Source organism: Pteropus alecto, unplaced genomic scaffold (genome assembly GCF_000325575.1).
Source record: "Pteropus alecto unplaced genomic scaffold, ASM32557v1 scaffold75, whole genome shotgun sequence".
Taxonomy (NCBI): domain Eukaryota; kingdom Metazoa; phylum Chordata; class Mammalia; order Chiroptera; family Pteropodidae; genus Pteropus; species Pteropus alecto.
In genome coordinates this window covers 5,060,278-5,127,303 of record NW_006440638.1, presented here as the reverse complement: position 1 = coordinate 5,127,303, position 67,026 = coordinate 5,060,278, and the positions used below count along the sequence as shown (strand labels likewise).

The window sequence follows — 67,026 nt, the reverse complement described above, 5'->3', positions numbered from 1 at the left end:
GTGATCATTTTTTATACATAATGTGATTGTATACCTCGAATCATCTGCAGGAAACTACTAAAAATCTCAGAAAAAAATTGGAGAATTTAGTAGTGTTCAGTTGCTATCTACTGTAATTTAGATATCTTAATAGATGTATACATAAACTAGAAAATACAATAGAACAAAAGAAACATTGGGCATAAAATAACACAAAATTGAAAAATCTAAACCTATTTAAAAAGAAAAAATCCTAGGGACATATGAAAATATATTAAATGTATATATGAGAATGGATAGATAAAAATACAAAGAAAATACATTTTTATAAAGATATTTCTCTACAAAGATGTATAAATTAAATTCCCAACCACTGTTTTTGTTTTTAAAGTAACTGTTTAGCTCATATGGAAAAATAAACACTTGTCAGGAAGATCTCACTTAAAAACGTTCACATATGCGAAGACTTTACTGCGTAATAAAAGGTATTATAAAGCTATAATGATTTAAAGGCAAAGGAAGAAGTAATAGACCTATTGCGAGACAAATCAATGAAACTGAAGAGACAGATTTTAGAATACAAGGAAAGCTGACATTTGATAAGCATACGTTTTAATGAGGGGGTGAGGAAGAAATAACATTTAATTGATCTTGGTTGGACAGTCATTTATTTGGAAAAACTAATAATGAAACAGGAATTTTCCCTCTTAACACACCGATGTAATCTAGATGATTTATTAATTTCAATCTAAATATATGAAACCTAAAAGTAAAGAAAACCTGATGAATATTGTGAGCATGGCATATGGGGAAAAAATTTTGGGGGTTCATACCAAAACCTAACGCCCAATTAGGGACATGATTCTTATTAACATTGTATGGAAAAAACATACAAATAGGGAAATTAATAGAAAAAGAGCTAATTTTACTAATATGCCTAGAACTCTCATTAATGACTTTTAAAATTAATCCAGTTCACAGAGGGGAGGGGAAAAGGGGGAAGTAAAAAAATAAAATGTTAATATAAATAGAAGTTAAAAAAATTAATTGAAGATTAAATGAGTCAATTCAAAGCAAGAGGAATGCAAATAACAGTTTGAAGACTCAGTCACACTAGTTACCAGAAAAATGCAATTAAAGTGAGACAGTTTTGCCTGTTTTACTGATTTTGATAATCTGCTAACACTCAGTATTATTGATAATGTGATGAGAGAAATATACTCTTACAAACTGTTAGTGGAAAGTATTGGTAAAAGTTTTATATGGTGATAACTATTAAATTTTTCAAATAGTCATTTGTTTACTGGAATTTATCATACTCCTAAGTGTACAAATAAAAATCTATGTCAAAGATGTTCACAGTAGGATTATTGGTATTATAGTAAACTTGGAAACAATTCTGTAAATATGGATTGGAATTTGGTTACATAATTTATGGTATATTCAAAGGTGTAATGTATAGGTTTAAAGCATATTATAGCTCCTAAATATTCTAACTTGGAAATATGTCCAAAGTATATTCTAAGTTGAAACACACAAGAAAAATTGAAACACTGTATATGTTTATACACACATATGTACAGTAACAACATTTTCGTAAATACTGAATTATCTGTATTCATGTTCTGTTAACATAGTTCTATAATGCATAGTTCTGTGAATGTTTATAAGGAAAAATGATGTTATAGGAAAAATAATAAACATCTTGAGAGTGTAATTAGTAATTTATATGGAACAGTTTCTTTCTGGATATATTAATTGTAATTCACCGTGGAAAAAATATGTTTTATTCACAAAGTGTTCCATATTTTCATTTACTTTCTCTTTGAATATCTTCTTTTAGCCTCTTCCTTTGAAAATCCCTTCTTTATTTTCTTCTTTGTTATTGATTGCTATGAAGTTTTGTGTAGGTATACAATTGAAAAGTTTTGCCTAGGGATTTCACAATGTTAACTTCTTTATAAACAGGAAATGCAGGAGTGTTCATACTCTATATATTTTAGCAGCATTGTACCAAAATTCACCTTTAAAGTATTCATTCTTCAGGATGATGCTATCCTTTAAAGAAGAAAACATCTAAAACTAAACTATAAAAATAAACTCATGGCAAAAATGCAGTAAAAAAAATGACAAATGACAAATCATATAAACACAAAAAGACTTAAACCAGCAAACAGAAAAGTGGACAAATGACAGGCAATTCACAGAAATGGAGATGCGAATGACTTAAACATAATAAAAACTATTCAACTTTATAAGATATGAAAAATAAAATCGTTTTGCCTTTCAGATTGGCAATGATAAAAATCGTGATAAAACATCACATTAGTGGGAGGAGAGAAAAAAATGGTATAGATGATAGAGGTTCTGTTCATCCCTCTGGCAACCAAATCAAAGTTGTAATGGAAACAAGGAGCAGCAGCAAGGAAAAATTGCCTGGGATCTAGATGAACAAGCCATACAACTAGGGAGAAATCCAAGAAATCACACTGTAACAGCAGAAGGTAGGACGGGGCGAGGATGTGGGACTGCCCAGTCGTGAGCGGCTGAGTCAGATGAACGCTGCAGCTGCGGCAGCGGCAGCGGCAGCGGCAGCCGCCTCTTAAAGGGGCTGCGTCAGCCAGCAGATTTTCGCAGTGATGGACCTGTTTGCTCTGAGCACCAGTGCCAGTTTGGCTGCGAACAGGGGGCACCAGAGACAGGGAAACATTGTTAGAGTGAAGGCCAAGGCGAGACTTGCTCGAGTACAGAAGTGCCTGTGGTATCCATTGTTCCCTGTTGAGTCCTTCCTCCTACCAGTGCACCGAACACAGTGCGGCCATAGCTGTGACATCATCAAACTGCACAACAGAGGACACTCTGCCCAGAGGATTCCCTGACACTCCACCTACCCCACTCAGGCCCCACCCAAACCACATCCAGATATATTCTCAGCAATTCTAGTGCTCCTTGCTGAGACTCTCACTGGAGGCAGCTGGCCTTGGTTTCTGGTGTGGCCTGTTGAGGTAACTATAAGCACAGCATCTGTGGACTGCTTGCTGAATCTTAACAGGTGGCCCCAGATGGGTAGAGGCTTGGGCTAAATTTGGCCTGCAGCTGAACCCCTCCCAGAAGTGTGCCACTGGACACCTACTTCACAAATCCACACTAATAAGACCGACAGACTTAGGAGCTTTGCTTAGTACACAGAAACACGGAAAGGCAACCAAAATGTGAAAACAAAGAAACAGAAACCATACGAGAGAACAGAATAGAGATCCAGATATAACGGACTCAAGTAATCTGACAGATGCAGAGTTTAAAATCACTAGTTATAAAGATGCTCAATGAAATTTTGGGAAGCGTAGAGAAAAACAAAGAGATAAAAATGGAAATAGAAATTATAAAAGGAAACCAGTCTGAAATGGAGAACACATTATCTGAGATGAGAAGTATTTTAAATGGAATAAACGAATAAACAAGGTGAATAAAGAAGAGGATAAATGCCCAAAGTGAATAAATGCCCTATCTAGAGGACAGGACAGCCAATCAGGACACTCGATCAGACTGGCAAGAAAAAAGATGCCAAGACTGTAAAAATAAGGAAGATATGGGACACTATTCAGGCTCCAAATATTCATCTGATTGGCATAACAGAAGAAAATCAAAATGTTGAACAGCTGTTTGAAGAAATAATGATGGAAATGTCCCTAACTTGGTGAAGGAAATGGACATAAAACCCCAGGAAGCTCAGAGAATTCAAAAATCAGGGATCCAAAGAGGCCCACACCAAGACACATCATAATTAAAATACCAAGGGTTAAATAAAAAGTATTAAAAGCAGCAAGAGAAAAAGAAATAGTTACTTATAAGGGAACACCCATAAGACTGACAGCTGATTTCTCAAAAGAAACTATGCAGGACAGAAGGGTTTGGCAAAAAATATTTGACAAGATGAAGACCCAGGATATACAACCAAGAATACTTTATCCAGCAATTTAGAATTGAAGGACAGATAAAGAGCTTCCCAGATAAAAATAAACTAAAAGCGTTTATCACCACCAAGCCAGTTATTACAGGAAATGTTGGAGGGACTTCTTTAAAAAGAAAAAAAACATGTATCAAAAACAGGAATAAAGAATGGTAACAACTACATTCCTATCAATAAGTGCTTTAAATGGAAAAGAATTAAGTGCTCCAACCAAAAGATAGAGTGGCTGAAAGGATAAGAAAACAAGACTCCTACATATGAAAGGAAGGGGATAGGAAAAGATAATGCTTTGATGGACCTAGAAGGTATTTAAGTCAGAGAAAGATAAACACTATGATTTCACTTATGTGCAGAATTTACGGAATAAAAAGAACAAATTAATCAAAAACAGACTCACAAATATAGTGGACAATTTGGTGATGGACGGAGGGGAGGGAGGTTTGGGGGGCTAGGAAAAGGGTGAAGGGTTAAATACAAATTAGTAGCTGATGGATGGTCACAGGAATGGGGAGCATGACATAGAGAATGCAATTAGCATTAATACATTGGGTCAGGGGAGGGAAGGAGCAATTGGGGGCATCATTTTACTAACTATAGATGCCTAACTAATGTACTGTATACTTGAAACTAATTAAAATTTTAAAAATAAGATTTTAAGAAACTGCATCACATTAGTAATGGTAATATATTTTTGTCTGGTATGTGAATTGATGCAAATATTTTGGCATATAGTTTGACAATATACATCCAAAATAAAAATGCACAAAACTTTGATCCAGTGATTCTGCTCCCAAGAACTTAATACACAGGTACACAAAGAAATATATATAAGTTTATTTCAACATTGTTGGTAATAGCATACATTCAAAAACAATTTAAATTTTCATCATTAAGCAACCAATTAAATAAATTGTGGTGCAGCCATTAAAAAGAATAAGATTACATGAACTGAAATATAATCGACATCAAGAAGAGATACAGAAAATGAACCTCAAAACGAGACAGAAAATTATATAGAAGACTGCAGTTTGTATTAAAAGGCATTTATATTAGTTTATGTATACTTAGAAAATCTCTTGGAGAACACAAAAAATCTAGTGTCTGTGATTGTCTTTCAAGATGGCAGATGGGAGTCTAGGGGTTAGCAGTTTTGGGGAGTCCTAGAAGTCCTGGACCTTAGTTCTTGGTGTCTGGTTGACAAAGAATTGAAGGTAGATACCCAGAAATTGATTGTATGCAAGCTAGCTTTATTAAAAGCAAAAGTACACTCTTAGAAGGGAGAATAGGCAACTAGGAGCGGACAGTGTTGAAGATGAAATAGGCTCACTCTGAAAAGGGAGAGTAAGCTGCCAAAAGTGGTTAGTCTTAAAGACTTCTGCCAAGTGAAAGTTCACTCTCAGATGGGAGAGCAGGCAGGCTCAAGGGAGAGCTGCAGCATCCTGTTGTGGGTTTGAGGATTTTATCCATTAATCTAAGGGGTAGAAATTTCATGATTTTGGAGAGTCACTTCGTGGAAAAGTTTTTTTTTCTTTCTTTTTTTCCCCAGAATTAAGAAGACACCCCTTTTCCTACCATGTTTGGGCTTTTCAGAACTGTCATGCCATCAAATGCATGATGGGGACAGCCTTAGCTGCAATGCTAATTTATTATTATTGTATAATGAAGAAAGGTGAATTCTGGGTCACACCAGGTGTCCCTCTGCGCATGCGTATACTGACTTTCCCTATCCCCTTTATTTGCTTTAGCAGGAAGTTTTAAACTGCAAAAATGCTTCACTACGTCAAAGCTATTCAAGGCTATTTTCATTTTTGTGGCTCTGGGGAGGGGTCCTGGTGTAATTCCTAACTAATAGGAGGCATCCTTAGTTTTTGTGGTATAAATGTATGAGCTGCTGGACTGCTTGATTTATACCAGTGTTTGCAGATAACACCTATTTAAAAATATCTATTTTTATAAATGTAAGGTTTCTTATCAAAATGACTTAATTTTAGGTCACGTGATTTCCTGTTTTGCCACAGTTTCTAATACTAAGTTAACTAGAAAAATGACACAATAAGGCCTTATCTGGAAACTTCTAGATCATAATCGACATGGTAATGTTTCCATAAATGTATTATATGATCATCATGATAATATTATTTCTATTTTTTAATGCTCCAAGTAACAATAACATTTCTCCCTTGAAAGCTAAAATAGAAAGGTCTGATATTCTCTTTAAATGATTCAAACTAATTTATTATGTTTAAAAAAGTTATCTGTAAACTGTGGCTATCAGTTTGCTCCCATTTAATCTCAGTCTTTTATATTAAAGCCAAATTACCAACTTTCAAAATTCTTAACACGTGTTAAAAGAAGGAAATAGCTTACCATAGACATTCTGTTTTGAAGAAATCCTGGTGTGACTAAAATATGGAATATATAGGCTATAAAAATGTAACAGCACACATCGATTAGATTTTGTCAACATTTTCATTTGCTAATAGTGAAAATAAATCATAGTTTCAAGTTTTTCTTATGAGATTGATTTCATGCAAATATGTAATTAAATAAATATATATTGTACATACAGTTCCAGTGAAAGATTCTGTATATCTGTGGGACAGTTCTGCATATTTTATCCAAAAGGAACAGACCTAGGTTTATCTTGTTAGTACAAACATCTATAATTTCTTTTTGAGTAAGATAGTTTCTTAATTCCAGCCTGTGTGATAGCAACCTATTAAGTAACCAAAATGTAGAATGACTGAGTCCTTCACAATCATTGGACTTTAATTCATTCATCTTGAGCTCACTCAACTATCTAATTCCCTAGTAACCAGTAAACCCATAAAACTACTCAATACAGCATACCACAGGAACCAAGATTTTGGTTTAAAGTTTTTAAAGAGAATTATACTTAGAAGGGTGTGTAAAACATTTCATCTTTGGTGAACCCAAGGTCTTTTTAGTTTCTTCATATTCACTACAATAGAGTAGATTGTCAATTCTATTTTTATTATTTTTTCCAATCGGATTATATAATTTTTACAAAATTTGAAGAGGAAATATAGTTTATATTTTAGCATATTCTCTCTAGATTTTAAGTACTTTTTAACAACAAAAGTACATTTTAATGATCTAGATTAGCATGTTAATTTTTACAAAGCTATTTGTGACTATCTTTTTAATGAAATATAGTTTATAATGTTTCACTGATATGTTTTCTTAACTATTGGGCTAGATATTTGTGTAATTCACAATAATTATGGTTTCTATTCTAGATTCCTTTTATGAGAATGAGAATGTATTACTTAAAAATCTTACAGCATATTTTGGATTTCTTTTGAACTTTAGTGAAAATTCACGTGGATTTACAAATGAGATTTGAAGGAAAATTTAGATAAGTGTTTAATTAGTAAATTGAATTTATTAAAATATGATTTTTAGAAGATGGATTTTTATTTAAATGCAGAAGGGATGTCATGGATCTGTAATTGTGGGAGTGGAGTGGTGGTGAGAGGTACATCAAAATTCCTTGGGAAATGGTTTCGAACCTCATATACTTAAGAGAAAGAAGTCCCCTACATTAGTGGTTCTCAAAATGTGATCCTGAACCAGCAGCATCAGGATCACCTGGTATGATAATGCTCTAAGGCATATTTGGAATAGTACTAAATTTCTTTTGTACACCTTCTTTCCTCTTCTTTGAGAAACATTATACAAAATTCTTTAGGTTCATAATTTTTGGCCAGGAAGGAACTTTGGAAACAAATTTGTTCAAACTTTCATACTTGGGTACTTGACACTTGTCTGTATATGTTTGGGGTTTGACTGAAAGCTCTCTATGAAATATTTACATAGCTTTTCAGTTAACATGAAAATTTTGCAATTTTTACACTCACAAGAACAAACTCAGTTATATTATTTAATAATAGATTTAGCAGATTTGACTTTCTTAAATATTCTTGGCAATATTGGAGTTTAGGAAGGCAGATAAATGTACATTTATTTTGGAAATAATGAACATCAAATGGTGAGCTAATATTTAGAAAATCTTTGTAAGAACATTGCATGTACTATTAATCATTCTTTCAAAAATTTCCACTATGTCAATTACCTTCGAATAGCATTTTAATAAAAGTTTTTTTAAAAAAGCACACACTTGATTTAATATAGTCTCAGAGTATTTACTTTAAAAATATCTTGGCAACTTGACCCAATTTAAAAATCTATACAAAATACACCTTTTAAATTTGGCTACAAATGGTGTTAATTTTTATTTCATTTTCTCAATTGTTTTTATATTTTAACGTTCGAGGTTTATATACTCATGAAAGTTTTGAAAAAAGGTTTTCCCAATAGAAAAGTTTTGCAAATTTGATCATCTTCCAGATTTCTGAAATCATTTTTTTAGTTTATAATGTACCTAAATATTATGTGTTTCTATATTTGAATAATTAAATATGCACAGGAGAAAAGATATTTAATTACTGGAAACAATTATTTTCTTCCCCAGCTGGGTTCTTATGGCATGATAGACCCTTACCCAAGGAAGGGATAATAGGATGTATTTAAACAGGTGATGACTTTATTGAAAGGTGATGAAGTGGGTTTTTATGGGTTCATGATGCCGTTTGCTTTGTGATACCTATGGGAAGCTCTTAACCTAAACTATGTGTGCCGTATTTTTGCAGCAGATTTCTTCATTGTGAGAAGAATTGACCCTACACATTTGGATTCAATATGATCATTGCAATAGCTAAAACCCAGAAAGCTATTGACTAGTTAAATTACCATAGTGCAATCCCATTTTTTAAGAGAAGGAAATCTGTTTATATATTTGATGATTCTCTAAATTTCAGTGAACAATATAAATCAATTAGTTTGCAAGTAGAGAATAAAAAATGGCACTGGTAATAGTTCGGCTAGACAGAAAATTACATTAACTGTTGTTGGTATTCAAGACTGATAAGGTCAGTCTTGCAGGAAACTGCTATATGAATTTGGGTTTCAAAGATCCTTGGAAAATATACATAACATCTGGAGAGTTCGCCACGTTTAGGACCTGTTATTTTCATTCAGCTCAAAATATTTTCTTAATTTTCTTGAGACATCCTGTTTGACTGGATTATTTAGAAGTTTGTTATTTCATTTCTGAGTGGTTGGAGATTTTCCTTTTATTATTCAGTTAGTGATTCCTAGCTATATTACATTATGGTCTGAGAACAAACCGTTTTAGTTCTTTGTAATTTTTAAAGGTATGTTTTATGACCTATAATATGGTTTTTCTGGATGAAGTTCCTCTGTGTTGAAAGAAGAGGCATTCTGTTGTTGGTGGAGTGTTCTACAAACATTAAAGTTGGTTGTTGATGATGTTTTAGTTTTTTAGTATCATTGCTGACTTTCTCTCTGCTTTTCTATGGATTTCTGAAAGGGAAGTGTTCAAGTCCCTGGCTGTAATTGTGGACTTGTTTCTCCTTTCAATTCTGTCATTTTTTGCTTTATATATTTTGTTAGGTACAATCACATTTAGGATTGCAATGCCTTGGTGTATTGACGCCCACTTTTCAGTGACGGCCCTCTTATCTGTAGTAATTTTCTTTGCTCTGAAGTCTCCTTGTGGAATGTTAATATCCAGCTTTCTTTCAATAAATTTATGAAGATATACTTCAGATATAAAATTCACCCATTTAAAGTTTGAGTTTTACTGTATTCAGCGTTTTGCTGCCATTACCACAGTCTAATATTAGAGCATTTTTATAATTCCAGAAAGAAACTCATGCCCAATAGGTCATTTCACATTCCTGTTACCCTTCCTCCAGCCCCTGGCAACTATTAATCTACTTCATATCTTTATAGACTTGCCTATTCGGATAGTTCGTGTAAAGGGAATCATACAATTTATGATATGTTGTGACTGATTTATTTCATTTAGTTAATTCAAAGTTCTGAAATTCAGTTTGTAGCATTGACTTTTTATGGCTGAATAATAGTCCACTGTAGGGATATATTACATTTTAAAATTTATCCATTCGTCAATTGGTGGATATTTAAATTTTCACTTTTTGGCTATTTTGAATAATTAGTCTGTGAATATGTTTTTATAATGTTCGTTTTCATTTGTCTTGAGTATGTACCGAAGTATTGAATCATATGTTTAATTGTATTAACCATATTAAACTCTACATTTAATCTTTTTAGAAACTGCCAGACTTTTCCACAGCAGCTGCACCATTTTACATTCCCACCAGCAGTGTATGAGTGTTTTAATATTTCCACATACTTTCTGACGCTCATTATTGTCTGTCTTTTTTGATTATACCCATGCTAATAAATATGAAAAGTAACTATAGTTTTGATTTGCATGTCTTTAATGATTGATAATGTTGAGAAACTTTTTATGTCCTTATTGGCCATTCATATATCTTCTTTGGGGAAGTGTCCAAATCTTTGACCATTTTTCAATTGGGTTATTTGTCTTTATTATTGAGTTCTGAGGGTTTTTTTCCCCTATATTCTGAATAAAAATCCTTCACCAGATATATGATTTGCAAATATTTTATCCCACGCTCAGTTTTTTATTTTCTTGATGGTATTCTTTGCAGTACAAACCTTTTAAATTTTGATGTAATCCAATGTATTGATTTTTGTTGTTGTTGTTGCTTATGCTATTGATGTCATATCTGTAAACCATTGCCTAACCCAGGGTCATAAAGATTTACTCATATGTTTTTTGTTTTTTTGTTTTTTTTTGGATTTCTTAGTTTTACATTTTACACTTAGGTTTGTTGTTTGTTTGTTTGTTTGTTTTGACATAATTATTTTATAGGGAAGGTTGTAGGGGCCCAAATTCATTATTTTGTATGTAGATATACAGTTTTCCCAGGCTGTTTGATGAAAACATTAGTCCTCCCTATTCAATGGTCTTGGCGCCAAATTCTGTTCCATTGGTCTGTGTGTCCATTTTAGGCCAGTACCACATTGTTTGGATCACTTTAGGTTTGTAGTGAGTTTTGAAATCAGGAAGTGTGAGTTCCCCATCTTCTTTGTTTTCGAGATTATTTTGGCTCTTAAGGTTTCCTTTTGTTTCCATGAGAATTTTATGTTTAGCTTGTCAATTTACAGAAAAAGATAACTTGGATTTTGATAGGGGTTATGTTGACTCTGTAGATCAACGTGGGGAATATTGCCATCTTAATATTTGGCCATTGAATATCCGATTCATGAACTTGGGATGTCTTTCTTTTATTTAAATCTTCAATTTTGTTCAACATTATTTCATAGTCTTTAGTGTACAAGTCTTACACTTCTTTTGTGAAATTTATTCCTAGGTATTTTATTCTTTTTGATACTCTTGTAAATGTAATTGGTTTCTTAATATTGTTCATTGCCAGGTTATAGAACACAGTTGACTTTTGCATATTGATTTTGTGTCCTGTCACATTGCGTAACTTGTTTCTTCTAATAGTTTTTCATAGATTCCTTAGGAACTTCTATATACAAGATATGTCAGATTTATTTATTTCCAATCTTCTGGATGGATGCCTTTTATTTCCTTTTTTTTTTTTTTTAACTTAATTGCCTTGGCTAGAACCTATAGTACACTGAAATAAAAGTAACAGCAGACATTGTTGTCTTGTTTTTGGTTAGTGGGAAAACATTTACTCTTCCTCTATTGAGTCTGATATTAGTTGTGGGACACTTTATAGTTGCCTTTTATCAAATTATGGGAGTTTCATTTCATTTCTAGATTATTGACTTGGTTTTCTTTTTAATCATGAAAAAGTACTGAATTCTGTCAAATACTCTTTCTGCATCTGTTGAGCTGATCATGTGGTTTTTGATCTTTATTTTTATTATTAAATTATTTTCTAATTTTTTTTATATTAAACCAACATTTAATTACTGGTATATATCCCACTTGGTCATGGTGTATAAGACCTTTTATATGTTGCTGGATTCAGTTTCGTAGTTTTGTTGAGGATTTTTGTGTCTATCTTCATAAGAGCTATTAGTATAGCTTTCTTTTCTTGTGATGTCTTGGTCTGATTTTGATATCAGGGGCATAGAGGTTCATAGAATGAGTTGGGGTATGTTCACTCTTATTTTTTAGATGAATTTGTGAAGGATTGGTATTTATTATTAAGCATTTGTTAGAATTTACTAGTGACGTCATCTGTTCCTGGGTTCTCTGGGAAGTATTTTGATTACTAATTTAGTCTCTTGCTATAATTCTATTTGGGTTTTCTATTTCTTCCTCAGAAAGTTTTGGTATGTTGTGTCTTTCTAGTAATTTGTTCTTTTAATATAGTTTATCTGTGTTTTTTGGCGTATTTCATATTCCCTTATAATTCTCTTTCAATGTAAGTTTGATAATAGTATGCCTCCTTTTGTTTATGATTTTAGTAATTCAGGTCTTCTTTTCTTCATTAGTCTAGCTAAATTTGTTTTGTTGATCTTTTCAAAGCAACAACTTTTGGTTTTGTTGATTTTTCTCTATTTTTTTTCAATTCTCTATTTCTACTCTTATCTTTACTATTTCTTTTGCTTGCTTTGGTTTTAATCTGACCTTTTTTATTTTCTTTAGCTGGAAGTTTAGTACATTACATTTAGTGTAAATATCAATATGTTTGAATTTACATATGCTTGTTCTTTTTTTCCTTATTCTGCATCTCATTTCCTATCTTTTCACAGTATTCTCATAATTCACATTTTACCACTATAAGTGAAATGTAGAAATATTACCATCATTTAGGTCATTTTACACCTCTCAATTTAAATTATAGTTGTCTATGTCTTAAACATACATACGTTGTAAATCCCCTTGGACAATATAATTTTTGCCTTTAAATATCAAACGTATTTTAAGTAATTTAAGAAGACCAGTATTTGATTTATCCAAATATTTATCGTTTCTGTTGATTTTCCTTCATTCCTGATGTTCCAAATTTCCTTCTGTTGTTTCATTTTCCTTATAAAATCCCTCGTCAGCAGCTTCAGTAGCAGCTAATTCCTTTAGTTTTCTTTATGGTTGAATGTTTTTAGTTATCATTGTAAAGGACATCATTTCTGGATAAAGAATTCAGCACTTAAATATTCTTCTGCTTTTGATATTCTGATGAGAAATCCACAGTCCTTGTCATTTTTATTCTGTAATTAATGTGGTGTTTTTCTCTGGCTGCTTTCAGGATTTTTTGATTGTCTTTTTAGTTCCTAGACATTTGTTTATGATGTGTCTGGGAGTGGATGGCTTTACTTTATCCTGTATGGTGTTCAGAAAGCTTTAGATATCCATAGGTTTATGTTTTTTTGCCAAATTTGGAAACTTTTCATTCATTATTTCTTTAAATATTTTTTTTTCACTGCATTGTTTCTCCTGGTGTGTGAGACTCTGATTGACATGACTGTTAGAACCTTTGGTATTGTCCTTCAGATTGGTAAGGTTTTGCTGATATCTTTTTCAATAATTTTTCTCTATGTTCTTCAGACTGGATCATTTCCGTTGATCTGTCTTCAAGCTTAATAACTTTGCCATGTACTCTCCATTTTTCTATTGAGCCCATCTAATAGACTTTTTTTTTTATTTTTTAAAAATTTCATTTACTTCTTTATATCTTCTTTTTCCTTTTTTTAAAATTAAGTTTATTGGGGTAACGTTGGTTAATATAATTATATAATTTTCAGGTGTACATTACAGTTTGACATCTGTATATTCTATTGTGTGCTTTTGAGGTCAAATTCATAAAATCTTTAAGTCCAAGGTCCTTGAGTTTAGTTCCTATGTTTTCTTCTATGCATTTTATCGTTTCAGGTCTTACATTCAGGTCCTTAATCCATTTTGAGTTCATTTTGGTATGTGATGATAGAGAGCAGTCTAGTTTCATTCTTTTACAGGCGGATTTCCAGTATTACCAGCATCATTTATTGAAGAGGCTTTCCTTTCTCCACTGTATGTCTTTGGCTTTTTTGTCAAAAATTATTTGCCCACATAAATATGAGTTTACTTCTAGACTGTCGATTCTTTTCTACTAGTCCGTGTGTCTGTTTTTCTGCCAATCCATGCTGTTTTGATTACTGAAGCTTTGTAATATAATTTGAAGTAAAGCAAAGTGATGCCTCCAGCCTCATTTTTTTTTTTTCCCTCAGTATAGCTTTGGCAATTCGGGGTTTTTTGTGCTTCTATACAAATCTGATGATTTTTTGGTCTTTAAAAAATGACAATGGGATTTTGATGCAGGGATTGCATTAAATTTGTATAATGCTTTTAACTATGTTGATTCTTCCAATCCAAGAACACGGACTATCTTTCCATTTCTTTGTATCTTCTTCTAATTCTTTTAATAGTGTCTTATAGTTTTCATTGTATAGGTCCTTCACAGGTTTTGTTAGATTTATTCCTAGGTAATTTATTCTTTTTGTTGCATCATTGATTTTGTATCCAGAGACTTTACTGTATTTGCTTATTGTTTCTAGTAGTGTTTTTGTGGAGTCTTTAGGACTTTTTATATAGAGAATCATGTCATCTGCAAATAGTGACAGTTTGACTTCTTTGTTTCCTATTAGGATGCCTTTTATATCTTTCTCTTGTCTGATTGCACTCGGTAGGACCTCCAATGTTATGTTGACTAACAGTGGTGATAGTAGACAGCCTTGCCTTGTTCCTGATTTAGAGGGAAGGTTTTTAGTTTTCACCATTAAGTATAATGTTGGCTGAGGGTTAGTCATATATGGCCTTTATTATGTTAAGGTACTTTCCTTCTATACCAATTTTGTTAAGTGTTTGGTCATGAATAGATACTGTATCTTGTTGAAAGCTTTTTCTGAATCTATTGATATGACTGTATGATTCTTGGTTTTTAATTTGTTTATGCGGTATAACACATTAATTGATTTGCATATGTTGAACCATCCTTGTGCCCTTAGGATGAACTCCACTTAATCACGGTGTATGATCATTTAATATGTTGTATTCAGTTCGCTTGAATCTTATTTAGGATTTTTGCATCTGTGTTCATGGAAGAGATTGGTCTGTAATTTTCTTTTTTTGTGTTATCTTTACCAGGTTTTGGTGTCAGGGTGATATTGGTCTCAAAAAAATGAGTTGGGAAATATTGCCTTCTCTTTGATTTTTTGGAAGAGTGGGAGGAAAATAGGTTTTAAATCTTCTTTGAATGTTTGGTAGAATTCACTGATGAAGCCATCTGGTCCTAGACTTTTCCTTTTTGGTAGATTTTTTTTGGTGATTGTTTCAATTTCCATACTGCTGTTTGGTCTATTTAGATTTTCCAGTTCTTCTTGATTCAGTATAGGAAGGTTGTATTTTTGTAAGTACGTTTATTAAATTTGATTTTATATACTTTTTCATAGTATTCTTGTACGATCCTTTGTATTTCTGTGGTATCTGTCATAATTTCTCCTCTTTAATCCCTGATTTTATTTGTGTCCTTTGTATTTTTCCTTTAGTGAGGCTAGCCAGGGGTTTGTCAATTTTATTAACCTTCTCAAAGAACCAGCTTTTTGATGCATTTATTTTTTCTATCATTTTTTGTTTCAAATTGCATTTATTTCTGCTCTAATTTTGATTATTACTTTTTCTCTGATGACTTTAGACAACTTTAGAGAACTTCATTTTTTCTTTAGAGAACTTTAGAGAACTTCATTTGTTCTTCCTTTTCTAGTTTTTTAAGATGAAGCTTTAGGTCGTTTATTTGGGTTTGTTATTGTTTTTGGAGATAGGCCTGTAATGATATGAACTTTCCTCTTATGACCACTTTTGTCGTGTCCCAAATGTTTTGATATGTTGTACTATCATTGTCATTTGTTTCTTTGTATCTCTTGATCTCTCTGACCCAGTTATTCTTCAGTAGCATGTTGTTTAATCTCCATGTATTTGTGGTTCTTCCCGATTTCTTCTTGCAGTTGATCTCAAAGCATTATGATCAGAAAATAATGTTGGTATGATTTCACCCGTCTTATATTTGTTGAGGCTATTTCTGTGTCCCAGTATGTGGTTGATTCTTGAGAATGTTTCATGTGCACTAGAGAAGAATGTATAAGCAGCTGTTTTGGCATGGAAAGTTCTGTAAATGTCAGTTATGCCAAATTGGTCTACCGTGTCATTATGTAATGTAATTTCCTTATTGATTTTCTGTCTGGGTGATCTGTCCATATCCGACGGTGGGGTATTTAGGTCCCCTACTACGATAGTGTTTTGATCCTCCCTTTCTCCCTTTATTTCTGTTAGTAATTGCTTTACATATTTTGGGGCTCCCTGATTGGGAGCATAGATATAAATAAGTGTTATGTCTTCTTGGTGTATGATTCCCTTTATCATTATGAAGTGTCCCTTAGTATCTTTCTTTACCTTTTTTATTCTGATGTCTTTTTCATCCAATATTAGTACCACTACTCCTGCTTTTCTCTGAATGCTATTTGCTTGAAATATCATTTTCTACCCTTTCACTTTGAGTCTATATTTGTCTTGGAACTGAGATGTGTCTCCTGGAGGCCGCATATGGTTTTTTTTTTTGTTTTTTTGTTTTGTTTTGTTTTGTTTTTTGATCCATTCTGCAACTCTGTGCCTTTTTATATTGGTGAGTTCAGTCCATTTACATTTAGGGTGATTATTGAAATACGAGATCTTCTTATAGCCACTTTTTCTTTTGCTTTTTGGTAGCTTCGTGTTTCCATTGCTTCCTTGTCCTTGTGTTTCTGTTTTCTTTATTTTGGTTGGCTTTTGTGTGTTTTCCCTCTGGTCCTTCTTGTTTTATATTATGTATTTCACTTCTGAATTTTCTGTGTGTGGTTTCCATTACGAATATGTAAAGGAAAGTTATATATATACAGTTGTCCATTCTCTTCTGCTCATGCCTTATCTCCATTCTCCTTTGCAAATTTAGGTCTTTGAATCTTCCCCTTTTCAGACATTGTTGTCTCAGTTTGTCCCTATGTATTCTGAACGTTCATTACTATCTTGCTATAGAAATTCTCTTATTATTATTTAAGCCTATACTGCGCTGTTCTTAGTAAGGGTTGCACTCCTCTGCTTCTATTTGTCCGATAGTCACCTTATTCCTAATTATTATTATTGTTGTTTTTTGTCATTTTGTTTTAGGTGATCTGACTCTTTTTAGTATTTTCTGTAGTGCAGGGCTCACAGTGGAGAATTCCTTCAATGTTTGAATGTCTGGAAAGGTCTTAATTCTTCCTATCTAAAGGAGAGCTTAGCTGGATCCATTATTTAGGCTGGTAGGTCCTTTCACTTAATAGTTTAAATTTTTCATTCCATTCCTTTCCGGCTGTAAGGTCTACATTGAGAAGTCTGACAATAATCTAATGATTTTTTTCCTCTGTAAGTTACCATTTTCTTGTCCCTGGCTGCCCTGAGAATTCTGTCTTTGTTATTGATTTTTGATCATTTTAATATAGTGTGTCTTGGTGAAGGCCTTTTTCAATTGAGATAATTAGATATTCTGTTGACTTCTTGAATTCTCAGCTCCAGATCATTCCTTAGATTTGGGAAATTCTTATCAACTATTTGTCTGAAAATGCTTTCTAGTCCCTACTCCTTTTCCTCACCTTCGATAATGCCCATTATTCTTATGTTCCCTCTCCTGATGGGATCAGCTAGTTCTTGTATTTTTGCATTCTTTTTCATTCTTCTATTTCTCTCTTCCTCCTTCTGATTGATTTCTAGATTTCTCTCTTAGGTATCACTGATCCTTTTCTCTATTTGGTCGACTCTATTTCCCCAGCTTGCTATTTCGTTTTTCAACTCTTGCAATGTGTTCTTCATATCCAGAAGGTCTATTTGGTTCATTATGAGAGTTTCAGCCTTTTTACTCTGCTTATCTAGTTGTTTTTTCAGTTCATTTGTGGAATTGTCGATTTGAGTTGTTTGGATTTCGTTGATTTTTTTCAGAAGTACCATCCTGAATTCTGTCATTAAGTCATATATTTCTATGTCTGTAAGGTTATTTTCTGGAGATTTTTCTCTTTCTTTCTGAGATGCCTTGTCACTTTGATTGTTCATGGTGTTTAATAGCCTATTTCTCTTCCTGGGCATTAATGGAAGCGTATTCTGTTGTTTTTCCAGAAAGATTTATTATATAAAGGTCTCTTTAGCTTGCTGCAAAGAAGGTGCTTTTCTTTTGGTTTCCCATAGGTCACGTCTAAGCTTCTTGGATCCCTGCTGTATATAAAGCCTAAATGTGTTTTTTATTTTCTCGTAGATATTTAATCACATTTGCTACTCTCAGTTTCTGTCCCTGTCAGTGTTAGCAACAGTTTCAGTAGCATTTGCTCAGATTTCCTTGGGTCTCCAGGGTGATCAGTCTTGGATGGTATGGGGGAGGGCCTCTCTGGGTTGGGAGTTGGGGGCTGTGGGTCAGCCTCGGTTTTGCAACCAGGTCCGGTAAAAATCATCTGTTGTTTCTTTGCGGTCCCATCCTGCTTCTCTGCTTTCTGTCCTGATGACTGGGCCCTGCTACAGGATGCTAGAAGTTCTAGCACTTCCAGACAGGGTGATCAGGGAAGTCGCTGCACCTTCACCCCTCCCCCTCCTCCTGTAAGAAGCTCTGGCGGCTGTGGGAGACAGCTTCTTTATTTCTCAGATTCCACCGCTCAACACTAGGGGTTCTGACTGCTCAACATTAGGGGTTCTGACCGATGGTAGCTCTTATGCACAGATCCCACACTCAGACGTGCTGGTGTGCAGTTTGGGTGTTTTTTGTTGAGTTTTAGATGTTCAGCTTATTGTTGTTTAAAGGGGAGAAATTGAAGGACGTCTCTCACTCTGCCATATTTCCCAGAATAAAGTTGTTTTTTTTTTTCAATTAAGGCATTTACATTGGTCTTTTTTTAGACATCATGCTATTATTACACACTTAATAGTCTACACTACAGTGTAAACATACCTTTTATATTCACTGAGAAACCAAAAAAATTGTGACTCACTTTATTGTGATATTTGTTGCAGTTGTCTGGAATCAAACCTGCAAAATCTCCCAGGTATGCCTGTTTTTATATTTTGGAGAAGTAATGAATATTTTATTCTAATTTTTAAATGTCTTTAATGTAATTTTAATTGCCTGCTTTTTAAAGTTTATTACTAGATAAATCCATCTGAATAATGTAATTAAGGTCACTATCCTAAACCAAAAGGAAATTATGTAAGCAATTAAGCTGTATTCTAACTTGTCTTTCATTTAGTTACAAAATAGGAAAAAGACTTCCAGCAACGTCTCCGTTTTCTTTCTTTTAGTTCTTTCAATTTGAAACTTGTTACAAACACGCATAAAATCACATCTGGTAAAACTCACTAGTGGTAGAATATAGGAGTTCTTAGTCTCTTTACCAGTTTTATTTTACATAGTAAAATTGTATAAATGCATATTTATTGCAGATTAGCTATGTGCCAGGCACTGTTTTAAGTGCTATCCAAGTGGAAACATTTTAGTCTTCACGATAGTTCTGTGAGCATTCAACTGTCATCATACCTGTAACACAGGGTAAACCAAGAATAGAATGCTCACTAAAGATCACACAGCTATTAGGGTGATACCTGAAATTTATCCATCTGAACTACTATCTTTGCAGTCTGAAATGTGCCAGGTTACACCATTTACCAGCCACCAAATCTTCTGCCCTCCAAGTATCCCACCTTCTGTACAAAGGATATCATCTAAGTTACATATTGAATCTAGATGAAGGATTATGTGGATGGACTAGGACTTTGCAGGGACTAGCTGTTTTTCCTGTCCTTACTAAGAAACAGAAGGAATTACACAATGAGCTCCAGCTTCTTTTCTCTTCTCTCACAGCTGAAGTTACTGGAGACAGGCAGAGCCCAAGGTTTTGCATTACATGTGCAGGTTTCTAATCCTTGTACCTAGAGAAATACAAGTAACACCCACGAATTCCCGTGCCAGGAAGTCAGGACACATTCCATCCATTAAATAAATACTCAACTGGAAAGAGCTAACCATCAATTTCTTTTTTTATGATAGAAGTTTCTGATATCTATGGTGTGGCTCTAGAGCTTGTGATTTTACTGAGCTTTGCTAACATGTTCCTCCTTACAAAGGCAAAAATTAGGAGTGAGTATATAACACAGCTACAGTGTTGGTTGCAGCAGTTGTTATCCATGTAAATGCTGTCTTGCTGTAAGACACTGTTTACAATATCAGGACTGCTTTGCAAAGCAGCAAACCACAATTTTACCACCCCATCCTATTCAGCCCATGACTCCTTTCCCTCTTTAAGTGCCCATCAGCTTAGATTCTCCTCTAGGCAGTATAAGCCCTGAAAATGCCGAGTTCTCTGCAATTAAAAGTTCCCTGGACCATACAGCAGGCAGCACTAACCTATTAGGAAGGCACTTTTCAGTTTTCTACTCTGATATCCATCCAATATAGTTAAAAGTCAGTCTCCAAAGTATGACAGACACTTTTTGCCCTTGATGAGTGATTAGGAAATCTGAAAACAATTCACTGAATATTAAGGAAAGATTAAGTTAAAAACATTCAGGCTTGCAGCAAGTAAAACTGGGAATTTTTCCTGCCTTATATCATATTTTAGATAAAACTATACTGTAAAATTTTATAAGAAAAGGAAGAGAATTTAGCAAGGTGAAAAAAGGAACTAGTGGCATGAAGGAGGAGGGAAGTAAAAATTTCTTTTTACACCTACAGTTTGTAAGGCAATGTGTAGGTGTATTTTACTTTGTTTAAATTCATTGATATTACTTCCTTTTAAAAACATAGTTTTAAAATTTTCGAGATTGGTTTATTTTTTCAAGTTGTTATTCAATCACTTGAATCAGATTTGAATTTTAATTTCTGCCTGGCATGATTGAGAACTGTTATTTTTCTTTATACTATTTTAGTCCCAAACATACCTAATCATAAGGATCACCTAGGACTGTGATAAAAGTAGAGATTTTCAGGCATAGACATTATGTTTGGGTATATGAATTCTATATTCTTTCCTTGAAGTTTTTATTTTGAAAATAAAAATATTCAAATATCTACCTTCACCTAGATTCAGCAGTTGTTGAAATTTGTCACTTTTGTGCTATGCTGTATCATTCGCCACTCTTGATAGTTGAATAGATAGATGAATGGTGGATAGATGGTAATTTGGCCCCTTTCACTAGGACACTTAATAATCTTTTTAAATTAGCTTCCTTCACAGTTCCTTGACAGTGTTTAATCCCCAGGCTTAGTGCAGAAAGGAACAATAGATATTTAGTTAGAAGGTTGCACTAAACATAGAACCGTTAAATGATTCTTTTTTATTGTGAAACAGTGGTATACATATGAATAATAGATATTTAAATATATGTACCTTTTAAAGACTAATAACTGATCATCTTTGTCCTCACCACCCTGTTAGAACTAAAACATTAGCAGAAACTTTAAGCCCCTCGTGGGCCACTGCTAAACATTTGCCATACATCTCTTCCATGTGACCATTTCCCTAAATTTTGTGTTATCCCTAACTTTTTAAAGTTTTTCCTCATTTATGTATCAGAAAAAAGTGTGTCATTTTCCTGCTTTTGAACATTCTTAAATAGAATCATATTTATTCTCCAATGGCTTGCTTTTATTTTTTTCAGTATTGTAAGTTTGAGATTCATCTCTATTGCTGTGTTTGGCTGTACTTCGTTTTTACTACATTAGAGCAGGTCCTCAAATAAGGTCTTTTTGTTCAATGTCGTTTTGTTAAAATGTTGATGAGGTACTATAGGAACTTAACTCTTGTTTATATTGATTGGCCTATGGTAAAGTTGGTTTTGTTGTCCGTCATTTGGCTTAAAGTCACAGAACCTATCTATGAGTTAAGCAAGGACCTTCCGTGTACTGTTTTTATCATATGAATATACCAGAATCCAGTAGACCATTGATGAACATTTGGAATGTTTCTAGTTTCTTTTAATATGAACAGTGTGTCAAGAACATTCTTGTACATAACCTTTGTGTACATGTGCAAGAGTTACTTGAGATTGTGCTCCTAGGAACATCCACAATTTAAGATTCTGGAAAGGTGTTGTTTTCCTAAATAACAGAAGCTACCATCGTTAAAGGAATAGGATCGATTCCTTGAACACCTTTGGTTGACCTGCAACTGGATCTGGATTTTTGGTATGTCCCAGAACACTTTTTACTGTTAAGACACATGGGACACTGTACAACTAAGTTCCAGAGGTGAGTGGAAGTTGTCCAAGACTGGTGGAATTCTGACCCACCTTGTGCAGGCAGTCATTTGAGCTGGGAGTCTACATACTGGCTTATGCCATGATGACATTCACTGAGCTCAGTATATTGATTACTCATATGATGTTCTTATGCTTCTTTGGTATACCTACTCCATATTGATGACTTTCTACTCTTCTTGAACAACACAATGAACACATCCTGTACTTGATCAACTGGATGACACATTGGAAAGAACTTGGACTTTGGATTTAGAAGTCCTTGAGTTTAACTAGGTTGGCCATTTACATACTAGAGAAATGCTGTTATAATTAGAAATAATATATAAAAAGTGCTCCATTCTTTGCCTGACATTTGATAAGCATTAAGTAAAGTATAGTCCTACAGATGTTGTTCTTGTTATTTCTCATCACCCAGAATTCAGAAGCCTGAAATATTGAAATTCCTTTCTCTGATACTCTTTTCTTCTTTCATGAATGAATTAATGAAATTTCTCCCCTATCCCTTATTTCAAATTTCATCTCACTTTCCAGTTTACTTTTCTGTGTTAGTCTTATAATGTTCACACACACACACATTATTGACTTAAATGTTTAACATGTCCTCTTGTGGTCTCTTCTTAAACATAACATGTACTGATTTGAACTTCTGATTTCTACCCTCCCCAGTCTCCACCATTTTCCTCACTTTCCTCTCTAGTTCAGTTAATGGTGTTGCCATCAACTCAGTTACCCTGGCCGAAAACCGAGACCTATCCTTGACTCTTTAACTTAGTCCATCAGTATGTTCTGCTTCCAAATCATATCATGCCTTTGACCACATCTAACTCTCTATCCCTTGTCTAAGCCAGCATTAGCTCTCATCTGGGTTACTGCTGCTATCCCTTATCTCTGCTCCCTGCCTGTACTCTTACCCTTCAGGATAAAAGTATGAATCAGATCTGATCACTGATTAAAGCCCTCCGAAGACTACCTACAGTTACAACAGATTCCATTTTCTCATGGCCTTTAGGTAAAATCAGACCTCTGTCTCTGTTCCTTACCATGGTGAATCTCTTCATTCACCATGCCTAGTCACCCCTGACCTCTCTCTCTTCCTTCACTATACCAAGCTCAGTGTCACCCTAGGGCCTTCACTCTCACTTTTCTATCTCTCTTGAACTCTCTTCCCATGTTTTTGGTGTACTGTCTTCTTTTATAGTTCAGATAGCTCAAAGGTCACCTCCTGAGACAGGCTTTCTCCGACCCTTCTGGAATTTTCCATTCATGTTTTTCTTAAACCTTTTCTTAAACCTTTACTTCATAGCTATACTATCTAAATTTAATCTTAAATATTCGTTGACATGTTTTTAAATCTTATTCCACTTAAATGTAATATCTAGCAGAGTGGCTCTCTGGTTTACTGCTATATTTTCAACATCTAAAATAGTGCCTGGTACATAATAGATGCTTAGTAAATATTTCTTGAATTAATGAGTGATGGACGAAAGGTAACTGGAGGCCAAAGAATCCCAGAACTTGTTACATGTATCACTAAGTAAGTATATAATGTATATAATGTATGAAAATGTTTTACTTTTCAGGATTAATTGGAATTCTTCAAAATGTCAGGTAAGTTTTTGTGAATAAATTTTAATATGCTTTATTTTCAAATGTGAATTGCATAATTGCTATCCTTAAAAAATTGGAGTTTAATTTAGAACTTTTTTATGTTTAATATTTGGAGCATATGAACATTCCTATCTATCTTCGATAGAAATAATTTAAAAAGATTTATATTGGCACATATGTACTGAAAGACCTCTAACATATATGGGGAAATTTGGGCAAAGTAAGGAAAGTAAGTCTGCAAAAAGAGATAGTAGTAATAAATAACTTGCGATGACAGCCTGCTTTTGTAGAGGAAAGCTCAAAAGTAGCCCTTTCATTTTCAAGCAATGCAAAAGATGACATAAGGAGAGAAACCACATTTATGGGATTTGTGTTTTTTATAAGATAAAAGTCAATCAGTTAAGAGATTCAGAACTTTTCCTTGTAATGAGTCCAGGGAGAAATTTCTCTTATTTCAAGAGGACGAGGTGTAACATCATGAAAAGTGACTTCATTACCTCCCTTGAAGCAATTGTGGTGACCTAGGTGGAAGTATGAGTCACTGGAGATGTAGACTGAACCACCTCTAATTGAGCTTTGTGTGGCACCACTGGTTTTTAAACCATTTAGTATTCATCGTGCTTTGTTTTGAATTTATTTAAATAGCCATTTTTTAAATGAGATTCATGAAAAAATCAGATTCACTCTATATATGACTTCTTATATATATTAGGAAAAAAATTTTTCAGCACTGTGCAAGGAATTTATGTAGGTAGGAACCAGCATCAGGTCAGCTGAACTACTAGCATGAAAGCTCATTGCTTTGATTGTAGGACAATATAATTGCTGTGTTTTATTTTGTAATCTATATTCAACCTGAAAATTCATCAGATGTATTAATGGGTTGATGTCTAATATATATAAAGAATTACTTTTTGTGAGAAATATGAGTGTATTTCATATTGATGCATACTGAAAAGAAAAAATGACTATATTCTGTTACCATCATTTCTATTGCAAATCGCATGCCCTCTCTTTCCCCAAAGATGTAGCCCCCGCAGCCGCTAAGGAACCTACAGATGAAGTAGAAAATCAGATAAAGTCACCTGATCCAAGGCCTGATGCTCCTCCTGACTACAATTCCCATTTTGTACCAGGTAGGCTAATAGTCGGAAAAAATCTTACTCCTGTATCCAGAAAACCATACTAATAGTTAAGATTGCTTTTACTTTTTATTCCTTATTTATTTTATTATTATTTTTTTAAAATTTATTGTTTTAAGTGACATTGGTTATCGAAATCCAGTAAGTTTCAGGTGTGCAGTTTAACAGTAAGGAGCATATATATTGCATTGTGTGTTCCCCTCCCATAGTTAGATTTCTTTCTGTCAACACATTATTTGAACCATTTTACCCCATCTATCTCCCATCTCCCCCTCTATATTGTCCATGTCCATGAGTCTCTGTTTTTTGTCCTGTTCATTCGTTGCTCTGTTTTTTTGTCCTGTTCATTCGTTGCTTTTAGGTTTATATCCCACATGTAAGTGATATCATGTGATTTTCAACTTTTTCTGTCTGACTTATTTCGCTTAGCATGATTATCTCGAGTTCTATCCATGTTGTCGCAAATGGCTGCATTTCATCTCTTCTTATGGCTGAGTAATATTTCATTGTATATATGTACCACAGCTTCTTTTTCCAATTGCTTATTGTAGGATGCTTCAGTTACTTTTGTATCCTGGCCAACGTGAATAATGCTATGAACATCGGTGTGCAAATATCTTTTCGGATATGAGTTTTCAAGTCTTTGGGGGTAAATATCCAGTAGAGGGACCAATTCTTAATTTTTTGAGGAACCTCCATAGTGGCTATACCAGTTTGCAGTCCCACCAGCAGTGTATGAAGGTTCCTTTTTCTCCACATCCTCTTCAACATTTGTTATTACTTGTCCTATTGATAACAGCTATTCTAACAGGTATGAAATGATATCTCATTGTGGTTTTGATTTGCGTTTTCCTAATAGCTAATGATGTTGAACATGTTTTCGTATAATTATTGACCATTTATGTCTTTTTCACAGAAGTGTCAGTTCAGGTCCTCTGCCCATTTTTTGATTGGATTGTTTGTTTCCTTGTTGTTACTGAGTTGAATGAGTTCTTGGTATATTTTGAATATTAGGCCCTTATCAGAGGTATTGCTTGCAAATTTATTTTCCCATTCTGGTGGTTGTCTCTTTACTTTTTTGCCAGTTTCTTTTGCTGGGCAGAAGCTTTTTAGTTTGATGTAGTCCCATTCATTTATTTTTGCTTTTACTTCCTTTGCCTTTGAAGTCAAATTCATAAAATTCTCTTTAAGTCTAAGGTGTGTGAGTTTAGTTCCTATATTATCTTCTATGCAACTTATTGTTTCAGGTCTTATATTCAGATCCTTTATCCATTATGAGTTAATTTTGGTATGTGGTGATAGACAGCAGTCTACTTTCATTCTTTTGCAGGTGGATTTCCAGTATTCCCAGCACCGATTATTGAAGAGGCTTTCCTTTCTCCACTGTATATTTTTGGCTCTTTTGTTGAAAATTATTTGCCCATACAAACCTGGGTTTACTTCTGGACTCTCGATTCTTTCCCACTGGTCTGTGTGTCTGTTTTTTCTGCCTTTTTGATTATTGTCACTTTGCAGTATAATTTGCAATCAGGCAGACCGATGCCTCCAGCCTCGTTCTTTTTTCTCAGGATGGCTTTGGCGATTCGGGGTCTTTTGTGTTTCCATACAAATCTGATGATTTTTTGTTCTATCTTTAAAAAATACTGATGAGATTTTGATGGGGATTGCATTAAATCTGTATAATGCTTTAGGTAATAAAGTCATTTTACTCTTTTGATTCTTCCAATCCAAGAACACGTAATATCTTTCCATTTCTGTGTATCTTCTTCAATTTCTTTTATAGGGTTTTATAGTTTTCATCATATAGGTCCTTCACATGTTTCGTTAGATTTATTCCTAGATAATTTATTCTTTTTGTTGCATTTGCAAAAGGAACTATTTTTTCCACTTCTTTTTCTGACGCTTCATTATTATAGTATAGGAACACTATGGATTTTTTAACATTGATTTTGTATCCAGAAACTTTACTGTATTTGATTATTGTTTCTAGTAGTATTCCTTAGGGTTTTCTATATAGAGAATCATGTCATCCACATATAGTGACAGTTTGACTTCATTTCCGATTTGGATGCGTTTGATATATTTCTCTTGTCTGATTGCAGTTGCCAGGACTTCCAATGTTATATGAATAACAATGAATAACAGTGGCATCAGTGGACAGCCTTGTCTTGTTCCTGATCTTAAAGGAAAGGTTTTTAGTTTTTCACCATTCAATATAATGTTGGCTGAGGGTTTGTCATATGTGGCCTTTATTATGTTAAGGTACTTTTCTTCTATACCGATTGTGTTAAGTGTTTTGATCATAAATGGATGCTGTATCTTGTCGAAGGCTTTTTCTGCATCTATTGATATGATCATATGATTCTTATTTTTTAATTTATGTGGTGTATCACATTAATTGATTTGAATGTATTGGACCATCTCTATGCCCCAAGGATGAATCCTGCTTGGTCATGGTGTATAATCTTTTTAATATGTTGCTGTATTTGGTTTATTAGTATCTTATTTAGTTTTTTTGCATCTGTGTTCGTGAGAGATATTGGTCTGTAGTTTTCTTTTTTTGTGATATCTTTACCAGGTTTTGATATCAGAATAATATTAGCCTCATAAAATGAGTTGGGAAGTATTGCCTCCTCCTCGATTTTTTGGAAGATTTTGGGAAGAATGGGTATTAAATCTTTCAATGATTAGTAGAATTCACTAGTGAAGCCATCTTGCCCTGGACTTTTACTTTTTGGTAGGTTTTTGGTGGTTGTTTCAAATTCCATACTGCTAATCAGTCTATTTATATTTTCTAGTTCTTCTTGATTCATTCTGGGAAGTTTTTATCTTTCTAAGTACCTGTCCATTTCTTCTAGGTTATTATAATTGGTGTTATATACTTTTTCATAGTATTTCTTGTATGATCCTTTGTATTTCTGTGGTGTCTGTTGTAATTTATCCTCTTTCATCCCTGATTTTGTTTATTCGTGTTCTTTCTCCGTTTTCTTTAGTGAGTTTAGCCATTGGTTTGTCAATTTTATTAACCTTATCAAAAACCAGTTCTTTGTTGCATTTACGTTTTTCTATTCTTTTTTTGTTTTCAATTTTATTTAATTCTGCTCTAATTTGATTATTTCTTTCCTTTTGCAGACTTTAGACTTTATTTGTTCTTCCTTTTCTAGTTTAAGATGAAGCGTTAGGTCGTTTATTTGGGTTTGCTCTTGTTTTTGAGATAGGCCTATAATGATATGAACTTTCCTCTTACGGCTGCTTTTGCTGTGTCCCAAAGTTTTGATATGTTGTACTATCATTATCATTTGTTTCTGTGTATCTCCTGATCTCTCTTTTTATTTCTTCTTTGACTCAGTCATTCTTCAGTAGCATGTTGTTTAATGTCCATGCATTTGTGGTTCTTCTCACTTTCTTTTTACGGTTGATTTCCAGCTTCAAAGCATTATGATCAGAGAATATGGTTGGTATGATTTTAACCCTCATATTTGATGAGGCTATCTCTGTGTCTCAGTATGTGGTCAATACTTGAAAATGTACCATGTGCACTAGAGAAGAATGTATAGGCAGCTGTTTTGGGATGAAAGGCTCTGTAAATGTTAATTATATCCAGTTGGTCTAATGTGTCATTTAAGGACGTTATTTCCTTATTGATTTTCTGTTTGGATGATCTGTCCATATCCGCCAGGGGGGTATTTACATCCCCTGCTATGATAGTGATTGGTCTGTTTCTCCCTTTAGTTCTGTTAGTAATTGCTTCATATATTTTAGGGCTCCCTGATAGGAAGCATAGATATTAATAAGTGTTATGTCTACTTGACATGACACTTCATTATTATCAAGTGTCCCTCAGTATCTTTTTTTACCTTTTTTATTTTGAAGTTTATTTTATCCAATATTAGTAATGCTACTCCCGCTTTCTATGAATGCCATTTGCTTGAAATATTATTTTCTATCCTATCACTTTTGAGTACAAAGTTATCTTTGAGCTGAGATGTGTCTTCTGGAGGCAGTGTATGGTTGGATTTTGTTTTTTGATTCATTCTGCAACTCTGTGCCTTTTCATTGGTGAGTTCAGTCCATTTACATTGAGGGCAATTATTGAAATATGAAGTTTTCCTATAGCCATTTTATCTTTTGCTTCCTGGAAGCTCAGTGTTTCCATTGTTTCTTGTCCTTGTCTGTTTTTGTTTTTGTTTAGTTTAGTTTAGTTTTGTTTTGTTTTATTTTGGTTGGGTGTTGTGGATTTTCCCTCTGGTTCTTGTTTTATTTTTATACTTCAGTTCTGAATCTTTGGCTTGTGGTTACCATTATAAATTGGTAGAGGATAGTTTTATATATATAGTAGTCCATTCTTCTGCGTGTGCCTTATCTGCATTTCCCTTTGCGATTTTGTATCTTTGAATCCTCCCCTTTTCTGTCATTGTTGTCTCAATTTGTCCCTATGTATGCTGAATGTTCATTACTATCTTGTATAGCAAATTTCTTCTTACTGTTTAAGCTTAGTAATGGTTGCACTCCTCTGCTTCTATCTGCCTGCTATTCGTCTTACTCATAGTTATGTATTTTTTTTGTCATTTTGTTTTAGGTGAGTTGACCTCTTTCAGTATGTCCTGTAATGCAGGCTTCATAGTGGAGAATTCCCTCAATTTTTGTATGTCTGAAAAGGTCTCCATTTCTCCTTTATATATATAGGATAGTTTAGCTGGATCCATTATTCTGGGCTTGTAGTTCCTTTCACTTAATAATTTGAATATTTGATTCCACTTCTTTCTGGCTTGTAAGGTTTATGCCGAGAAGTCTGACAATAATTTAATAGGTTTTCTTTATAGGTTACCTTCTTCTTTTCCCTGGCTGCTCTGAGAATTCTGTCTTTATCGTTGATTTTTGATAATTTTAATAGTGTGTCTTGGAGAAGGCCTTTTTGGGTCAAGATAATTAGATGTTCTTTTGACTTCTTGAATTCCAAGTTCCATCTCATTCCTTAGATTTGGGAAATTCTCATCAACTATTTGTCTGAAAATGCTTTCTAACCCCTGCACCTTTTCCTCCTCTTTGAGAATGCCCATTATTCTTGTTTCCTCTCCTGATGATGTCAGCTAGTTCTTGTATTTCTCTTTCATTCTTTTTCTTTTTTTGGTTTCTATCTTCTTCCCTCTGATTTATTTCTAGATTTCTGTCTTCGATATCACTGATCCTTTCCTCTATTTGGTTGACTCTATTTCCCAAGCTTGTTATTTCATTTTTCAACCTTGCAGTGTGTTCTTCATCTCCAGAAGTTGTATTTCATTCTTTTTGAGGGTTTCAGTCTCTTTGCTTAAGAACTCATTCTGCTCATCTACTTGTTTTTTTCAATTCCTGAAATTGTTGATATGAATTGTTTGGATCTAATTGTGTTTTTTCAGAAGTATCATCCTGAATTCTCTGTCTCTTAAGTTGCATATTTCTGTGTTTTTAAGCTTATTTTCTAAGATTTTTCTCTTCTTTTCTGAGATGACTTGTCACCTTGGTTGTTCGTGGTGTTTAATGGACTATTTCTCCTCCTGGGCATTAATGGAAGTGTATTCTGCTATTTTTTTCCAGAAAGATTTTTTATATAAAGATCTCTCTTTAGCCTGTTGCAACTAAGGCGTTTTTTCCTTTGTTTTCCAATAGATGGCATCTAAGTTTCTTGGATCCCTGCATCATATAAAGTCTTATTTATAATGCCTTTTGTTTCCTTATAGATTTTGAATCACACTCACTACCCTCAGTCTCAGTCCCTGTCAGTGTTAGCGACAGTTTCAGTAGCATTTGCTCAGATTCCCCTGGGGCTCCATGGTGTTCTGTCTTGGAGGATATGGGGGGATGGGCCCTCTTCTTTGGAGGTTAGGGGCTGCAGCTCAGACTCACATTTTGCAGTCTGTTAATAAGCAGCTGTTGCTTCTCTGCCATCTCTACTTCTCTGCTGTCCCCACCTCTCTGCTTTCTGTTCTAATCCCTGGATACTGCCGCTATGTGGAGCTCACAGCTCTCCCAGTAAGGGTTGTTCAGAGAACCCACTGCACGTTCTCCTCTCCCCCTCATCCTGCAGGTAGCTCTGGCTTATTTGTTCTCCCAGTCAACCTCTCAACTCCTGGGGTTCTGACCTTTGGTAGCTCTTTGTGCGTATCCCACGCTCAGACTTGCTGGTGTACAAATTGGTTGTTTTTTGTTGAGTTTTGGATGTTCATCTTATTGTTGTTTCAATGGGAGAGATTTGGGGACAGCTCTCTGCCATGTTTCTGACATCACAAGATTGCTTTTCAAGTTAATTAACTTATTAACGGAGTAATTCAATAAATATTGAATACCTATAGGGCATAAGTAGTTTACTAGATGTGAATTAGAACATATTCCTGTCTTGTCTTCATAGGATTTATAGGTTACTGAGGAAGGAGGCTGTACAAACATTGATAACATTCTCCTTGCTCAGTTATGGGTATATGAAGAGGACTTTGTAGGGGCACAGAAGATAATACTGACTCTACTAAGGACCTAAGAGTAGCCCTAACTGAGGAAGTCATGTTTTCCTGGCACGATAAGTAATTTCTCAGTCAGACGAAAGCAAGAAGCAACTATCTCTGGGCATAGACAACAATATGTCCTAAAGCACAGGTCATATAGGCCTGGTATGAAGCAAGCATGAGATAAATGGCAAGAGAATGAAAGCGAATGACCTTGACTGCTAATTAAGGAACTTGTAATTCTCCAGATACTTTAATAAGTCTACATGCACTGCTGGTGGTGATGGTTCAGGAAAAATGGATACTCATACTGCTAGTGGAAATTTGAGCTATTATAGTGTTTTTAAGAAGTAATTTTGCAACGTGTAAAATTTTTTAAATTAAAAATATATTTTTGGCTAAAGGAATAGTTTTAATCAGGATTGTATTTTAAGTACATTTTAATGACTTAGGAAATGATAAAGTTCTAGCAATATTTCTTTAAATATAAATTTGTATATATTTCGAGGTAGAAACCATTGAATTAGGCCGTGAAAGGACAGAAGAACCCCAATATCCATAGGATGATGCAGATATGTTGTTTCGGCCCCAGACATATGATCCACGGTGCTCAGGTGGCCTTTGTTCCTGCAATGTTTTTTGAAAACAGTAGGGCTTTATTTTCCCCTTCCACTCATGCATATGCATGTTGTATATATCTGATCAAGTGTAACCCCTCATTAATGGCTTACCCTCACTAAATCCAAGGTTTTGACAATCTTAAATTATAATTCTTCTGTATCCGACCATTTCTCTATATTTTATTTCAGTGACTATTAACATGATCTACATCATCTAGCTTATTTTCACCGATCACTTTCTATCCAAGTACCTAGATTCCAGTAGAACAGAAGAAGCTCCACAATTTCTGAGAAGTAAACGCTGGTTTTAAATCACATTCTGCTCATCTCAGAGTGTCTGTCTATTCCTCTATTTATCAAAAAGAGAGTGAGAGACATCCTTCAAATTAAATGACTAGATAAGTTGGAAAATATTATGGTGCTGAGTGTACAACTAATGAATTTTGTTATGAAATAGTAGCAAAATTTTACTGTGATCGCCATCTAGTGGCTGAACTTTATACTTTCTTACGGTGACACAGATGATGTCCTTGTGATTCACATTAAGGAGATCGAAATACTAGAAATATTTGGCTTTAATGAATTTTTTAAAATTCAGTTATATAATTTCTATTTGCATTATAGTATATGTTATTCTTGAACATATAATGGATATATGTCCATCCTGAAAATAATTTTGTCCCAAATATGTTTTTAAAAAAAGTTAATAAAGAAACCTTTGTCATATGTAGTCTATTTAAAGAGAAATTGATGTAATTTCTTGAAATAAAAAAAGGATGATAATGTTCACAGTAATAAAGAAAACACAAATTCCATGAGGTGGTATTTCTCACACCAGTATTAGCAGGACAGTGCTTCATCACAGACTTCTTTTTTTAAAAAAGTGTGGCACACTATAGTTACACAAAGTTAAATGTGTTTTGTTTTGTTTTCCTGCATAATTAATTACAACCCTTAATGACATTTTAAAACTCAAAAGGGAGTATAATATGTTGGTTTTCCACACAAAATTTGTCATAGTTTTTCTTGTACTTCTCATAACATCTCTGAACAATACAAACTTATACTAAAATCAATTGATTACATAAATTCGTATGTAATTTTTCTTAGAAACGTAATCTTTAAACTGAAAAGCCTCATAATCTAAATTATAATTTTCTTTATGATTTAGTGATCCTCAAATTTTATTATATGAGATACTTTTATGTTATAATAACATGGTTAATATCACAAGAATTAATTATCAACTCATTGAAATGTTATAACAATTAGTATTCTTAAGATAGTTAATACATCTACAGCCCTGCTACCCTGAACAAGCCCGATCTCGTCTGATCTTGGAAGCTTAGCAGGGTTGGGCCTGGTTAGTACTTGGATGCGAGACTACTAGGAAGACGAGGTGCTGTAGGCGTAAAAATTAAAAAACAAGGGATTGTAAGCTGACAAGGTCCTTGCAATCTGTGAGGTCAACCAAATTTTAAATAAAAAAAAAAAAAAAAAGATAGTTTATGTGACTTTTAGTTGCATTGTTTTTAGTTAACAGTTCTAAAATAGCAAGGAGGAATATCTAATTTTTAATTTCTAGTCCAAGTTGAGTACCCTTAAACACAGTTCTTACAGGAATTAAAGACAATTCATGACAGACTGAAACATGTAATTTCTTTCATTTTTTCCTAACACATTAGATCTTTTTTCAATCTCATTTAGCTCTAATTTGACATTGTTTCTAGTTACCATTTTTCCTTTAGTCTCTCCTAACTCATCTCTGTTCCCTACCCTTAAAAACTGGTATTCTCTAGAGTTCCTTGGTGCACTCCCTTGTCCTTCCCAGCCCTGCTCTCTGTCACCTCTTCCATTCACCTATCCTTTACCCTCTCTCCTAAGTCTTCACCCTCTATTCTTTATCTATACTTGAGACCTGTAGGGACCCAAGTCAGGACCTCGAGAATCTTTTCTCACTTTCAATCTATTGAAACCATGGTAATATCCATGGTTCCATTTTCCTTTAACTACTTATGAATTCCTTCTCACCACATCAGTCTCTTTGCTCTAAACTTGCATTTCCAATGGCCTATAGACCACTTTCCCTGGATGACCCTGAGTCTCAAACTCAATGATTCTCAATCCAGCTTTGGTATCTTGCCACTGAACACACACCCTCTATTCTTTATCTATACTTGAGTCGGGACCTTGAGAATCTTTTCTCACTTTCAATCTATTACCAAGACAATACTGTTCTTAAATGTCCTTATTTTTCCACTCTCTGGTCTTTTCACCACAATCAAACTTTCTTGACTTCCATCTGGACTCCTGTAAGCACCTTTAACTACTCTAACCTTCTTACTCATAAAGGCTCTTAATATACAACTAATCACTCCACTTTCCATTTTATCAGCATAAAATTCAAATAAGTTCAAGTTCTTTGCACAGAATATAGATCTTTCATAATTTTTATTCCCTCCCCACCTTTTTTCCTGGCCTAATCTGCTCAATCTCCATACATGCCCTTTACTCCTGCAGTACTGAAATCCCCTGTGCAACTGCTCATTGTGTACCTATTCTCCCTGTAAAACCCTTGCCCATCGTGGAGTTGCTGTCTAGGTCTAATGTGTTAGCACTTAAAAAATAAGATACCTCTTCTGCCTAGGTCAGGTGCCTCTCCTCTGTAATCCCTTCACACACTATGCAGCTACCTCTGATTATACCAGATTCTCACTTCATGGTGACCACTCACTTTTTGTTATACATCTGTGTATTCTCTATAGAGTGGGATGTCCTTGAAGACAGCATGTCTTTGTACATCCTCCCGTCCCTAGCAGCAAGCACGGCAGCTGGTCCTTGAAATGGGTTTGAGGAATGTTTCTTAGATTAAGGAATGTTGTTTCATTTCATGGCCTTGTTCTCAAATAGTATTAGGAGAAATCGTTTTTCAATTCATGACTTTCATGAGTGGTATTTTTATGAGTAACCAAAATGTCCCAGACTTTATCAGCTTCAAAAGCCACTCTTCCCTTTAATGCCCAAGAGGAATCTGAGCCTCTCTCTAATTTGCCTTACTGAGGTTGCCGTCTTTGTTTTATTTCTCATCCCAAAGAACTTCTCAGGCAGTGTCCCTTCCTGGTGGTGGCTGGCTTTCTTAGCATTGGCTGACTTCAGACCACTGCTTTGCCTCTACGCTAGTCACCTCTTACTGTCCTGAGACCAACTTTGGGTTGGCTAATCTGTTTTTTTCTGTACTGTGATGTCCCAAGGGCGATGGGAGGGTGTGCAGAACCTAAGGATTTAAGGACTTGAAAATAGCTGCTAGCTACAGTTGTTCTTCCAGTCTATGATTCCAGACCCTCCAGGATCATCTAGCATCCCATTTTCCAAGTTACTCTTCCTAGTCTCTGATCTAGGGGGTAGTATTATCATAATTTAGTTAATGGTACCTCTGTAGTCAGAATATTTGATTATTAATTCTGACTCTGCCACATACTAACTATGGACCCTTCATCACGTTACTTAACCTCTTTATGCTTCAGTTTCCTCCTCTATAAATTAAGGATAATAATAGTACCAACCACATAGGGTTGATTTAATAATGACAAGATTTAATACTTGTAAAGTAGTTATAATAGTACCTAGAACATAAAAGGAACTGAGCAAGTGTTAGCTATTATCTTTTTTTTTTTTCATAGTCAGCCTAGCTTCCTCTAATAGGTGTTTCTTCCAGATCTTCATGGTATCCAAAACCCATTTTTAGGGGTTCTCCAAGAGAGTATATTCTCCATCTTATTCCACTCTCTCAAGTATTCTTCATTCTGCTGTAGTAATCTTTTCAAAGAACAGTTACTAATGGAACTATCACATTTTTCAGGAGATATCAGTCCCTGCTCTACACAGGTATGTGGCATTACATTGTACTACAGGTTCTAGCCAGGGTAATTAGGTAAGGAAAAATAAATAAAAGTTATTCAAATTAGAAAAACAAGCAAAACTATATCTGCAGATGAGATGATCTTATATAGAAAGCCCTAAGGAATACACACATATACACACATAGCTAGCATTAATAAATGAGTTCAGCAGTGTAGTAGGGTACAATATCAATATACAAAAATCTAATGGTATATATATATATACACCAGCAATGAACAATCCAAAAGAAAGTAATAGTACAATTCTACATATAATAAAATAAAAAAGAATAAAATACTTAGCATAAATGTAATAAAAGAAGTGTAAAAACGTGTATGCTGAAAACAAACTATTGTTGAAAGGAATTAAGACTAAAATAAATGGAAAGATATCCCATGTTCATAGGTTTGAAAAGTAAATATTGTTAGATGGCAATACCCCCAAATTGGTCTGTAGCTTTGACACAATTATCAATTTCCCAGAAGGCTTTTTTTTGAAAAAAAAAATTGGCAAGCTAATCTTTAAATATATATGGGAATGCAAAGGACTTGGAATAGCCCAAACAATCTTGAGAAGGGGGGAAAATTTGGAAGATTCATACTTCCCAATTTCCAAACTTACTATAAAGCTACAGTAGCCAAAACCTTACAGTACTCTCTTCTTTGGCACTGCCAATGGAGGTGGCAGCCATCTCCTATTCTGTATCATGGCCGCTCTCAGAACTTTTGTGAAGCCCAAGGTCATCAAAAAGAGGACCAAGAAGTTTATCTGGCACCAGTCAGGCCAATATGTCAAAATTAAGAGTAACTGGAGGAAACTCAGGAACATTGACAGTAGGGTATATAGAAGATTCCACGGCCATGACTTAATGCCCAACATTGGTTATAGGAGTGACAAGAAAACAAAGGACATGCTGCCCAGTGGATTTCGGATGTTCCTGGTCCACAATGTCAGGGAGCTTGAAGTGCTGCTGATGTGCAACAAATCTTACTGTGCTGAGATTGCTCACAACATCTCCTCAAAGAACCATAAAGCCACTGTGGAACGAGCAGCCCAGCTGACCATCAGAGTTAGCAATTCCAATGCCAAGCTGCGCAGCAAAGAAAATGAATAGCTTGTGTGCACATTGTGTTTCTGTTAATAAACCATAAAATTCTGCCAAAAAAAAAAAAAAGAAAAGAAAAAGGCCATATAGTACTGGCATGAGGACTGGCATGTAGATCAATAGGATAGAATTCAGAGGCCGGAAATAAACCCAAATGTCTATGACCAATTGAATTTTGACAAAGGTGCTAAAACAATTCATTAGGGAGAGAATAGTCTTTTTAAAAAAATAGTACTGAGATAACTGATTATATTCAAAAGAATGAGTTTCAATACATATTACACCGTATACAAAAATAAACTAAAAATGGGTCAAAACCTGCATGTAAGAGTGATAACTGTAAAATTTACAGAATAAAATATAGGTATAAGTATAACCTTGGATGAAGCAGTGATTTCTTAGATATGAGACCTAAAGCACAATCAACCAAAGAAAAATAGATAAATTGAACTTAATAAAAATTAAAAACTTTTGTGTCAAAGAATGCTACAAAGAAAATAAAGAATCAACTGAATGACAATATATTTGTAAATAATCTGGCAAGAAATTTTTATCCTAAGTATATAAATAGCACTTACAATGCAACAAGAAAAAGACAAATGATCCAGTTTTAAAGTGGACTAAGGATTTGAATAGACATGTCTTCAAAGAAGATATACAAATGTCCAAAAGTACATGAAATGATGCTCAATGTCATTAGTCATCAGGAAAATGCAAATTCAAACTGTAATAAAATACCACTTCACACTCAGTAAAGTAACTAAAATAAAAGACAATAACAAGTATTGATGAGGATGTGGAGAAATTAGAACCTTTATACACTTCTGGTGGGAGTATAAAATGGTGAAGCCGCTTTGGAAAATAGTTTGGCAAATCTGCAGAAAGTTGAACATGGAGTTAACCACATGCCCCAGTCAATTCCACTCCTAGGTGTATAGTTAAGAAAATTGAAAATATATATGCACACCAGTGTTCACTGCAGTGTTATTTGTAATAGCCAGAAAGTAATAATCCAAATGTCCATCAACTGATTAATGGACACATAAAATGTGATACATTCATACAATGGAGTATTAGTTGGCCATAATAAGGAATGAAGTACTAATACATGCTATGACATGGATGAACCTTGAAAACATGCTAAGTGAAAGAAACCAGACACAAAGGCTTCATATTATATGATTTCACTTATTTAAAATATCCAGATTAGGCAAATCTGTAGAGACATTTGTTTCCAGGGGCTGGAGAAGGGAGATGAGGAATGAGTGCTAATGGGTATGGGGGATGAAACTGTTCTGAGATTGGATAGCAGTCATTAAAAGCACTCTTTTGAAGTTAAGTAGACCTTACTACCTTTGTGACCTTAAACAATAATAATAAACAACAAAAATTTACAGTACTAATGGTGTGTTAACCCTGTGCTAATTCCATTACAACCTAATGAAGTGGGTATGTTATATTTTCAGAGGAGGAACCTAATGCATAGAGAACATGTTACTTGACGTTCCAAACCTTATTTCGTCAGCTCTGAAATAGGGATAATTATCTCATAAAGTTTAAGAAGACTAAATGAGTTGATATGTAATATGGTTAGTACATTGTTGATACATGGTACACACTCAGAATTGGAACATCTTGTTATTTTTAAGTGGATGCCATGTGCTCTCTATCATCTTCGTGTAAAAAGTCATGCTAACTTCATGTAAAAAAAAAATCTGGTTTCTTTCACTTAGCATATTGTAGTATTAATAATGTATAACACTTTGTTTTTGAACACAGGACCCCCTGGAGCATCTGTCCTTCCACCTGCAGGATATCCAGGAGGCTTGCCTATGGGATACTATAGTCCACAGCAGCCCAGTACCTTCCCCTTGTGCCAGCCAACTGGTGGTACCCATCCTATCCAGTACCAGCCTGGCAAATACCCAGTGCCAAATCAGTCTGCTCCAATAACATGGATGCCAGGACCAACTTTTATGCCGGACTGCCCTCCTGGTCTGGAATACTTAACCCAGGTACTCCACACAAATCCAATTCATATTTTCTAGTGAAATGTGACTGAGGATCCAACAAGAGATAAAAAGCTGGAGTCGATAAAGTGATGGTGTCTAGTTTATGAGACTGTAGGAGTGATGGTGCTAATTTCAGAAATGTGAAGGGAGACCAAAGAGTATAGGCACGTTTTTGGTGAGATGAGTATGGTTTTCGTAAAGGATGTGTGTTGAATTTTAAAACATTCAGGATGTCCTCTTGAAGGCAGTTTAAAAAATAGGAATATGAATGTAAGAAAAACTATGAAAGATTCTAATTGGGGTGCCATTTGCTTAAAAGTAGAGTTAACATCAAGAAAAGTAACATAAAAAAGAACGGAACAATGGACAGTGAGCGAATTACTGAGTGCCTTAGCCCATGGCCCTTTCTCACCACCTATAGCTTTTATCATCCGTGCCTGTCACCCTCCAAAACATGTAATGTAAATAAAAATAGGAGACCTACTAAGTATTGCTCCAGACTAAGTTCCAGAGAACCCCTTGCCACAACACAGTGACTTCCTAATTTATATCAATATAGACATTCTGGAGCTCCCAGAACACCCAGCTCAGAAACTGGGACATTATGCCAAGTTGATATGCCAATAGTATTGTTTAAAAACCTGTGTCAGAAACTCAGAAAGATTGCTTAATGAAAAGAAGATAAAGCTAGTATTGGAAATACTCGAAAGAGGAAGTGTTGAAATACATTACAATAGGGACTTGCCAATATATGTGTTTTCAGTATAGTCAAGCAAGTATTCCTTGGAGTTGACATGTTTCTCTTCAATTTTATGTACTGATAGAGACCCTATTAATCTGCATTGAAAACCATTGGTACAATGTTATAGTGTTCATATTTGAAAGTCAATACAGTTGGATCAGGAAAATCTGGATTTTACATGAGCCCAAAATTTTGTTTTAGTGACATATTAACAAAATGTAATGCCAGCCATTCATGTAAAGTGCTCAAGTAAACTATATTATTTTAGAAGCTTATAAAATCTTTATAAGTTAATGAAGTTTAGAAAATTTTTTATGCTCAGTGATAAATAACAAATCGTTTTGGGAAACCCAAGATCTTGAGTCATTTTTTTTTTAGTGAATAGCTTTAATATTATTCATTTAAATGTTAAAAAATTTTCTCAATTTCTTCTATTACTCTGACAGAAGTTACTTTAACATATTTCTTGAATTCTTTCCCTTTCAGGAATGTTTTGAGTTTAAAAAAATGAAAAAGAAACAAAACAGGTTTGGAGCCCAACAAACCTGGTTTTTAATCCTAAACTCTACTCCTTCCTCAGTCTACAACCTTGAATAAGATTTGTAATGTGCCTAATATTTTTGGCACACATGGCCCATCCAATGGATGATAACTATGTGGATGTTATTAGTTGGAACACCTTGTATGTGAGCAAAAGACACAGAGCCAGTTATGTCCTTTATCATATTCTTTATTCTAGTTTTTTTGTAATCTCATGTGCAGATTACATAAATCTTTGTCAGGACTGTCAAGATTCTGTAATATCTAAAGTAGTAAGATTTTATTATTTATAGAGTACTGGCTTGTCCAGTAACTCCACTAGTTAGAGAGCTGCTCCTTAACAGCCATAATATTAGTGGGCAAACTTCTACATAAATGGGCATTATTTCTTTAGAATATTTTGCTCAGCAATGGATTCTTTTACCAAGCAGGGAATATTTTTACTTCTCAGTTCTAGATTTTAACATTCTCGATTGTTTTTTTTTCAGTGGCCACTTTTGATATTTTTTAAGACTTGTTTAGACTCCCTCACCTGATTGTGTTTTCATACAAGAAAAAGGTTTTAATGAAGGAGTGTGTACTCTTGGTACCCTACAGTAAGCAATCAAATCACAAAACATTCATGTGTAGTTATTTGAAATTTTATTATCATATTTGTGTGTTTTTCATTAATTAATGTATTCAACAAATATTTAGTGAAATATAGCATTTCAGGCAGTGTTCCGGGCTCAGGGGTTTTTTTTTCTTTTCTGCTTGAATGTTCTCAAGTATAACAGATAATGGGTCCATTAAACTGTCTCTCTTTAGAGTGATTCCTAAATAAAGTTAAGGTAAAAGTTTATTTAATGATATTCTCAACCTCCGGTTTCAAGGTATCCCACCTCAGAAAGTTTCCTGTCCTTTGTCTTAATCCTATTAACATGCTTCCTGCCCTCTCAGACCCTCCCTTTATTGAAGGGTGCACCTAGGGAAGGCCGTGGCCTTTAGTAGCTCAAGTAAGTAGAAGTTGATATGTTAATCTCTTAGAAGTACCTGGCAAATAATATAAAATTGGACACTCTAGCTGATTCACTTCCCCTAAGCCACTGAGAAAATTGCTTTATGACAGTGTTAATTTGTCCTGAACTTCCTGAGCAACTCCAGTCTGTGGGTGATATGTCAGAGAGCAGTGAGTAGGGACTAAGTAGAAATAACCTATGTTAACCTAGCTTCTTCTAGATGCTGTTACTAAATGATTTTCTGATATTTTAGATAAATGTTTCAATCTTTTATAGTAGAACTATGAAAAAGTGTTTTCCTATCCAGACAGCTCTACTAATAACCATCTAGTCAGGTGCAGATAGGCTAATTTCACTTGATTTCAAATTGGTATTTTTGGTAAAATAAAAAAAAAATTATATTCCATTCAGTTTCAAAAGGATATTTTGATTTCAGTTGATACATTTTAATACCTAGCTCATCAGTTTCTTTTCTAATGCCAATTTGATTTAATTCTGTCATTTCTATCTCTAATTGCTTTGTTCTCTCCCAACAGTTGGACAACATACACGTTCTTCAGCATTTTGAGCCCCTGGAAAGTATGTATAATTCCCAGCAGTATTCAGCAGTATTTGAATAAGGTGGAAATTTGCATTATCCAATATCTAGTTCCTTATTTATATTGATCACTTTTTAGTGATTCGGGACAAAACAGGATATCCTCTTTTCAAGAAAATAAGAAAGAGAATTATTTTATATAATTTTACCTATTTATACATTATATATAAGTTCTTAGACTTGAAAAGGATTTATATTTTATCTTGTCAGCCATCCTACCTTTCACCCATCACAATTGCTCCGTATTAACTTTTTATGGATGAGAAAAAGGAGCCAAGGGTCAAAATTAGTTATCCAGGGGCACCAAAGTCGTCAAATCAGTGACAGAGGTGGAAGCAGAATCTAAATCTGCTGAGCCTCTAGTCCAGCTCCCTGTTTTGGAAATAAGAAAAGAAATCACAGTTTTTAAAAAGCCATTTTGCTTTAAGCCTTTAAAAGGACTTAAAAAAGTTTTATTATAATTGACATACGATATTATATTAGTTGCTAGTATACAGCATAATGATTTGACATTTATATTCCCTATAGTATGCTCACCCGAATGACTAGTAACCATCTGTCACCATACAAAGTTATTACAATAATATTGACTATTTTTCCTATGATGTACATTACATCCCCATGACTTTTTTTGTTTTTAATAACTGGAGGTTTGTACCTCTTATTCCCCTTCTCAAGGCCCATTTTAACTACTTCTAATTTAAGATGGCTTTCTCATTTTATTTTTAGTGATGACACATTTTGAAACTAATAATAAGTATGATATTAAAAACAACCTGGACCAGATGGTTTACATTGTAACTGAAGACACAGACGACTTTACCAGGAATGCTTATCGGACACTAAGGCCCTTCGTCCTACGGGTCACTGACTATATGGGCCGAGAAATAATGACAATGCAGAGGCCCTTCAGATGTACCTGCTGTTGCTTCTGTTGTCCCTCCACCAGGCAAGAGGTCAGAGAATGGAAGTTTCCATAGTTTCTTTCTGATCCAACTCCACAGCATGGTTGTGCTCTTTCAAAAACTATACAGAAGAAAATTTTCACTGGCTCTGCCAGTCAGAAAGAAGATAGTGAGGAGGAAGGAAGCCAAACTGCCTCACCTAAGGAAAATTACAAAGGGCTTTTCTCTTGTGGGTTCATGATCTCCAGTGCTAATTGATTGGTCAAGCACAAATTAGTTATTCACTGACCACAATTCTATCAGTTGTATAGTAAATTAGAAATTTATCTATCACATGGAATATAGTCACATTTATCTGAGGGTTCCCAGATAAAGTATGTTAAATTTAAAAATATACTGTTAGATTTGTAAGGAACTTTACTTTTACTCTACCCATCACAATCTACACCTTGCTATATAGATAAAGAAAAAAAATTAAATGCCTGATGAGGGTGTTATGTGATAGGTGACAGTGCTAGAACTGGAAGTAAATGTGAACTGCCATGCAGTGTCTGGCAGATGGTGTAGTGCTCAATGGATATTGGCTGGATGCATGTGTGCGCGCGCGGGTGTGTGTGTGTGTGTGTGTGTGTGTGTGTGTGTGTGTGTTTCCTTATATTGGAGGTGAATTTCTGCCTCTTATCCTTGATTCTTTTGTATAGTAAGCATTTTTTTTTTCATATTTATGACTTTGGCTTTGCAAATCAAAGCCTCTAAGAGCAGCCTTCAAGGTTATGGGAAGCCAGGATAGAGTAAAGCAAATCAATATTACAGCTTTAGGCCATATATGGAATTTTTGTCTCACAACATTATCTAGATATTTTTCTGATTTTCCAATTTTACTTATATTCATGTGCGTATATTTAGTTCTATCTACTATGTAGATTCCTGTATTCACCACTACAATTAAAATATCAAATAGTTCTAACACCATAAAAAAAACCTTTATAACCACATCTACATCTCTTTCTTTTTTTTTTTTATCCCTAACCCCTTATAAACAATAATCTGTTCTCTATCTACATAATTTTGTCATTTCAAGAATGTCACATAAACAGAATCATATAGTATGGTACCTTTTAGGACTGGCTATTTTCAATCAGTGTAATTGTCTAAGATTCATATAAATGGTGACATGTATTAATAATTCATTCATTTTTATGGCTGAATGATATGAATTCTTTAAAAAATTTATTTGTATGCAGTTTTGATTTTTATCTCAACCCTAAACTTATATGAGATCTCAGTCTTAGGAAGGTATCAAATTTATGTTTGTATATTTGTGATTGTATATATATGAAAAGTAATATCTGTTTTTAAATAATTTTTATTTTTCTATTACAATTGACATACAATTTTATATTAGTTTCAGGTGTACAACGTAGTGATTACACATTTGTATAACTTACAAAGTGATAACACCGATAAATCTAGTATCCGATACCATACATAGTTATTACAATATTATTGTCTATATTCCTTATGCGATACTTAACATCCCCATGACCATTTTGTAACTACCAATTTGGACTTCTTAATCCCTTCCCTTTGTTCACCCATCTGTCCAACACCCTCCCATCTGGCAACCCTCAAAATGTTCTCTGTATCTGTGAGTTTGTTTCTGTTCTGCTTGTTTATTTTGTTCTTTAAATTCCACGTATAGTGAAATCATATGGCGTTTGTCTTTCTATAACTTACTCCAGTTAGCATAAACCCTCTAGGCCCATCCATGTTGTTGCAGATGGCAAGATTTTATTCTTTTTTTATGGCTGAGTAATATTTTGGTTTATATATGTACAACCTCTTCTTTATCTATGCCTCCATTGATGGACACCCAGGTCGCTTCCATATCTTGGCTATTGTAAATAATGCTGCAAGGAGCATATGGATGCACATGTCTCTCTGAAGTAGTGTTTTGGGTTTCTTAGGTTAAATCCCCAGAAGTGGGATTAGTGGGTCCAGTTTTGTCTCTTGCTATAGGCTTTGTTTTAAAGTCTATTTTGTTTGGTATAAATATTGCTACCCCAGCAGTTATTTTTGTTTGTTTGTTTCCATTTTCATGAAATATTTTTTTATCCCTTTACTTTCATTCTGTGTGTGTCTTTCAACATGAAGTAAGTCTCTTTTGGGCAACATATGTAAAGGTCTTGTTTTCTTATTCATTCAGACACTCTGTCTTTTCATTGGAGCATTTAATCCATTTACATTTAAAGTAATTGTTGATAGATGTGCAGTTGTTGCCATTTTATTATTTATATTTTTTATCCTTTTTTTTCTTTTTTCTTAAAGAAGTTCCTTTCACATTTCTTGTAATACTGGCTTGATACTCATGAACCTCTTTAGCTTTTTCTTGTTTAGGAAGCTCTTTATCTGTCCTTCAATCTAAACGATAGTTTTTCTGGGTAGAGTAATCTTGCTTTTTGTCACTTGAATATTTCCTACCAGTCCCTTCTGGCCTGCAGAGCTTCTGTTGAGAAATCAGCTTTCTGTTGAGAAATCAGCTTTCTGTTGAGAAAGTCTTACGGAGCTCCCTTCTAGATAACTAATTGCTTTTCTCTTGCTGCTTTTAAGATTCTCTCTTTGTCATTCACCTTTGGCATTTTAATTCTGCTGGGTTTTGGTGTGGGCCTCTTTGGATTTATCTTGTTTAGTACTCTCAGTGCTTTCTGGGCTTGTATGTCTATTTCCTTCTCCAAATTAGAGAAGTTTCCATAAATATTTCTTCAAATAGGTTTCCATTTTCTTGCTCTCTTTTCCTTTTCCTTCTGATACCCCTATAATGCAAATGTTGGTACATTCGACTCAGAGGACCCTTAAACTATCCTCATTTTTTTGGATTTCTTTTTCTTGTTGCTGTTCTCATTAGGTGTTTTCTGCTACCTGGTCTTCTCAATCACTGATTTGATTCTCTGCTTCATCTAATCTACTGTTAATTCCTCCTAATTGGTCTTTCATTTCAATTATTGTATTCTTCATTCTTTCTTGTTCTTTTTTATGTTTCCTATCTCCACTTTTATATTTTCTATCTTTTTGTTGAAGTTCTCATTGAATTCATCTACTCTTATTCTAAATTCATTGAGCATCCTTCTAACAGTATTTTAAACTCTGCATCTGGTAGATTGCTTATCTCTATTTTATTTAGTTCTTTTTCTGGAGCTTTGTTCTGTTCTTTCTTTGGGACATGTTTCTTTGTCTCCTCATTTTGGCTGCCTTCCTGTGTTTGTTTCTATGTATTAGGTAGGATTGCTATGTCTCCCAGTCTTGGTAGAGTGGCCTTATGTAGTAGATGTCTGGTGGGACCCAGTGGTGCAGTCTCCCTGGTCACCTGAGCCAGGTGCAATCTCTGGTGTGGATTGTGTGTACCCTCCTGTTGTAGTTGAGCCTTGGTTGCTATTTGCACAATAATCCCTTGGTTGTGAGGACTGACCATGGCTACAGTGAAGATGCTGCTGTGTAGGCTCTGACCCTACAGAGCAAGATTCATTTTAGCAGGGCTCTGGTGTCTGCCCAGTCTGCCCTTTGGACGTGTCATCCTTAGAGGCTGCGGAGTGGTGCTTCGGTTCTGACTGAAGCCAACTACCAGGTGAGGTGTGCCAGCTCCTGGACCTCCTGGAAGAGGCCCTGCCACAGGCAAAGTTTATCCAAGTTTAGCTGCAGCCTGTGCCCTGCCCAGGACCACCTGGCTTGAGCCATAAAGCAATCCAGATGGTTGCTACCCTTGCTGGGCTTGAATTCCTTGAGAGAACAACTGTGAACTAAGGCTGGCTGCCTCTAGTGCCAGGCTTAGGCCTGCTTAGCAAGAGGTATGGGATATGCCATGGCCAGATCTGCTTATTTGAGTTTTGTGAAAGTGTGAGAAATTTTAGGAAAATCCACAGCATAATCCAAGACTGGCCATCTGTATGGAGGGGGCTTGAATGGGCTTGCTTGTTGGGTGGGTGGGGTCTCAGTGAATCACCATGGCCAGGTGACCAGTATTAGCCAGATTGAAGGAGACTGAGATATGGAGGCAGGCCTGGAGAGAGGAGGGCTCAACAAAAGAACAATGGCTTCTGCCAGCACTTCTGTCTGTGAGAATACTGCTCTTCTAGCCCTTGCCCTGAAGACAGACAGTTCATTTCCTCCCAGTATGTTCCTCTTGTCTTTCCAGCTGCTGACCCAGCTCTGGAGCTCAGAGCAAGTGAGTCCGTCAGTGGGTATTTCATGTGTGGACCCTTTAAGAGGAACTCCTGGGACTGTAGCAGCCCTCTGCCTCACTCAGTCACAGACTTTGCTGGTTTTCACAGCAAGGAGTCATGGGGACTTCCTAACACTGGAACCCTAGGCTGGGCAGCCTGTTTTGGGGCTGGGATCCTTTGCCTTTTCAGGGGGATCTCTACGGCTGAGATAGCCCTTCTGATTTTTATCACATGCCAGTGTGGGACCAACCTATTATGTGTCTCTGCCTCTCCTACCTGTCTTGAAATGACAATTTCAGTATGTCCTTAGTTGTAGGACTTTTATTGAGCTAGACTTTAAGTGATTCTCATGATGGTTGTTTTGTAGTTTAATTGTAATTTTTATATGCTCCTGGGAGAATACAAGTACAACATTTACCTACTTTTCCATCTTGATCTTCTGGATATTATTATTATTATTTGAACAATAATATCTTGATCTGACAATTCATGAAGCTGTGTAGTTTTGCCCCTGAACAGACCTATGGGACTCAGAATTTTTAGGAAAGTATGTATGACACAGAAAAATTGCCAGTAGAACTTTTCATTGGTCTTTTACCAAATAATTTAATTTTGTGACTTGTTATTATTCAATATAAAGATCTTAGTTCTTCACAAAGGAATATTGTAAAGATAATTAGCTAAAAAGAGAGTAGAGGGCAGTATTTTAAAACTCTTTTAAAATGGCTCTATATACCCAAAACGTTCTATTGTTTTCCCAATATACAGTTTTCAGAATGCCTCTTTTTTTGTTTTCTATTATAATTTTCATGTCCGAGATTTAAATTTAAGAAGTTAGCTTGTTACTGTTTTATATACTGTGCCAGAAGACTTGAGACACCTATATCAGAGACAAAGATCTTCATTACAACACAGAAAGCAGCAGGAGCATTAGCATATTTGTTTAGGTACTCTTGTTCCCCAGTTCTATGTGGTCGATTCAAAGAAACCCAGGCAGATACTATATATATGTATACAGCTGAGAAACACTGAGCTTGGAGAACTGGCCATTATATAATAAGTAGTAATTTTGTCCCTAAGAGAAGCATGACATTTTCTGTCAAGACTGTTCACTGAAATGCAAGCCTAAGAAATAGCCTGAGTAAAATGGAAGGCTTTCCCAGTAATAATTTCCCCGGTCCTTAAACAAATTAAGAACATATCTAAGTTGTGTGTATTTATATATGTATGTATGTAGCATCCTCTTCTCTGTCACTGCTTCATTTGTAGCTGGAGGTACAGTGTCCTCCTGGTGTCACCATTGGCTTTGTAATGGAACACTGGAACCTGTGCAGAGCTGTTTACAGCATTCAAAATGAGAAGAAAGAAAATGTGATGGGAGTGCGTGGGCCATGTTCAACCTATGGTTGTGGTTCAGATTCCGTTTTTGAGGTAAACAAATGTAAAAATAATGCTTTTAACTATTTTTTTTTTTGCTACATGTATTAACATACCTCAGAATAATTTCGTTTTAATTGATTTTTTCATGTGAATGAATATAGTAGTATGAAGAAAGAGTTAACTGGTTGACATCAAATGATTTTCAAATTATTGATAGTGGATTGCTTAATATTTTCCAAAATATGAGCTCCTTCTTTATGATTTCAATGTTTGATAAAGATAAGAGAAACTATTAAAACATTAAACCTGATAGTAAATAGCCTGACATAATCTAGTAAATAACCTGACATTATTCATTTTATTCTTACTTGTATTTAATTAACCATTTTTTTAATCAAAGATTTCCAAAAATAGAAAATAGGTCCTGCATAATGAACGTCCTCAAAATAGCACAGAACATGTAGACACCCCTGAAGTTCTGAAAATTGCTTATTTGCAGGATAGTAGTTTATCTGTGTTCTCAAGAAATATGACCACACTGATAAAACATGAATAAAACTCATAATAGGTTATAACATTTTCTCAGGAAAAAGAAAAACATCTTTTTGTTTTGCCTTTATCTTTGGATATAAAATGATTGCTTATAATCCTGTGAATCTGGCAAAGGAGATTCCTAGACATTTTTCCCGAGCTTCTTAGAGTCCTTTCTGACTGCTTGCAATTCAGCAAGGCTCATCATCTAAAATTGCTCATTTGGGTATTTCCTGTGACACAAAATAAACTTTCCTTACATCACCATGACATCATTTTTTAAAAGACAATGTAAAGAAATGGAAAATGTAAATAAGCCAAATTTCAGGGTCAGGATGTGTGGGATAATTCTGATCACCAAAAGATAGTATCCGAGTATTTTACTCTGGCAAGTGCCAGAGTTTCCCTTTTAGAAGCTGAAGTCCTTCAGGTTCTTGGCATAATTTAAGAAGACAGCATAGGTTTGTTTGGCCTACAAAAACTTAATTGTTTATATGGAGTTTGTGAAGTGTACAGAACCATTCTTCATGGCTTTTGCTACTGTGGAAGATTACCTCCCAATCCCCAATTCCTCCCTTTGCTACTATACTACAGAACTTCAGATCAGTTCAAATCATACCTCTCTAATAACTCACTTGATGAAGAAAGAACACCAGCTTGAGAAGTATAAGATATACTCCTGCTCGGTTATTAATCGGTTTCAAGATAGTTAATCCTTCTTGGCCCTAATTTCCTATTTGAAATTATGTTATTACTATATTCACTTCCTGCACTATGTTTATGCTATCTCAGTGTAAGCTGCTTGGAAATAGGATAAAACATGTATTATATATATTTTTAGTTATCATGAAGTCAAATTCTTATCTTTCTAGGTCAAAGCCCTCGATGGTGTATCCGACATAGGCAATATTATTAGGAAGTGGAATGGTTTGATGTCAACAATGGGTGATGCTGACCACTTTGACATTCACTTCCCTTTAGACCTGGATGTGAAGATGAAAGCCATGATTTTTGGAGCTTGCTTCCTCATTGTAAGTCTTTCGCTTTTGATTTATCCTGAGAGAATTATTCTCTCTGATGAGTAGTAGTGTAGAATAGTAGAAAGGCAATAAGCTTTGAAACTAGATCAACTTCTGTCTCTACCACTTAGTAGTTACATGTTTTATAGTGTTTAACACTTGCAAGCCTCTGTAAAATGGAGATAAAATATTTATATTTTTTCAGAGTTATGAATATTAACTATCATATGAATAAAAAGGCCAGGAGAATGCATGGGAGATATTAGACGTCCAATGGATGTAATTGTCATCATTGCATGTTATTATTTTCACTACTTAAAAATACTTGTCTTGTGACTTCTTAATGGAATAAAATAATTCTAAAACTGATATTCTTTTTCTCTACCTTACTGCCTCTCTGTTAGTGTACTCCTTGGTGTTGTACCACCCTTAGATTTAATAGGTGCAATTCCTTTGCTATATTTCTGACTAATTAATGGTTAATACTCATAAGTAAAGCATAGAAATAAAATTGACAATATTTACCCTAAAAACCTAATTAACATATTATAATTAGTACATTTAACATATTTAATATTGATTATCAATTGTTCCTCCTTTTAATAATAAAAATTTAGTACTCCAAATGGAAAGTTTATTGGCTACCAACAATTTTAAGTTTGTAGTTGATGCTCTTGATATTAGGTTCACTTTATAAAGATTTATTATATTTATTCTTTTTTTTTCTTCAGTTCTTTTTAAACTTTGTTGCATATATGAATCCCTGGGGGAATCTTGTTAAAATTCGAATTCTGATTCAGTTTAAGTCTTGTGGATTGGAGGTGGGAGCGGACTGAGATTCTGTAGATTTATTTATTCTTAGCTGAAATAGGAGGGTTGCCAGATAAGTTATACAGAATAATACTTTGTGCATTGCATTTAATTATCTACTTTTATACATATAACTCTCTCTCTCTCTCCATATATATATAATTACTTTTGCAATTTTAGGACTTCATGTATTTTGAAAGATCTCCACCACAACGTTCCTCAAGATAGATGGACACAGCAAATCAGCAATTATGGTAAAAAAAAAATATTAGAAAAGTTGAATTAGGCTTACAGTCAACCCTCAATTATTTGCAAATATATTTATCTGCTTCTGCAGATTATTTTTATTGGGTGTTAGCTTGGACAGGTAGACTGAGAGATTAAGAATACTTACAAGTGTTTCAATTGAGTGTCTACTTGCCTACTTGGTAGATGAAGAGTTCATCCTGAAAAAGCTATAGCTCATTAATCAAGTAAATATAGATACAATGAGCTTGAAAACATTTGAACATGAGATAGGGGAAATGAATCTCAGCACTCTCACATTAATAGATAATGTCCATCAACATATCCTATTGCCGAAGACAAATTTAATTCAAGATAAAAAGAATGACACTTTTTCTATTTAAAAACAAAAGGGAGGCAGACAGATATTTTATTGGAAAGGAAAATTTCACCTCTGCACATATATCAAAGCTTCATTTTGTAAAATTGATAAAAGTTTCAATGGAAAATTTAATCGTATTAAATTTTTTTTTTTTTTTTAATCATAAGGTGTATGTTTTCCATGTCTCTTCCTTCATTCACTAGCATGAACAATCAAGAGCTGCCCTATATATGAAGACAAGGTCAGACTATCAGGAAAAGAGGTGACTAGGGACATAGCCAATCTGGATCTGATAGCAACTTAGAGACATCAATGCCCCTCTAAAAGCTTGCATTTAATACATTTAACCTCACTTGGTAACAGATACATTATATGCAAAATATATTTGCTCCAATCTCTAAGATTGCTTATTGAACCTTTGTATCTTGTTTGATGTGACACAGAGGCGGTAACTGTTTTTTCTTTCAAGAAGACCCCTGATAATCACTGTGCTGTTTTAATTGCAAGAGCTGCAGTGTTTTATTTTTTTAATTTTGAAATGCGACAGTCTGTATAGCACTTTGTAAAAGCAAAAACTACAAATTCTGATACTGCTTAATATTGCTTTGCTGCTTTTTAAATAATAGATAAATCTGTATTTATGCAAAGAAAATAAAAGTGAATGTGCATCTTATCTGGAATCTATAACTTATCAGTACAGATTGTATAGGATCAAAGTAGTTTATGTATAAATTGAACTTGTTTGTATTGGATCAGCATAGTTAAAGTATAAATTGTATTTGTTTATATTAACTAATAGCAGCAAAGTGTTAGTGAATATACTCTGATAAATCCATTTGCTTCTGTTGCACTTTAGTTTCCTATTTGGATATGGATTGTGTTCTTTGAACACAGACAGTACATAGAATGGAATGTAGTCTTCTGTTCCTTATTAAATAAAGAAAGCATGAGTGCTCTTAGATTTGGATATTCTGAGATGAGGGCCTTTACCCACAGTTCTTACTGGAATGAAAGAAAGGTACCTCACTTTAATTACATTCATCTTTCATGGTAAAAGTTGTTTTACTCAATTTCTTGTAATGTTCATTTTTATGCATGACTACTAGATTTTTAAAAACTATGTAAAAGTTACTGCTTTCTAAAATAGTAATTACTTTATATATAATTTTAAACGTATATATTATTTCTTATAATAATGCCTGACATTTTCTATAGAAAATCAGACAATTAGTATTTAGAAAATTTATTCACATAAACTTTTCATTTTTACTAGCTTACATCTCATTCCAAGACCTACTGCTTAATACTAAGAAAAAATCATTTTTAGCATTTGACATTTTAAATTTGTTTAAAGTTTTTGTGATATTAACATGTCTCTTACAGTTATTATTTCTTTAACAGTAATGTGTCGTATTTTTATACTACAGTTCATATTATATTTTCTATATTTCTTAATGATATTTCATTATGTAAAATTGGTGAGATTGATTAAAAATAAGCTCTTCTCTGAAATTTGTGTACTTTCAAGCTTCATTGTATTGTTTTTGGCTTTTAAATAAATATAAAATGGCTTATAGTAAAATAATACTGTTTTATTTTTTGACTTGTGATTGAGTCTTTGCTATAGACTATATTTGTATTCCCCCGAAGTTTATGAAATACCCCGATGTGATAGTATTTGGAGGTGGGGCCTTTGGGAGATGATAGCTCATGTGGATGGCGCTCTCATGAATTGGAACAATGCCCTTATAATCTGCCAGTGCCTTTATCTTGGACGTTCCTACATCCAAAACTGTAAGAAAAGTTTGTCGTTTAAGCCATCTAGTCAATGGTATTTTTGTTACAGCAGCCCAAAAGGATTAAGACAGAAATTTATGCTGAGAAGGAAGGTACTGCTTTAACAAATACCTAAAAATGTGGAAGTGGCTTTGGAACTGAGTAACAGGTAGAGACTAGAAGAGTTTTGAAGTGTATTCTAGAAAAAGCCTAGATTGCCATGAACAGAATTTTAAATGATTCTGGTGAGAGCTCAGAGAGAAGAAAGGAGAGCTGTAGCTTAAGCCTCAATCTTCTTAGAGAATGCCTAAGTAATCCTGAACAGAATGTTAGAAATAATGGATGGTAAAAGCCATTCTGTTGAGGTCTCAGATGGAAATGAGAAACAGGTTATTGAAAACTAGAGGAGAGACAGTTATCATTTAAAGTAACAAAGAACTTGGCTGAATTGTATTCATGTTCTAGTATTTTGTGAAATGTGGAACTTGCAAGCAGTGAAACAATATTTAGCTGAAACGAGTTCTAAGTGTTAAAGGTGTTATTTGGCTCCGTCTGACTGTTTATAGTAAAATGGAGCAGAGAGAAATGATTTGAAAATGGAATTGTTAAGCGAGAAGGGAGCAGAATTTAAAGATTTGGAAACTTCTTAGCCTATCCATATTGTAAAAAATGACAACACTAAAGATGTGGCCAAGGAGATTAATGTGGGTCAGCATTCTCAAGGGAAGCGAAGCATCATTTTCCAAGACAATAGAAGAATGACCCCAAAAGTAATTCAGTGAGCAGCAGAGCTGCCACTCACATTTCAGGTCCCAGTACAAGGGCCTGATGGGCACAGCAGTTCAAAGGAGAGGCCACCAGCACCTGTGGGAACCTCTATACACGGTCTGGTTCTACCTCACATGGGGATTTCATTCTCTGCACTCTGGTGCCATGCCCTCTGTCACCCTAGATGTGGCTCTGGCAGGCCCTGGTATGGCATGGGCTTCAGCAGCCACCTCTCCAGTGGGCACAGGCAGCAAACTTTGGTGGTATCCCTGTGACCCCTTCACTGCTGGAGTGCAGAATGCATAGTCCAAGGGAACATGGCCACCTCTACCTAGATTTCAAAGCTTGAGACTCCCTGGGATTGCCTCAGGTTTAGAAGTCTAGCCCTAAAGAGTCCTAGGGCCCAAGCATAGAGTCTACTGGGGCCATTCTGCCTAGCCTTGTGGGTGATATGGCCACCCCAGTGGGCCTGGAAGAGAGAACATTGAGTCAAAGATTATTCTTGAGGCTTAATGTTTAATATTTGTTCTGTTCAATTTTGGACTCCTCTGAGGCTTATCACTCCTTTCTTCTTTTCTATTTCTTCCTTTTGGAATGAGAATGTTTATCTTGTGCCTGTCCCACCATTGCATTCTGGAAGCATCTAATTTGTTTGGTTTCACAAGTTACAGCTAGAGAGCAATTTGCCTCAGGATGAGTCATAACTCAGATCTTGCCCATATTTGATTTAGATGATATACATGAGATGTTGGACATAGACTTTTGAGTTGTTGCTTGAACAAGTTAAGACTTTTTGGCTATTAAGATGGAATGAGTGTATCTTGCATGTGAGAAGAACATGAATTTTGTTCTGATCAGGGTGGGATGCTATAAACTGAATGTCACCCAAAATTCATGTTGAAATCTAACCTCCAATATTTGATGGTATTTAATGGTGAGGCCTTTAAGAGGTGATTAGATCGTGAGAGTAGAGCTCTTAAAAATGGGATTAGTGCCTTTATCAAAGAGAACTTGGGAGGTTCTCTTGCGCCTTCTGCCATGTGAGGACACAGAAGACAGCCATCAGTGAATCAGGAAGTGGGTTCTCACCAGACAGAATCTTCCAGGGCCTTGATCTGGACTTCTAGAACTCTGAGAAATAAATTTATTTTGTTTATAAGCCACCCAGTTCTATGATATTTTTGTTATAGCAGCCCAAATACACTAAGACAGTCTTAGAATACTTTTATCCAAAGGGATTTTTGAAGTAATTTATTATCAGGTTCTTTCTTATATAAGGTTAATACAATAAATTCATTTCTGTAGTGTTGCATAGTAGTAACTAGCTTTCTGATATGTGTGTGTGTTATTTATAAATGCTTATTTCTAATCTACTTATTTAGAACACATAAATTTTAAGTATGATTTTAATGCCAGTATATCATGGAGGAAAGCTGCTAGAATTTATAACATCAGTGAAGGATACATTTAAAAACGATTTTGTCTTAATGACCATATTTCCCAGAAATTATACAAGAAGCTGGTTACCAGACTAATTTACTAGCTGAATTTTTAACCAACAGATGTGAAATTAAGTTCAAGTATAGAATAAGCAGTGATTCCAGAAAACAGAACTCTGCCTGTGTTAGGACAGCTGGCTACTTTTTAGTCCTTTCCCCCACAGTGTTCAAGGTTTAATTCAATTTATATTGAAAGAAGCTAACTTGGAAAACCCATGGGTCTAGATTTAATAAACTAATACCAAATTCAGCTTTTTGTCTAGCGATGGCTAATATTTAAAATGCACCTTTTCTCATAACTTGGTTGTCTTACACCGAATGCATTTCCCATTTGCCCCTAGGCCTCTTGAATTGTAAATCTTAGAAAGAGAAAAACAGAATGCTACATTCCAGGTATAGTCAAAGCGAGGCAGCATAGTATGTATGCTACATGATAACACTTAGCATGGTTAGTAATAGTACATGGCAGATATTCATTCAATATCTGCCTAATGAATAACAATATAGTCTGTGGATATATTTTTGAAATATTAGTTACAAGAGCTAGTTAAAAATTTTACTGTCCTCTCCACTATTTCACGCTATCAATAATTATTTTATTGAACATCCACTAAATTGAGGCATTTAAGCTATTCCTGAAAGCAGAGGCAAATGCAAAGATGAAAAATACATAATTGCTACTCTTGGGTTCCGAGGCTAATGAATGAGACAGATTTTTAAATGCACAAAATATACGTTTTTGAAGACCACATGGATGTGTTCAATAGGATGTTGGCACATTCAGTAGAGGCGATGTCACTAGTAGCATCTCAGATGCTATATAATATATTTCTGTTCTATTTAATCAGACAGTTTAGGCTGGCTGTTTTTATTACATGCCCAGGTAAATTTCCTGGCACTGCTGGAGATGAATGAGATGCATTTTACAGTTTTGTGTGCAAGCTGAATGCATGGTAAATACAATTAAGTTAGTTTAGCAAATTTTCATCAAGCAAAGTAGGGATTGGTTGTTTATTACAGTAAACACTGAACCCAGGAGAGGTGCATTTATGATGCCCAACAACTATTTGTTGAATGAATGAAAAAAGGCATAACATGTGTATGACACTGTACTAGATGTTCAAAGAAACATGAAAAAGTAGTCCTCTATCTCAGCAAGGGTAAAGCAAGTAAGTATGTAATTGCAGCACAAAGCTAAAAAATTATTGCATAGAATAAAAATTATTTTGTTTGAAAATGTATATTAATTCTCACAACTATATCATGAGATAACCATCAATAACATTTTTCAAAGGAAGAGACAAACTTTATCAAGAGGTAATAGTAAGAAGGAGATGGAGTGCTAAGGATTTTCTTCTTTCAGCTATAATTGTAATAAGGGAAAGCCAAAGGGTTGGATAAAGTAAGAAATATGAAAGCTCTTGGGAAAGAGAGAGCAGAACAGGCCAGATGGACATGCATCTCAGCATGGATGGAGTAAAACTAACCTAATCAGGAGATAGATGGTATAATGTGACCAACTACCTATAAGAACAGTGATGATGATGATAACAGTTTTAATGCTTCCTGTAAAGTAGACACCATTCTGGTTCTAAGGAATTTCCATATATTAACTCATTCAATTCTCATAACCCTATGAGATAGATTACTGTAATAATTCTCATTTTACAGATGAGTAAATAGAGATTTAGGTATCTTACAAAAAGTAACCCACTTAGCTTATGTCCACAAAACCATTATTTGAAGGTGGCTCTTAAGACTACACCTTAAACCACTGTCCTCTGTGCTTCTTTCATCTGTGTGATATAAGATTTCTTTGTGTGTTAACAGAATTATAGGGAAACAGAAATAGAGTAAAATATTGACATATTAACTCATGTGTTCTCAAATTTAAGATTATGACTTTTCTTGTAAGCGGCCTGAGGTGACTCTGAAAATGGTTCACTATTGACCCAGAAAACCCCACAAAATCATGCAAATCAAGAGGTTCACATCTTCATGTTCACTTTAAGAACACCCATGAAACTGCCAAAGCCATCAAGGATATGCATATCCGAAAAACCACCAAGTATCTGAGGAATGTCACTTTACAGCAGCAATGTGTGCCATTCTGTCGTTACAGTGGGGGAGTTGGTACATGTGACCAGGCCAAACAGTGGGGGTGGATACAGGGTTGGTGGCCCAAAAAGAGTGCTGAATTTTTGCTTCACATGCTTAAAAATGCAGAGAGTGATGCTGAACTTAAGGGTTTAGTTGTAGATTCTCTGGTTGTTGAGCACATTCGGGTGAACAAATTCCCAAGATGCCACACAGAATTTACAGAGCTTGTGGAGGATGAACCGCTACATGAGTTCTCCCTGCCACACTGAGCCAATCCTCACTGAAAAGGAGCAGGTTGTTCCTGAAACGGAAGAGGAGGTTGCACAGAAGAAAAAGATATAAGAAACTGAAGAAATAAAAATTTATGGTCTCAGTAGTAAATTCAGCATCAAATAAATGCTAATAAAAGAAAAAAATAGGATTATGACTGGGAAGCCTATGATGCTCTGAGGGGGTCTGGTCTGAGGGTATGCTCTTTTCTGAGAAGCTTGTTTTTTGCTTTTGTGGGTATCCCAGTGGTTGTTTCCAACTGATCATTTTATGTTATTTCTCAGTTTGGTGCTTCCCAAATCATCTAAGAATTTTAAATATGAACCCCAAAACAATGGAGACAATTCTGACTTAAGAATTCTCAGTAAACATTTTTTTCTCTACCTCTAGCACAAGCCAAAATAGTCAAGCTTTTTCTTGATCTCTAATTGCCAGTTGGTGAAATTTTTTTCTTATACAGTTCATCTTATACACTGGAGTATGTCTCTTTAAGGGCTTCCATTTTATTGGTAGTCTGTTCCAATAGTATACCTTGCCCAAGGCCTCATCTCCTGCCTCATATTGGTAGGTGAAATCTAAGACTCTTGCCAAAGAAGATTGGTATTTCCTATCTGAGATGCCAAAGAAAGTGTCAGCCTGTGTTTAATAGTTAGATATTTCAGATTGTTACTGGTTTTGACCACTACTAAATTCTCTTACTCTCTTAGGAGCTATACTTTGCATTCAAATAGCTTTTGGTTATACTTTAGCCAGACTTTCTAAGTGTTCTATAGCAAAGGTTTTTAAGATGATCTAGTTTGCAACATTGCCAGCAATAGAAATGATCTACTTTTTTTTTTTTCCAGCACACAATTTTATTATGAAATATTCAGGAAATAATACTTTAACATAAGCATAAAATTTAAAACAATTTTTAACTTGTAAATTATTACTATTTGATAGACCTAATTTATAACTAAATTTTTATTTTATATTTGAGATGAATATTTATATATTATCTTCCTATAACCATATTATTGAATTCCAGATTCTCTTAAAGTATGTTTAATGTTACTAATATTGTTTTAAAGTAAATGAGATTCATTAAAAATGGTGCCAGCTCTTTTGCAATCTAAACTCAGATAAATTTATTTGGGGAAATTAAAGAAACAATTATTTCCTTGAACAGTTTTTAAAACATTTTTGCTCAAATTGTCTTAGCCAACAGTCATTAAACTTAATTTATTTGTTTTTAATTTTTTTTATTATACCAGATAAAAACAGACAGATAGAAATCAGATACTTTTTGAAACTCTTGATATGCAGGAATGGACACCTCGAGGACAGCAGAGAGAAGCAATTAGGATGACAAAATATTTATCTAGTTTTGAAGCACTGCCCCTCCCTCCCATACCAGTCTACTATAGGGGGCAGCATCAGTTCATAAATTTTTTTTAGTAAACTATACTAATATTTTTCAGCCAAGAATATATTGGTATTAATCTATAAGTTTTAATGAGTAGAATCAAAGGATTTTAAGGACTGTCTGCTCTACATTCTAATATACAAATGAAGACATTAAGAGAGGCCCAGGTCCTGTATCCAAAGTCAAACCTAGAATTAGTTGTAGAACCAGAAAAGTACAGATCTCCATTTTTTATTCCAATTTCCTTCTGCCACACCCGAAATTTATCAGTGATTTAAACATTTTAATGCACTATCTTTCATAACATTGGAATTTTAAGCAATAAAAAAACTAAAACCCCACTTTCAAATTTTTTAATGTTCTAAAGCAATTTTAAGCACATGCTTGTAGAGTTTATCTCAGTAAAGCAGACTAATTTTACAGACATCTAACTGTAAAAAAGAAAGTAAATTACTATGTGACAAAAAAACAACAGAAACACTTAGAATGTTTGCATCATGAATGACAAAGGTTTATTTTATTTATTCAACCATTGATACTTCTGTAGTCACCACTCACTTCGGAGTTTAATTTCTTTATTAAAATATGTATATTTAGCGTTTTTTTTTTAGTAAAACGCTATTCATTGTTTGATAGATTTTTCTGCTTTGAAGAAACATAGTCGTTGGTTCAAAAGGAGTTTCAGTTAAATAAAGACAATCCATTATCCTGAGTAGAACAAGGAAAATACAGCTAATGAGAAAATGAATACAACTCTTGCATAGATGTGACCTAGTCTGACTATTGGCCCAACAGATGACAGAAACAGATGACATGGCTGGGGATGTGGGAATATTTTATTGAGGGATCTGGCAGATGAGATGAGAGTCAGCTATGAGGATTATTCCTGGCAATGCTAAGTGTCTATTTTATCCCCTTGAATTGCTTTCCTATTATTTTTTCTACTAGTTAGGACATTTCAATTTTTTTTCCTCTGTGTTCTTTGTTTGTATACCTCTCCCTATTTTTTATGGCTTTGTGCATTTCTGTTTATGACACATACATGTCACTTGTTTGAGATATAGCCATAGGTCCTGCTTGGACATGGAAATCAGGGACAGTGCATTCTATTTTCTTCACTGATATCCATGTAACTTTCAAAGTGAAACTATATTTATAATGCTAGCATTTTGATAGATTACTTTATGAATGAAATCAATTGCAAGATAGACAAAGGAGGGACATACAAATGATTTTTATCCTAATAAGGCTGTTTTAGGATTATTCACTGTTCCCTGCTAGCAAAAGGTTTACAGAAAGTGTAGAATCAGAGTTACCCTCCCTGTCTCAGGCAGAGCTGGAAAAACAGAGGTGTCCCTGATGGAAGCTGTCCCGCATAAAACTTACCTCATGAATGAGCTGAGTATGTGTGCTCTTAGCAGAGAGGCTGCCTCTCCAAAGACAGAAAAAGAAGGGACTGAACTACTTATGCCCAGTTCCTTCTTTCGAACTCACTAGCTGGGTAAATCATCCCAGCTCCCTGAGGCAAGTAAATAAGGAGACAGAGAATGTCCAGGAATGTTCTCCAATACCACTGCCATTACATGGACATATCAGGAGTGGAGAATGTTTTGTGGTAGAAGTTGTTTTGCCCCCTCAAGTCTATTTTTACCTTCTTTCCCTTACATTTTATAGCTTCTGATTTCACTGACTCACAGTGAAGCCTGGAATAAATATAATATTTCCTTAGTGTAAATGCATGGTGAACTTCTGTTTAATTAAAAGTAAAATGTGACAACTTTTTAAAAAGATAACTAACACATATCATTTGCTTCTTATTCTTTCCTACTGCCTGTATGCTTAGCATAAGAAAAACAGATCAAGGTTTTAACGGTAGATACCTCTGGAAAGTGGAATTGGAGAAGTTCATCTTTGTTTTAGATGCATCTTTGTTGCTTGAAATCATTATAATTAATATTAATTTCATAATTAAAAAATTAAAGATAAACTTTTTAAAGTTTCCTGTAACTGGCCATCCCTAGGATGCCACGTTTTGGCTATAATTTAGGGCTTTCTAACCTTGAAGTAACATTCAATTTATTGAGAGCTTTTTCTTAACTGCAGTGTAGAGGACCTGCCCCCATACACTGATTTAATTGCTCTGGGATAGGATCTCGGCATACATAGTTTTAAAAAGTCCCTTGGTCTTTCTTTTGTGTAGTACAGGGTTAGAACCATTGGACATCAGTCATTGACTTCTCGTGGTTGCACAAAAATATCACCAGGAATGCTTTGTAAAATCTCACATCCTGGCTGGATTCCAGAGCAGCAGCACCAGAATCCGGAGTTCCTTAGATGATCTAATGTGCAGCCAAGTTTGTGAACAGAGGTTACTGCCTGAAAGCTTCCAGGAAACTTTCCTCCAATTTGCATGTAAGCTGATAAAATAAACATTCTTGCTTTTATCCATGTCTTAGCCAAAATAATAGGTTTGCTAAATAAAATACAGGATGCCTAGTTGAATTTGAATTACAAATATCAATTTATAATAAGAGATTGTCCCATGCAATATTTGAGACAACACGCAAAAAATTGTTTATTGCTTACATGAAAATCACATTTAACAGGGCTTCCTGTCTCTTTACTTGTGAAATCTGGCAACCCTGCAAAACAAACACAGATAGAACTCCAGAAATCACAGAAGCGTAATACAGATCTTCTCTGTATGTAAAGAGCTTTAGGAGATTGAACACTTGAGGAGGAAGTAAAGTGAGAACACCTTGCTGATGCCCAGTAAAATGTCTTGAAAGTCTTCTTTATTTATCTCTCTTCCCCAATTTTCTGAGGTTTTATAACTGGCTCAGTTTCTTTGCTGGATTTGCCCAACAAATAAGCAAATAACTACCAAATTCTGCTCCTTTCACTCCCATTCACCCTCAATTCTTTTTCCTTCAACCAACTAAACAATTTATTTTCAGATTTTGCTAATCTTTTTTTCCACACTTCACAGAAAAGGACTGAACCAAGAAAATGCACAAATGGGTTTGGCCAGAGTGTGTGAGGTGTATGTGCATGTACATATTCATGGGTGTGCAGGAATATTAGGGCCTTTTCTTTAGATATCATTACTTTTTCATTCATGTGGAAATGTCAGCTTCAGGGTATAGCCTGTTGGTGTTACTCTAAGATTTTGTGTATATTTATCTCCTAACTGTTGCTTTCAGTGTCAACTTCAAAAATAAACCACAGAGTCTCCTTCAGTAAAAGGCCTATTGAAGAGAAAGACTATTATCTCTGACAATTTCTAAATTCCTGTTGTCTAGAATTCTCCATTAACTACACAAATCACCACTATAGATGATCAATTTACAATAAGAGAACAACGAAGGCTTAAACTGTAATAGTGTCTAATATTCAGTTGGGGGTGGAAAAGCAAGTATCTAGTAAGTATTGGATGTTTTTCTCAGACATGCGATCTATCAGAAAGCACTTACTATACTTTGTGGGGCCCAAACTTTGCTTTGAGTCCCATAGCTACCCTTGCTAATCATGTGACTTTAGGATAGAAGTGAAGCTCTTGTGCTCCTCCATTTCTGCTTTTGTAAAATTAAAGCCAAAATGTCTAACCTGTTTTGAGAAGTATTATTGTGAGAATTCCAATGAGATAATTTATGTGGATAAGACTGGACTATTCCAAACATTAGCATTTTTACTGGGTAAAAGAAAAGAAGGAAGAGTAGGAACAGGGCTTGTTTTGGTCTATAAAAGGAAACTTAGGCAAGCTCTCGTATAGTCACCTATGAGCTAGCAAAGCAAACTGACCCAGAAATACCCTCAAGGGATAAAAGAAACACCAGTTAGCAGACCAACTGTAAGCGCTGATTTTTTAAGGAAAAAGAAAAGATGAAATGTGCCAAGCCACAAGATTAGCCCCCTTAAAGACTCCTGGCATGCTAACTGGAGATGGTGGATTTGTTGAATAATCATGTTCCCCTTCCCTGGTTAGATGAAATCATCTGACCCAAGGATGAGTCACAGACAAACTTACGGAAAGATCCTCAAAGTCTGCGTGGTAAAGTAAATGAAATGGAAAAAAAATGTGTATGGATGGCATGTTTCCATATAGCTAGATAGATTCGCTAGTTTAAGTTCCCCTTATGAACCAGAACCCATTCTGTTTTTAGAGTTCAAGGAGACTGCATTATATCAGGCTGTTCCAAGTTTAAATATGTGATTGATGCAGGACAAGGCAAATCCTCCCAAGTGGGTCTATACCAAGAGAGAGGGTTCTTTGACTAAGCACAAGAAAGAATTCAAACACACACCAGACTTAGAGTCAAAAGAAAAGTTTATTAGAAAAGGAGTGACATTCCAAAGATAGAGTGCGGTCTTTTTTCAGAGACAAAGAGAGAACCTGAGAGAGACTCAGAGGGACAGAAAGAGAGAGGGATAGAACAAATAACGGCGAGTGAGACTGAGAAAAAAACACTGAGAGGGACTGATAAAAAGACAAAGACACTGAGAGGGACCTTGAGTGTTCAGGGAATTCAGTTTATACATCATTCTGTAAGTTACAGTTTAAAGACTTGTTCACCCATTTTCCCTTGATGGTATGGACATACAGTTTGAAAGGATAAAAGTATGTAGCACGAAAAGGTAAGAACAGTAGTGTAAATGGCCTGCTGGAGTAGTGTGAATGGAACTCCCAGCCTTTGATCCATAGTTTCCCCATGTTTAGCCATAGGGAATGAATGATTTTATTTTGTATAGGGAGCAACTTAAAGACTCTATTTTCCTATTTTCTCTTCACAGTGTGGGGAAGTGGTTTGTTAGCAGTCATAGCAGAAATCTTTCTTTGTTCTGCAGGTGTCCTTGTGGCCTTGCTGTAGGCCTAATCAGCATGTTGAAATCTCTGAATATAGTTTGATTTAACCTTTTAATTCTCTCACCTCCTTCTTACATTATTTGAGACTGCATTATGTCGGGCTCCTCCAAGCTTGGATATGTGATTATTCAGACAAGCTCTAAACTCAAGTATACTATTGCAGTTTCCATGACAAATTAAAAGAAAAAATCAAACAGTATGATAACCTTCCAAAAAGAAAAGAAAAAAATATATAAATAATTGTATTATCTACCTATACATATAATTTATTAGTTCAATTCTTAGGCACACTAAATTCTTTACAAACCTAACTGTCAGTTAATGAGATATTTACTCTTCCTAAGGATCTAGTTATAGTGAGGCCAGAGTGGGGACCCTTCCAAGGTGTCTATTGCTAACACAGTTTGGGAAATGACTCCCCCAACTGTAAAACTTAGTTTGTACCACAAACTCTATGACTCAGTTGAGTTACTCACCGCATCCCCCCACTTATCTCAAATCCAGTCTCAAAGACTTACCAAGTTAAGTCACTCCCTTCTGAAAACGCTTCAGGAACTTTCCATTTACCCACATACCATTAAGCTAACTTTGTTTCTTCTCAGGGTCTTAGATCATTCTTCCCAGATCTTAAGGCAGTTTACTCCTTTTCTTCACAGTTCACCCACTCAGAAAGGCATGTCCTGTCCCCTGTATCTAAAATATTTCCAGTCTCCCAAATTACTCTCTTCTTCTTGTCAGTACTTAGCATCATCAGAAATGTTATTTGTTTGTTTATAATAATTTCTGAGAAGGCAAGAATTTTGTATGTTATGTTCACCACTATATCTCATTGCCTACAACATAATTAACAAGAAGCAGAGACTAAATAAATGTTGAATAAATAGTGTTGAATATAAGCAAAATAATATGATAGCACCCCCCCCATAAAGGTAATTTCAAAAGAGAAATTTAAATCATTAGAATAATTGTGTCCCTAGCCATGATGGCTACTTTAAAGGTGACACCACTTATTTGTAAATATCCATTGTCCTTAAGGGAAAAAAGAAAATTTTTGTTTCAAAATACAACACATTATATATACTTAGCTTGACTCCCTGCTTTTGGGTTCTTCCAAGCTTTTTGGCAAGAGATATTTACTTCTGGCTCTAGCTTTCTTCTTGGGATATAAATCTGGGACTATTTTCTTTCCATCGATTTGTTCTACGGAGACTTTCTACCTTGGCCTTTTCTGGTGGCTGAGGTTAGAAATCCAACCACTATCTCAGGAGTAGGCACAGAAGCCTGGGGTATGTTAGTTAAGCTCTTTTTTTTTTTTTTTTTTTTAAATTTCAGAACAACTGGTTGTTGGTAGACAAAGCTACCAGCTGAGGAGATAGGAATTTACTAAATTGTTTTAGACATTTGTTACAAGAAGAGAACAAGGAGTCTTTAGGTGGTCAGATGGTCATCCTGAGGACATGCCAATAATCACTAGAAGGGAGGAGTGAAATTTGTTGTTAGCAACTTTTTCTTGTCTTATTTGCTATTATTTCAGGAATGGCACATTAATTTAAGATAGCAGGGTCTGGTTTACAGGGCAGATGCTTCATTGTATTTGAACCTTGGCCCTTACATTTATGGACAGGAATATTTAGTGACTTGGTTCATTTCTAGGTTTGAAAGTCCTCTTTAAATTGGTAACAACAAAACTCAGTGGCAGGCTATTGGCACTGGGCACAGACACTTAGGTACAAGGGAACTCTATCAAGACTAACTTAGCTGACTTAGCAGAAGAGAATAAAGCTGAAATATAATTATGTTCAGAGAGGATGCCAATGAGAAGCAAACTAATTCTTAGGTTGAAAGATAGGACACAAAACTGATTATAAGGTATGATTACAATGTTTCTTCACATGCATGCCCATACACACATAGGAACACACACACACACACAAGAACTTACATATAAGCATTATCACGCATATACATGCAAACACAATACTGAAAGAAACACGTTAAAATGTAAACTCTGTTTATCTAGGCAGTTAGTTTATGAGTGATTTTATTTTCTTTATTTCTACTTTATTTTCCCATTTTCCTTGCCAAGCTTTCTCATTCAATCTCTTTATACCCAGCTCTTCTACCAAAGAACTCGATCTTTTTGAAGCCCAATCCAGCTAAATCCTAAACTGTCCAAGTCTACTGGGTTTCTGAAGCCTTTGTTGCTTCTGTTCATTCTTCATCCCTGAGTCCAAGCTCACAGAGTTAGACTATTCTTTACCATAAGCTCCAGAGAAAAATTTTCTTGTCTAGAATTCAGGTAGCTTTAAAATATGACCACAAAGTTCTTTGACACTACTCTTTTTGAGCGGTGGGGATCTATGTCATACTCTCTTAAAGATAGACAGTCTTGTGACAGAGTGTTTCAAACAATTCTGTATGGTGGGAGTGACACTATGTGACTTATAAAGGCAAAGCAGTTTCTAACTTGTTTTCTGGAATAGTCACACTTGGAATCCTAAGCCACCATGTAAATCCTGACCACTTTGAGACTGTCATGTTGTGAGTTAGCCTCAGCCTCGTGGAACCACCATGTGTAGATGCTGAGCAGAACAATGAAAATGAATAAGCCTTCAGATGATTTCAGCTTGGTAGGGTTCTCCTTGCCTTCAGATCTTCCCAGCTGAGGCCCCAGATGTGAAGAAGCACAGTCAAGTTGTTCATAGCATGCCCTGTCTGAAGTCTTAACAGCAGAATTTGTGAGCTTAATAAAATTATTGTTTTATATTGCACTGCCAAATTTGGGGGTAATTTGTTACACAGCAATAGCCAGAAAACAGGAGACTTGAACACAACTTGAATCAGACTTCTGACAAGGAGTTGAAGTCAGATATTTTTCTATGGTGCAGAAGCCAAATGCAATCATTCTCCATGGGTTAATATAATGCTTTCCCAACATGTTCCAACAACCCAAACAGCCTGAAGGTAAACTCTGCTTCCTATTACAGGA

General features: G+C 34.8%; 1 protein-coding gene and 2 pseudogenes across 1 annotated transcript; all 3 read left to right on the top strand.

Annotated features, from left to right (window-relative positions):
- Positions 1–23,722: 23,722 nt before the first annotated feature.
- On the top strand, positions 23,723–51,581 carry PLSCR4 (phospholipid scramblase 4). Its single transcript, XM_006917654.3, has 9 exons — positions 23,723–23,753; positions 24,779–24,889; positions 38,776–39,011; positions 41,825–41,867; positions 42,616–42,842; positions 48,278–48,439; positions 49,792–49,950; positions 50,929–51,002; positions 51,523–51,581. Exons 1-8 carry the CDS (start codon positions 23,747–23,749, stop codon positions 50,974–50,976), a joined length of 993 nt encoding a protein of 330 aa, XP_006917716.1. The 5' UTR covers positions 23,723–23,746; the 3' UTR covers positions 50,977–51,002; positions 51,523–51,581.
- On the top strand, positions 36,598–37,005 carry LOC102893350 (annotated as a pseudogene).
- Positions 51,582–57,344: 5,763 nt separating the features above from the next.
- LOC107196073 lies at positions 57,345–57,856 on the top strand (annotated as a pseudogene).
- Positions 57,857–67,026: the final 9,170 nt, after the last annotated feature.

What these genes read in the sequence shown, in the direction of transcription:
- PLSCR4 (XM_006917654.3), top strand. An exon ending in GCATTTTGAGCCCCTGGAAA is followed by an intron (nt 41,868 to 42,615) that starts GTATGTATAATT and finishes TTTTATTTTTAG; the next exon opens with TGATGACACATTTTGAAACT. An exon ending in GTCCCTCCACCAGGCAAGAG is followed by an intron (nt 42,843 to 48,277) that starts GTCAGAGAATGG and finishes CTTCATTTGTAG; the next exon opens with CTGGAGGTACAGTGTCCTCC.